Raw genomic sequence first — 52596 nt, forward strand, 5'->3', positions numbered from 1 at the left:
GGTGATGTGTCTTGTGTGTTAGTGTAGTGTGACATGAGAGTGACTGTTTAACTAACTAGTGTCTTTTCTCTTTTATCACAGCTCGAGGTGAGTGTGTGACAGTTGAGTGTTGGTGTTGTGTTGTCTCACACTGTTTCTCATGTTTCTCTTGCTCTCATTTATTCCATCATTGACTGGATGAACATCATTAGGTGAGTACATGACTGTATGTGTTTGTAATAGTGAGCAATGCATCTATTATTTTTTGTTATGTACTCGTATAGTATCAGTTTGCTGTTATAATGGTTTAGTTTGTATCACAATATAGAGTAAGACTGAGTTGATTGTCTTGTGTGGTTATTTCAGAGCTACGAGCACATTTTGTGTAGTTGTGTGTGTGTGTGTGTGTGTGTGTGTGTGTGTGTGTGTGTGTGTGTGTGTGTGTGTGTGTGTGTACGTGTGTATGTGTGTGTGTGTGTGTGTGTGTGTGTGTGTGTGTGTGTGTGTGTGTGTGTGTGTACGTGTGTATGTGTGTGTGTGTGTGTGTGTGTGTGTGTGTGTGTGTGTGTGTACGTGTGTGTGTGTGTGTGTGTGTGTGTGTGTGTGTGTGTGTGTGTGCATGAGCATGCCTGTAAATGTGTTTGCATACCTTTTTGCTCTTTTGTTGTTTTGAATTTCAGTGTTTCAAAACAGCTATTGATGGGATGACTAATTAAGGTTTTGGTGGTTACTGCATTACAAATGTGGTTTGTAAGAAATGAGATTGTTAATTAAGGGTGGAGAAGTTGGTATTTTTAACTAATAGATATCAATGTGTTTTGTTTATCTTAATACAATTTATTACAACAAGTAATTATTGTGCAATGTGATGAATTGGTAAGTGCATGAGGATAGTAGAGGAATTGGTGATGTGTCTTGTGTTTTAGTGTAGTGTGACATGAGAGTGACTGTTTAACTAACTAGTGTCTTTTCTCTTATATCACAGAAATGGGTTAGTGTGTGACAGTTGAGTGTTGATGTTGTGTTGTCTCACACTGTTTCTCATGTTTCTTTTGCTCTCATTTATTCCATCATTCACTGGATGAACAGCAGCCGGTGAGTACATGACTGTATGTGTGTGTAATAGTAAACAATGCATCTATTGAATGAATTATTAGAAGGGGGCGAGTTGGCCTGCCTACGCATGTCCGACCTCACCTTACCGCAATGATGTTTTTGAACTGCGCGCTCTTTTCGAGCTGAAACCCCAGTTGCATACATGTCTAGTTAGCCCCTTTCTACTCGTGGGTTCGTTGTTTGCCAAACTACGCGTTTCTATGCTTTCTAGGTAGCCCTAGTTCTATCGTAGGTCGATCGCGAACTTCGCTCAAACCGGTTGTAACTCGGCAGAATGGTAGAACGTTGTATTCGAAGACTCAGTGGGAGGCGGATTGCCAAACAGACGCAAAATGAATTTTCTAGACAAATCTAAGTGACTCTGACGACACTTACGGGTGATTGTTCGAAGGTGTGAGGTGTGAAAATGGCTGCATAACTTTGTTGCTTTTATGGAGAGTTTCGTGGCTGTTTGCGAGCGCGTTGTTGAAAAATCTGCAAGAACACGTCGCTACAGAGGACGTTTCAGGTCAACCATATGACACGTGACTCTAATTACCAACATCTTGCTGCTCTAATTGCTCTAAACTGCACTCTAGCTGGTCAGCCAACAGCCTCAACACACTGCACATGTTTCTACATCTTTCTTACTTTATTAGAAGTACCAAGAACAACCTCAAATGCAACAATTTAGCAATCTAGTCCAATGTCACGCCGCGAGACGAACCAGACCTCTTCGTGTCGCTCATTATCAGTCGTAGACGTAGCCAACATTCGTCTATCCTCTCAATAACATTTCAATCAACCTATAGGCAAAGCCAAACCCATAAACGAACGGATGACGAGCGGGGAAACGTGAATTACGGTGGGCGAGTCTGCTCGGTTCGAGTTGTTCACGCCGACGCGTCTCCCAAAACGGTCGCTTGGCCAAAAATCGTTCGCAGAAGGAAGAAACAGGTCGCCGAACGATTTTCGAAAGAAATAACGGTAGGATTGAAGCTCTTTCGATGTCGAACGTCGGAACCAATCATGGAGACTAATTAATTATATCGCAACTGATGATTGGTCGCCAAACAAATATCCAGGCGGATCTACTGAAACACACGTGCAACAAATTATATGCTAAATGCTCATTGAATGTCGCTAGGAACAAAGGCGGGCGGAGTTAGCACCACACCCATATTATGCGCTCGGCGCTATTGCGCAATTATTTAAATAAATAATATCAAATATATCCGGTCACAACGAAGGCTAGCCTCGAATTTCCAGACCAGAGAGCGCGCGAAGCGCGCGAACTCTAGTCTGGACCAAGTCGATACTTTTAAAATGATTTCGGAAATAGCCCTTCTAATCTAATCAGCTCCTACAACCCAAATCTCAGTTGTAAATTCTGATTGGCTTTGCTAGGTGTAAGCTTACCCTAGCACTGACTGCGCGCGTGTGAAATCCTCGTGGGCGGCTAAGTGCACGCGAAGAGAATGACTGCACGCACACATCTTAGTCTTAGTTTCAGCTTCAGTTCTTCGATATTTTCAAGCTTGCGGTGACAGGACATGCACAGCAGCGTCGCCAGACCATCACCTTTGACAACTGGTCGAGCGGTAGTCTCGCTAGTCGAGCGGTTAGACTAGCTAGCGGTCTGCCGAAGAATCAGAGTCGTCGTTTCATGCCGTCCACCAAGATATCGCCGCAAACACGGCAGACGTCTCATGGCATTTACAAATGATATGTTGATCTAGGTAAAACGATCCTACGCTCTTAGACACCATTTAGCATCGCTATTGATAAATACTTCCGAAATCATTTTTTAGTGTCGACTTGGTCCAGACTACTGTCGATTCCCCGTAGGTGTGAACTCGGAAGTGAGTAATGAAGTAGATGTCACACCAGGTGCGCTCATTAGAACACTATAGGAACTGCTCCAGTTGGACCATGTTACACCAATTATCTTAAATGGTTCCAGCTGCTGATCCGTTGGTCTTACAAGATAATTGGATAATAACCATTGCTCCACCCGTTTGTCTTTGATATGCACAAGTATTATCCTTTCGTTTCGTTTGTAGGAAGGACTTAGATAATTTGATAAACAGAAATGCCAGACCTAGCGGTTTCTAACCATACCGAGATCATCGCGGAAGTCCTAAAAACAGCGGAGATATTGATGATTTTCAAAGTTCACACTTATGGGGAACAGACAGTAGAGTTCGCGCGCTTCGCGCGCTGTCTGGTCTGGAAATTCGAGGCTTAACGAATTCATGTTCAACGTCAGAGATGATAGCCGGGACTTCGTTATATCCACGTGATGCTTCAAAACTCCCGTACGTTTCAGAATGGCGGCTCAATTTGACGAAGAAAACCACTGCTTGGAGCCGCACCGGCTGTCCAGACGACTTTTTTTTGATTTTCTAGAGCTTCGTCCGAATTAGAAGGACTTCTTTCGGGGTGTTGTTGCTGAATGGTATGGCTGTTTTGAGTTCGTTAGTTGTTTTTTTGTAACAAGTGAAATTCGGCGTTGTTTTGCGTGGGTGGACTTAATCGCCACCTAATTAAAGTAATTTGTATAGCGTAGTGTTTGTCTGCTGTTTGCAGCATGTGTGTTATGTAAACTGTAATAATTATGTGATATTTTGTGCAAATGAACATTTGATGATGATTTTGCTTGAGACATTAGTGCTATGGATGGTGTCAGTTTGCAGTCATAATGAGTCTAATCTTGTTATCCATCTATGCAATGGCTGTGCCACAGCACTAGAAAGGATTCAAACAAATACTGTATTTTACTGTACAATAAGATGTTACTTATCTGAATGCTTTGGGACCCTGAACTGTTGAATATTCCTGATACCTAATTACCTAATTGACATCAATTACCAGACATGCTATTCCATCTTTGTCAAGTGATACCTCACTCGTCAGACATGGTATACATGTGACCATTACTCTACTCTATAGTAGTAGGCAACTATACCTCATTAAGGTATCAAAGACTGAACACTGATTGCATGAATTCCCACTTCATTCTCTGTTGCACATTTAAGAGATTCAAAGTTATAGACAGAAAAGTGAATGAGAACACTCTGTAGACTGTTACTGCTCATAGGCATATAAACTAATTTTGCACACAAAGTGGGTTTGTAGCACCTCCCATTCAATTGACTGAAGCGTTTGTATATACTGTGACATCCTACTGTAGTGAATAATTACTATGAGTCCTATACATTCTTGTTGCTGCTAATTGCTTTCTTTTCACAGCGGTCGTCAGTACCTGTTCAACGACAAGATGATAAACGACAGTCGTCAGTTTCACGTCAGGATGGAAAAGAAGCAAGTCAGCAATTACAGCAAAGAGAGACAAAGGCAAGACTAGACCAAAAAATTGCTGAGAATGAACAGTTAGTAGCTGACAAGGAACAGCTAGCAGCTGAGAATGAACAGTTAGCAGCTGACAAGGAACAGCTAGCAGCTGACAAGGAACAACTAGCAGCTGAGAATGAACAGTTAGCAGCTGACAAGGAACAGCTAGCAGCTGACAAGGAACAGCTAGGAGCTGAGAAAAGGCAGCTGAGTCAGGAGGTACGTCGTGTTCAAGCACAACATGAGTGTGCTGAAGAGGCTTTCCAAGAGAAGGAGAAACAGCTCAATCAATATTGGAATGCCCTGGAAATTCAGGCAAATAAATTGCAACTTGATGGCAAGAAATTGGGAGAAGGATCATATGGAGGTGAGATAGTCAGTTAGATCATACATCTAAGGTGTCATTGGATTTAAATAAAGTTGTATGAGTATGCTACTATGTACATTGTTTGCGTAGTTGTTCAAGTGGGTCACTGGTGTGATGTCCCTGTTGCTGTCAAAACGTTCCATGAGATTCTGAGGCTTCCTCAACTGGCACCAGTTTTCAAGAGAGAACTGACCGTCTGCAGTCAGTTGCATCATCCCAACCTCGTCCCTATCTATGGTGGTGTGATGAAGAATGAAATTCCCATCCAAATTGTGATGGAGCTTCTTCAAGGCTCACTTAGTGATCTAATGAAGGCAGCATGTGCTTCAAAGAGCTACCATTGCTATCTGTCGTTCCGAGAGCAGATCGACATAGCTACAGATACTACTGCGGCCATTACGTATATGCATTGCCTGCGTCCTCAGCCTTATGTTCATTGTGATATCCGTACTACCAACGTGATGATCACTCGTGATATGGTAGCTAAAGTGGGTGATCTTGGTGCAAGTCACATGATCAACAGCAGCACCTCTCTAGGTGCTCTGAGTCTTGAATATTGTGCACCTGAGAAATTTCCTCGCAGTGATGGTAGCTCAGCTCGCAGCACACGAGAGTCTGATGTTTACAGTCTGGGTGTGACCCTGACTGAGTTGTTTACGGGTCTGTCACCAATTCCTACAGAAAGGCGAAGTCAAATACGAAAGATTAAAGACCCTGATCTGTTGGATATGTGCTTGCAAATGACACGTGATAGACGTGCTGACCGACCAACTGCCGAGATGGCTTTCACCATTTTGATCACACAAAAGTCAACAGATTCATACAAATCAACTGCAGGAAGGAGGACAGTTAGAGGAAACTTGGAAGGCAGGAGCATGGATGTTGTTGAGGTCATTTACATCTAACTTGAAAAAAGGGAGGCAACTTCACAATTGGACTGCTAGCTGCTCTCACAAGCATTACCAGCTATAGGGAGCATTACTAGGGAGCTTTAGTAGGGCAAAGGAGGGAAGGAATGACATATGTGGGTTATTGTTGTTATCTCTACATAACTGTCTGCTTTTAGTCGTTGCTTTTTATGTGTAGTTGTTGTAAGCAGGAATTGCTATTTTAGCTCAGTATAGGATGGAAAGCAAATGTCACAATTGATTGCAATTTTTACAGCCACTAATGACTGCTTAGTAAAACAAACTTTGAACTTGTTTAAGTCAATCACACAAATCTGTAAGATATCAACACTTCACTGCACGTTCCCAACCACTATTATCACTGTTTAGTTTTAGTAAACCAGTCTGACAATACCCACAGCCCCAATGCGTGTTTGTAACCAAAAACTGTTCAACAGCTTTTGCTTCCTCACGTAGACATATGTACTTGTAATAAGCCTTCCTTAATTAATTAACTAGTAATTGAAGCTGTGTTTAAACCGTCGCTTCTACAGCTATGAGCCTTCAAAGTCCTCCTGAACACCACGTACGTCCACGTGCACGCTAGGAGGAGTATTTTGATTGTCGCGAAGAAATACGAATATACACGCTATTTTCTGTCTAGACGTGCTACCTGTAAAATGTATTTAAAATCCTACATAGCGACTGTCGTTTCGCGTAACCGCAAAGTCCGTAAATAGTCTGTTAGTCGTAAGTAGAGTCATTGTATACGGGATATAGAATCTCTTCTTGTTACGTAATGTTATATTCCCGTATAAATATCGTAAAACCAAGAAAGCGATCGATTTCGGGTCAGCAGTTGTAGACAGGTGAGTTCTGCTGTTTATTTCCGACAGGTCCTAGCAATCGCAAACATGAATTACACTGTTCTGGTGAGAAAACTCTCAAGGAAGTTTCGCGCCTGCAGTTGGTTGTTCGTCCATTGTCTTTGGTTGCCGCGTACTACATAAAGGAATTAATGCTTCGTGATTGGGCCACACTAAGGAGGCGTGGCACATTCCTGTAGCGTGACAGACATAGCCAGCCAGCCAGCCAGCAAGCCTGCCAGACACATAGTTCCCAGACCGGAAGTCGGGTTATCCCTTTGCGTTTAGAGTACGCTACTTGCCAAGTCTTGTGACTTTTACAAAGTCCCTTTTCGTAGAGGCTCATAGCCGAATGAGCTGTGAGAGCGGCAGCAGCGCGGATATCACTCTAGAGAGGAGACCAATGTCGTTGTGTTGTTTGGCACCCGGTCCGGAATGTCTTCCCGTTGTAGTGAACTGTACAGGTTCTACATACTGTACGCATGTTGCATGTTAGCTGCATGATTGTTAACAATTGGGGAACGCGAGATTCCTTTAGGAGTAACACGTTGAGTTCTGGACCTCACGTTGTCTTCACGACGTCGCGTCTCTCTCGGCCGCTTGTTCGTCGTCCTCGCTTCTGCTAACGATATAGGCACACGACATTTGGTGAGCCTGACGTGATACATGGCCGACGCAGACGCAAACGCAGCTGCAACTGCTCTCACCACTACTACTACAACTCTTGCCGCTGTGAGCGTGCAACTTCTTCCTTTTTGGCCTACCGACCCAGAAGTATGGTTTGCACAGGTGGAAGCACAATTTACCACCCGGAACATTACAGCTCAACGGACTAAATTCGACTATGTCATCACGTCTTTGAGCCCGGAGTTCGCAATGGAGGTGAGAGACCTTCTCCTGAAGCCGCCTACTGAGAATCCTTATTCTCAAGGCCGAACTCATCAAACGTACTACTGCGTCAGAGCAACGGAAACTCCAGCAGCTAATCAGCGGGGAAGAACTCGGCGATCGGAAACCTACGCAGCTACTCCGCCGCATGCAACAGCTGCTAGGTGACAAGCTCGGATCGTCGGCTGACACTGCCGGCTCCTTCCTTCGCGAGCTCTTTCTCCAACGGCTCCCCGCCAACGTCAGAGTTGTTCTTGCATCTGCAGACACTACCATGGACGTCAACAAACTCGTAGACATGGCAGACAAAATTATGGAGGTAGCCCCGCCCACTGTCTCAGCCCTGTCTAGCACCTGTTCTGATCATGATTCGGCGTCTGAAGTCAAACAACTCCGCGAGGAGGTAACGCGTCTAGCTGACCTGGTCGCCTCTCTCACTGCACGATCCCGTCAACGGAGTCCTTCTAGAGGCGGCCGTTCTCGCAGTCCAGCTCTCACACACTCTCGTACTTGTGACGCGCTCTGTTGGTATCATGCCAAATTTGGTGAAGCTGCCAAGAAGTGTAAGGATCCTTGCAGTTGGGGAAACTCCACAGCCAGCCGCTAATGGCGACGGGCGTTGCTGGCTCACCTCATAGTCGCCTCTTAAACGTCAGTGACAGTAACTCACACACACCTTTTCTTGTGGATACAGGGTCCGAAGCTAGCGTCATACCTCCCTCTACTGCTGAACGCAGGAGCACAACAGACAAACTCACACTCATGGCAGTGAACAACACTCCCATTCGCACATACGCAAACGCTCCCTCACTCTTAATCTTGGCCTCAGACGATCTCTACCTTGGATTTTCATCATCGCTGATGTACAGAAGCCAATCATCGGTGCTGACTTTCTTCGACACTTTGCATTGCTGGTCGGCATAAAGCAACAGCAGCTGACTGATTCAACAACCCACTTACATGTGCAAGGCATCAGCTGTTCCGACACCTCTCCCAGCACTTCGGTCTATCAAAAGGTCATCAACACTCCCTATCTTGCTCTGCTACGCGAGTTCTCAGTTCTCACAGAGATCAGTTCTCCAACCGGTCCTGCTGTCCATGATGTCACCCACCACATCGAAACCACAGGACCTTCCGTCTCTGCTCGCCCTCGACGGTTGGCACAGGAGCGTCTTCGAGCAGCCAAGCACGAATTCGAGCACATGTTACAACTCGGGATCATACGCTTTTCGTCCAGTGCATGGTCATCTCCCGTACACATGGTACCCAAGAAGACCGCCGGCGACTGGCGACCTTGTAGCAACTACCGGGCCCTGAATCGGATCACCGTTCCCGACCGTTATCCGGTCCCGCACATCCACGATTTTTCCTCTACACTGCAGGGCGCCACAACATTCTCCAAATTGGATCTTGTCAGGGCATACCATCAGATTCCCGTCGCCCACGGCGATGTGCACAAAACTGCGGTCACCACTCCGTTCGGGTTATTCGAGTTTGTGCGAATGCACTTCGACCTACGGAATGCAGCACAGACTTTTCAACGCTTTATGGATCAAGTTCTTAGCGGTCTGTCATTTGCGTATGCGTACATCGATGATGTCCTCGTCGTAAGTACCACCACTGATGAACACCTCCACCACTTACGGGTCGTTTTCGAGCGACTCGCCACTCATGGGATCGTCATCAACCCCAACAAGTGCCTCTTTGGTGTCAGCGAGCTCACTTTTCTCGGCCACCACATCGATCGACACGGTATCCGTCCTTTGCCCGACAAAGTTGAGACTGTTCGTAACTTCCCTCGACCACAAATACGAGGATTCACGTATCTTCTCACTTGTGTTGATTGCTTCACCCGATGGCCAGAAGTTATTCCCCTTACCACCTCGACGACCGACGTCGTTGCTCGCGCTTTCCTCAGTGGATGGATATCTCGCTTTGGTGTCCCGTCCACTATTGTTACAGACCGTGGTCGGCAATTTGAATCACACTTGTGGAGCAACTTGATGACTCTACTCGGCTCTAAACGAGCTCGCACCACTGCTTACCACTCCCAAGCCAACGGTCTTGTTGAACGATTCCACCGCCAGCTGAAAGACTCCTTGAAGGCTTACCATAACCCTACTGCCTGGATGGATGTTCTCCCACTGGTCCTCCTCGGTGTCCGCACCGCACTGAAAGCAGACATCTCGTCTACGGCAGCTGAGATGGTGTACGGCACAACTCTTCGACTAACTGGAGAATTCTTTACTACCGCGCGCCCAACTCCTGTTGCTGACCCCACTGACTATATATCTCAACTCAAAGCCCACATGCAGATCATCCGTCCCACCCTACCTCGTCCTACGTCCGCTCTACCACATAGTCCACTGAGTGATGACTTTGCGACTACCACTCACGTCTTCATCCGCCACGATGCTGTACGCAAACCCCTCCAAGCTCCGTATGATGAACCTTACCCTATCGTCGACCGCACTGACAAACATTTCACCGTGGGTAGGAACGGTCGCAAAGACACTGTGTCCATTGATCGCTTGAAGCCTGCTCATCTAGATTGTGACACCGTGACCTCCCCCAGCGAGTCTCCTGACCCACCTTCTACATCAGAATGCCGGCATACTCGCTCGGGACGACGAGTTCACTTTCCACGACGTCTTTCTTCATACGTGTCGTCGAACACTGGCGGGGGAGTAGTGTAGTGAACTGTACAGGTTCTACATACTGTACGCATGTTGCATGTTAGCTGCATGATTGTTAACCATCTGTGCAGTTACACACACACACACACACACACACACACACACACACACACACACACACACACACACACACACACACCACCCACCCACCACCCACCCATCTCACCAAGCAGGGCTCATCACTGAGGATTGCCTGCATGCCATTCCACCTGCATCAATTACCTGCGTTTAAGAGCGTTTCCATGCAATTGCAATACTTATAACGCTTTGATTAGGAAAGACCCTCTTGGCCATCATACTTCAGTCGGGAGACCCTATCCGCCATCATACTTCCGGTACCTATCCAGCCAGAAGTATATATATATATATATATATATATATATATATATATATATATATATATATATATATATATATCTACTATATGAAGCTCAAACTGTCTGTCTGTGTGTGTGTGTGTGTGTGTGTGTGTGTGTGTGTGTGTGTGTGTGTGTGTGTCTGTGTGTGTCTGTGTGTGTGTGTGTCTGTGTGTGTTCGCTTTTGGGGGCCACGTCTTTTATCCCTTCTCAACCGAAATCGGTACTGTACGCACACTCGGCACGCACAGGGAAAGGTTTGCGTAAAAAATTAAAATATTATGCACCGGGTCCCGTCTCGAGGGGTCGACCCCCGCGTAAAATTTCGTGATACGCAAACGCTACACATTCCGGTTCATTTGAACACACGCCCACGCCAGTCCTGTGTAGACCGTATGCATCGTCGTCCTTCGCAAAGCTTCGAGCGATCGAATATCTCTTGCCGACGAAACTTACTCTTCTATCGCTTTCGTTTTTCTCCAAATTCTGATTGCATTTGCACCGAATCCAATCTACACGTTTTCTGCAGCAAGCGCTACACGGGGAGTGTGTCTATTTCTATCAAAACAAGCGCGAAGAGCAAGATTCGAATTCATTCAGCACATCCGGGACCTCGCAACAAAGATTCACGTGACGTGTTCACAGACCTATCTTTAGACTACAGTATCTTGCCCGTACGAAGGACGGGCCATGTATATTAGTATATATATATATATATATATATATATATATATATATATATATATATATATATATATGATGGCGAGAGGGTCTGGCTACCCGCCAGAAGTATGATGGTGGAGAGGGTCCAGCAACTCCAGACCTGGTATATAAATAATTGACTGGTTCCCTTCGGTGTGAGGAGTGGATTTTCTGGTACACTCATCAATTGTCTGTCCACCACCACAGCACGCGGCTGAATAAACTCTTCAACCGGTAGAGCACCACGAAATGCGGGAATGACGTGGCTGTTTCCGTCATAGTTGACGCTGTATGCTAGAATAAAAAAAGAAACGTCAAGGATGAGCAGATCCTAAGAGAGGCAAATCTACGAGGTTGGGGGCCAAACAGTACAGTCTCGTGCTATAGCACAATACGGTCAATGGTACAATACGCACCCCGGCTAAATGGGGTGCGTATTCTTCTAGCCTCTATGGTACAATACGTACCCTAGGCTATTTACATACCAGCAAAAACAAAAGTGACATACAATATATCCTGTACACGCCTACTTTATGAAACATTACACCCTTATCCGGGATAATAATGCAGATTGTCGCGCGGAGTCTAGAGTACGAGACTATTTCTTGTTGTGTAATGTTTACAGAATTACAAAGTAGCTAGGCTATGCTGGAACGGTTCAACTAAACTACAAACTCTATGTAATTCCACTGAGTCAAGAAGTGAGACAATGCTAGAATGTCAGTGAGGTACAGGGTATCGCGCTGCTATGTCAGCAACAAGGTCTTGTAAACCTTCCTGCCTGGGTTTGCCATACCTCTCCCTCCACATAATCTCGTCAAGGTACGATGGTAGCATGTGTCTGTGGCATCCTTTCATTCGTTTGAGTCGTAGTTTTACACGATTCCAATAGGATTCGATATGGTTCGTATGAACGCCGGTTGCTGGGTCTCGAAAATGGTACGAATGATTGACTGTCTGGTGAATGGCAATGTTTGGAAGCTGGATAGCGCGATGATACGCTCTCCATTCATCGCTGTGAATTGTTGTATTTGGCAGCACGTGAGCCTGTATTATCGGCAGAAGGGTTGCCGCATCCCTACGTTGTACCACTTCCATGTATCCAGTGGCAGGGGTCGTTGAGGTATCAACAATACCGAACACCCAAACTGGATGCCGTGCCGGATGTCCGCGGTGATGCTATAGCGACAACAAAGGCAACGTAATCAATGAAAAATTGTGTGGTGTGATCAACACAATGAACTACCTTGGGCTTGTGCGAGAAGCAGAATTCATCTATCTGACACACGTTGGGGTGCAGCCCCACTCTGCCCCTAAGTCGAATTGGCATCTGAAGTAACTTCCAGGAGCAGATGTCCCGCACGTACTCTTTGGCAAACATCTAAAACCTGGTCATCGTACGCCCAGTGGAGAACCATCAGCAAGTACTTTGTCAATGTAATGTTACTGTTAGAGAAAAATGATCCAGTTCTCACTGATCTGTACCATACAGGAATAGCATTGGTAAATTGTTACTAGGCTTTTTGATTAGGAAATTTATAACCTTGTTGCTTTGCAGTTGTGGCTTGGACATCTCCAGATGTAACAATCGGTTGCTCTTGAATATTTTTGGATGTTCATAGCAGATCCACAGTAACAGTATTCGCTGTTTGATAGAAGATGGTGACGTTGCAGAAATCGAAGTACTTGTTCTGCTGAATTGTCACCATGTACGACTTCTTGAATAGTGTGGAAGTCCATACTACAATAGCTGTATACCGTCGATAATAGAAATAGTAGAGCACAAAGACAGCTGATCGAGTCTGACTCTATGCCTTGACTGTACCTCTTAAATAGGTTTTGTGTGAGCCTGAACGGAATATGTAAAGACAGACCTGATTGGCCGAACTTTTGGATCCGTTCTCACGTTTATAGATGCTGGCCTGAACGGAATACTATGCAATCTAAGATTTTGGATCATTTCTCACGTTAACACATGCGAACCTAAACGGACTACTGATCAACATGCAATTTGGCGCGAGATTTGCTTATTATCCCGGATAACGGTGTAATGTTTCATAAAGTAGGCGTGTACAGGATATATTGTATGTCACTTTTGTTTTTGCTGGTATGTAAATAGCCTAGGGTGCGTATTGTACCATAGAGGCTAGAAGAATACGCACCCATTTAGCCGGGGGTGCATACTGTACCATTGATCCGAACAATACATATTGCATTTGCGAGTGTATATACGCAGTGATTGATCATGAGGCACTGTGGCCATGGCCTCTTGGCCCCCACGGTTCCTACGCCTAGACATGAATACAACCATGCGTGCATGCCTCTAGCTTTAGAGTGCTGTTTTACGATTTTGTTTACCTTTGTGAGAAGAGTAATCTGAGCTGTCTGACTCGGGCGTTGCCTTGCTTTCCCCAAGAAGTATCCTCCAACAAACGCCGCAGCAAAAAACCGTCAAGAAAATAGCGAGCAAAACGCAGAGTACGATCCAAGGACTAAAGAAGACGAAGGAAGACGCGTATGATCGAATTAGTGGCGATTTATCCATATAGCTACGTCACTTGAATGCCAGTACTATTACGGAACTAAATATCTAACTTGTGAGTTTGTCGAGGTCAACAAATCTTGCTAGTGTCGCGCTCGTCCAGAAGAGAGGTCTTCTTATCTGTAGCAGAATCCATTGTTCAACGCGTCTGCAAATATCTGGTTGGAACATAGAGAACCAGGAAGTAAGTTTTATGTGCTGACACTTGTCTGCTTACACTAAGTACTAGTGTACTATACCTGCAGACGTCTTCACGACGACAAACTGAAAGTATCTGAATACGAGTTGTAGTTCCGCCTGACATCCGTAGTATTGCGCAAGCTCAAAGTTGACCCTCAGAAAGTTACACGAGCCTCTGATCGTGAAGAAGACTTCGCAAAATGACTCCAGTTGAGTAAATGTACAAAATTTGCGAGTATCAGCAATTCCATAAGACTTCGTGACCGTAGAGGATATCTAGACTAGCAGCTGGTGTCCAAACAGTCTGCTACAACAACAATAATTCTTGTGGTTTCGTATCGTCACGGAGTCAGTAGAGCCTCACGAGTTTAGAACGAGCTATAGGAAGCTGTCTGTCAGACTGTGAAGTGATCAATAGCTTCCTAAAGCGCCACTGTAGCATTAAGTTGGACAACCTACGCTTTTCGTTTGATTCCTTGATGTTGCATGTACCAAAGAGAAGTCGTATTAGCTGCCTAGAACCTAATTATTTAATTAATTAATCTCTTTGTAACATAGTGTTTACAAATTTCTGCAGAAGACAACAAATAGCCTTCCAAATCTCCAAATAATTTTTTCTATATTTGTGTCACTCTTGCTCTAAAGTGTCCCTGCACCATTACCCATATAGCTGCAGAAATTGTATCACTATATACAATTCGTACTAAATTATAGAATGAGACAAACCACAAAATACGATACTGTATTGCAAATACAATATTCAAGTTAATGACACTGGCAACAATTGAAAACTAGCAAGGATGTTGTGATGTACACATGTTTCAATCATCACTATGAATGACGAGGTAATGTCCCCATCCACTTGCATATAATCGATAGCATCACCTCATCGGCACCTGCTCCAATAGACAAAAGTCTTGAATCACGATACTGACGACTCACTTCGACTTCGGATGTGTAGCCCATTCCTCCCCAATACTGCAGCAGCGAATCGGTCACCTCTCGGACTAATCGTCCAGCTTTCAGCTTTGCCATTGATGCCAGCGGTGTGACATCTTTGCCAGCTACATACATTCCAATGCATCTGTAGTGAAGGCTACGGAGGGCTTCTAATTCTGACTGTAACTCAGCTATTCGAAAATGAACAACTTGATTGTCCAGGATTGACCGTCCGAATGCCTTCCGATTACGAGTGTAATCCACTGTTTGCTCAATCAGTCTCTGCATGGGTTCAAGCATAAGAGCAGTAGCACACATTCTCTCCTCCTGAAACTGCATCATTTGGTATTGAAATCCTTTGCCTTCTTCACCAATAATGTGGGACTTTGGCACTCGCACATCCTCGAATGCGACCTCAACCGTATCAGAAGCCCAGTTCCCAAGTTTGTCAATTTTTCTACTGATTGTGACTCCTTTTGTATTCATCGGTAGACAGATTAGTGACTTATTTCGATGTGGATCACCGTCTCTCGTTGAGGCAAGCAAACACATCCAATCAGCTTGAGCTCCACTAGTCGTCCACATTTTCCCTCCATTAATAACAAGATCATCGCTCGTCGTCGACGGTCGAGCTGTAGTCTTGATGCTGGCCACGTCCGATCCAGCTCCAGCTTCGGACACGCCCAAACAAGCTACCAAATCCCCGGATATGGAAGGTGCCAAAAATTGCCTCTTCATCTCATCACTTCCAAAACGAGCGAGAGCGGGAGTAGCCATGTCAGCCTGAACACCGATTGCCATAGGTATGGCTCCACACGTGATGTGACCGAACTCTTCCGCCACTGCTGCACTGAACGAGAAGTCAAGCCCCAGCCCCCCGTACTCAGTAGGCTTACTCACTCCCAGGAAGCCAGCATCTCCTAGTTTCTTGAATACCTGGTGAGCTGGAAAGGCTTTGGCCTCTTCCCACTCATCTACGTATGGGTTGATGTGCTGGTCGATCAGTTTGCGGAGAGACGATCGCATTGACTCGTGCTCATCGCTAAAGATGGCCTCGTCTGTGAGCTGAAACGATGCAGAAAGTGATCCAATAGTTCTGAGACTAAAGCTGGATCTCAAAGCAAACGACAGTGGACGAACAGTTTGCACAATAGAACGTAGCATGACTGGACAGCTAACCAGTTAGCGCGCGTTAGTTGCAGACTATGGGAGTGTTTTCCTTGCAGATTTTCAGTATTGTATTTCTTTTCGTAAAAATATAATTTATCATTTTGCTTTACGACGTCGTTCTTAATACGGCAACCCAGCTTCTAATTCGCTCTGATATCAAAAATGGCTTAATTAATTAATTAAATAATTAATTAATTAACTGTCTAATTAGTTTGTGTGTGAGAGAGCAAGTGGTACAATGCATAGCGTTTTAAACTAAATTTTTGTAGCATGTGCATGTGTGTTTGGGTGGGTGGTAGATGGGTGGGTGGTAACCATTAGATCTAAACTTTTGCCCGACTCTTCATATATCCAGGTTCCACTTGCCTATGCATCTACTTAGTATTTCAGTCACCTGAACATGTACAGCTGTAGTAAACAGCAAACAGTTTTTACTGTACCGATCCATCTAGTGGCTAAATCTGTTAGCAGCAGATGTATTAGAATTCTTAACGTTGTCAATTGATATCATTGGTGTACCATGTAATTGCAGGAAACAAAGTTATGAATCTATATCGTTTTCGTTATTTAATTAATTTCAAAATGCATTAGGCAATTAGTAAATGAAATCCTAAAATACCCGTATTAGTACATCAGTTCGACGTCAGAGCATACTATCAATTCATGCATGACACTTTGCAACTAGAGCAAGCAGCGGTACTGTCTAACAGTTCAGACGTACGAATATAAACGGTATTTTTGTCTCGTTTCTGCTGCGGTTCTGGAGTTGTCTGCATGAAGTTTTCACACTAGCCCTCGGAAAAGACATCGCTTTACATTGAACACTATATTCGTATGGTATCAGTATGTTATCTAGAGTTAGACAATATTGTCTATTTTAATATATTCTTGCTAGCTATGCGACTGTTAATTAAATACCGTACTACCTCTATTTTGTATCAAGTAATATTTTGACATTATGTTTTCAAATCTTTAGAGTTCAACGAGAAAGTACTTTATAACTAATCTCAGAGCCTTTTATCCGGGTACTCTTGTATGGCCGGCGGTCAACCTAACGACTAATTAACGGAAGAGAGATATTATCAAACATTGCTCGTAAAATAGAAACTAATTCGAAATAGTTAGTGTTTGGAAAGAATTAGTGGCAGTACGGAGGTAGACTCCGTAGAGGCTTGAAACGCACTTACCTGTCACGAGTCAGCCCCGTACAGGCTGGAGGGGTGACAAGAGTGAGAACGCATGCACCACCCCCTCTGGCCGTGGCAAGGCCCACTTGTATAAGAGCGTTTCTTTCACAGTGTCACAGTTATTCGCTTTGGTTGACAAATATGGGCACCTCCACTCCGATTGGGACACAAGGAGCCTCGTGCATGTGGCTTAGCAGCTTCTTGCCAGTATCACTATAGAGTAAGTTAAATTTCATTGTAGTCTATGACTCTTAGTTCTTGATAGTAGACCATTATCTTTCACACCTGTCCGATTTGACTATAAAATTGTGAAGTATGGCGTTGGAATATCATTGAAGCTCATGCATGGAATGGTCAAAAGGACTAATGGCTATGTATGTGAAAGTTTTCTGGCAGTTTACCGCCAGGTTTGTCACACTAGCAGAAAGAGTGGAAAGTATGTACCATATTCCAAGTATATGCCAAGAATAGCTAGTATACGACATAGACACCGCAGACACTCCGCTGCAGAGTCCGTTTTTGACTACTTCAAACACATTGTTGTCTTAGCCTGTTGTTGTAAGTACATCGGCGTTTTGAAATTTAAAAACCGAAATGTCTGTGACGTCATTTCAATGGCACGTGATGTCAATTGATATTAAAAATAGACAAACTTCGAACCCCCACGGGGAAGCAGTCTACAGGCTTGGAAGTAATGGTCCTAGAAATTACTGGTCCGGGGTTAGGGTGGTAGGATAGGGTTAGATTTAGGGTCCGGGACCACTTGCTGCAATACCGGACCAACTATGGCAACAACAGCTGTTCCGGAGGATCAGTTAGGTCAGTGACTAGTTAATTAAGGTGGGGGACCAACTACAGCGTGACCAACTACAGCGTGACATACCACATATTCTTATTGCAGAAAGCGTGCGTTACATTGTACAAACTACGACATGAAACAGACAATTGCAGACAACGTGTAAGACAGTGTCACGACCTTGTGGTGTGACGTCAAGTACGCAGTGACGAGCACTCAGACTAAAAGCATTCGTCACACTTAGAGACAGCTCGTGTAAAGTCTGAAGTCTATCGGAATGCGGTTTGATCAAATGCAACGGCCTAAAAAGCCTCCGCATTGGTAAGCGAATTTCCCACACTTGTAGGCAGTGAAAACTGTGTCTAGGCCAAGAGACGGTCCTTCAGCGGCAATGCCTTCAACGCAACCTACTCCGCCAGATATACATTCGCCTCCGCCTATTATAGAGTCTTCATGCCCACAATTCCACAGTAGCTTCCTCCTAGAATGCAAGCAAAGTGAGTGAACAGGCGCGAACAATATTTCCAGCTTGTAGACTGAACGTTAGCGTATAAATGTATACCTAGATCCGCCATTGAAATCGTTGATTACACCGTGGACAGTATTTATTGAATCGACGACGCCATCTCTGACTTGTTTATAGTCGCCATAAAGTCGTTTTCCAGCACTGATTAGTTGACTTCCGTGGCGCGCAGCGTTTGATAGAGTGCCCCAAAAGCTTCGCTTGCTTCTGGGTTGCATGCTTTGTAAGACAGACTCAGGATCAAAGTCATGAAGCTATATAGACCAATGCACAGTAGTCAGTATACGCGGAACGGTAATGATAAGAGAAATGCATGATACCAGAAAAGTAGCTTGTTTCCATGTATTTGATAAGTCTGAGTCGTCATTAGTGCTGCGGAAGTGACTGTTTACTATCACGCTGTTGCGACTGTCGTCGCTTGGTTTGTCACTCATGCCGTTATAGAGTGCTCGATGAAATAGAGGACAAAACGAACCCTCTACGCCTTTCACGATGTTTAGGACATGCCAGCAAACGCTGCCCGTATCTCCACCGTGGCGAGTCTCGTGAGTAATTTCGATCTTGTGGAGAAGTTGATTCGTTTTGGGGTCCGACAGAACAAACGACATACCACGTGACAAACGAGTACTCATCGATCGGCGACGGCGGCTGTTTGAATTTAATTGAACCAATTTCAAGTTGGAAAAGTCAGAAGAACCAGGGATGGAAGTCTCTGACCAAGAATCCGGTTTGTTGTGAAGAGAAAACTGACAGAAAAATATGACAGGAGATCAAAAATTATATATATATATATATATATACATATATATGTACCCAATTAGTATATATATATATATATATTGAAGTCCCTAACAGTTACGTCACCAAACCCACCTTTCCAGTGTAAGGAGTTACTCGCAATGGAGAATTTGGAGTGGGAAGGACGGCAATCTCTGTATCATACATGTGACCACCACGAATGTTCAGAGGTTGCTGTGAGCCAATCAGACTGGTGAAGTCTAGTGTGGCATCCAAAGAGCTCGGATCGGTGAGAACAAAGATAAAGCCGTGGCTGCCCACATTGCCCCACTGCAGTTTGATTGCCAGACTGTTTGGAACGGCAACTCGGTCATAGAGCTGATGATAACCGTCGGTCAGTTGAACTAAGTCTCCTTGCAAGCCTGACGTTCTCAATGTGTACTGCCCATCTCCTGACATGGACGCGTTGGATACTTCCTCTCCATACTTTGGACCAGTAGCAGTTACAATCAAGCTTACTTCGTCGAGGTACTAAAATATTGAGAAAATGAGACAAGAAAAAAGATACTTTACAACTAAATACATGAGACTTGCAAGCATCATAGCTGTTCTTGTCAAGGATTTCTAAAGTATACTAACCATTCTTAAAAGCACTCTCACCTGGTAGACAAAAATTTGGCTTGTTCCTTTTGGTGTGAGCATTGGATTGCCCGGCATGCTCACAAGCTGTCCGTTCACCACAGCAGCACGTGGTTGAATAAAGTCTTCAACGGGTAGAGAGCCACGGAATGCTGGAATGACGTGGCTGTTTCCGTCATAATGCATGTTGTATGCTAAACAAGTGAGGAATAATACGATCAGGACAAAGGATATAAGTAAAATCCGTCAAATCAATTATATTTGATGCGTACTTGTACACTCTTCGCAGTTGTCATCATTTAGGCTTTATTGAACTATGAATGGCTAGCGTATACTGTACCTCGTACGTTTTTCTCACATTTTCCAATTTAATTGACATTATAACTATTTTAGGCCAGCGGCTGATCCAGGCATGGGTATGCACGCTAGGCACATACCACCCCCTTGAGAGCAATCTTACTGTCAAAAACAGTGTGTAAACATATTTCCTCGAAAACATCCTAGAAGAAATGATGCTAGTTGATCTTGTCCATGACGTTTGAGATAATAGCTGGTACTAGTGACAATTTGTGGAAGCTAGCTCTTGTTTATGTAACATGTTTGTAGTACTACGTCATTTGGGAATGACGTCATATTACTTATGAGTGGCTTGGTACTATCCTTTAGTCACCACTGTAGATGTCGACAGTCTATTTGTGTTAACTAGGAATGTCATAATTGCAGCACAATGATGTTTTCCAACGGCAGAATAGAAGCAGAGCTAACAACTACTGACATGGGCATAATTAGGAAGTCCCCCATATCAGCTAAGGCATGGAAATCTACAATTGCAGATTTACGAATATACCTGCTGACCAGCTGATTCTACATCAAGTCATGCTATTTGGGTATTTATATTGTCCTGATTGGACGCTTTGACAACCTAGCAACAAATGACTAGAGAATGACCAGACTAACCACCAACACCATACATTACCATGTCCAAACCGTTCATGTTGTGACAACACAAGAGCAAACTCACAATATGCAAGTACAATAAAGCATATAGTTTCCTCTGACATAAAAAAGTCATTTTATTGTTTAGAAGCATTTTGAAAAACAATTTTCATTATTAACTTTTGAATTGATTAAACTGACAGCAAGAAGCAGTCGTGTAGGTCGCACATGATCACCTCCAATCTCAGACATGTGGATGACACAATCCGAGCCATTACCTTACCATTATGACTTGTTTTAATTTAGCAAAAAGTGCAGCTGTTGCTGTGCATGCATGAGATGTCTCATGTTGTTGCAGCTGTGCTGTGCATGACATGCTGTGCATCATGCATGCACTGTCCGAGAAAGTCCAATAATTCTCAATCTAAGTCACATGCTCTGGGTGAATCCATAATTATGCCTATGTCTGTAGCAAGAATTGTTTCTGGTGTTTTAGGCATCACCGAGCCTTGACTTAAAGTAACCAACCCGACTCTAAAGTCAGTCACACTATTTGATCAACTTATTATTCATTGTTGCTAAATATCAAGGTAAGAAATCCAAGGTCCCAAGATTCCTTTTTTTTCTATTTATGCCGCAGTTAATTGGTGTCTACGCCACTGCATACTACACATGCGTCATGCGCCGTCTTGTGAGATCTCTTACCTCTGTGAGGATAAGTATCATACGGATCGGACGATTCGAGAGCCTCTGATGTTGCCTTGTCTTTTCCAAGAAAGTAGCCTCCGACAAACGCTGCAGCAAAGACTGCCGAAAAGATGACCAACAAAATGCAGAGGACAACCCACGGGCTAACACATCAGTTAGATAATTTAATTAATTAATCAGAGGGCATGTTTGTCCATGCAAATTGACTTGTAAACTTGTCGAGATCGACAACCCTGGTTTTTCAAGGCAGGTTCCTCTAGAAGAAACGTCTTTTTGTCTGTAGCAGAATCCATCTTGCAGGCGATCGCTAGTGATCTGGCTAAAAAAAGAAACAGGAAGTAAGTCTTTACGTATATAGCTAGACCTCACAGTTACTCGGCACGTAAATTACTAAATGAATTGCTAACTAACACACTCCTACAGTACTAACTTGTAAAGACTCTTCTTTTAGTAACCGGAACGAGCCGAGTAAGTGACGCACCTAGACAATAGCACACCTACGATGTCTATTGCGCAGGCGTAAGATCAGTTGTGATGGGCTGTACTCTAGCACTGATAATACGCTAATTACAAACCAAAATAATACTTCAATAATGGTCTTTCTGCTCCAACTAGCTCTTGCAGGTTCTCAATTGTTAGTAATTTGTGCGAGCATGTAGACAAACGCGTGGACGCCATTTTCCTAGCTAAATTCTAATGTGCACGTGATGCAAACACTCATTGCCTAGGTGCAATGCTGACACTATCTACGCACGCATCAGCACGGGTCACCGCCAGCCCACTGCAGTTGGCTCACGGCCACGATCTCTTTCCAACTTCTAGACAGAGACTAGAACGGCAGGTCTGTCGTTAGTGACAGTATCCGTGTCTGTTAGCTCTGTTAATTATCCGGGCATCCAAAAACAATGGCAATCTGTCACTTATTCGCATTCCCTGCTAACTTAAACTTTGATATTTTACGTTCACAATTCTATTTTTAAGTTGCTCATACAGAATGGACGATGGCAAAAAATGTAATGAACGTATAGCTACGAAAGCAACGTGACTCTTGGTAATAGAAGCTAAGAAGTAGGCCTTGCACGGCTCTCTTATTTTCTCCTGTATCAACTTAAAACGAACGAGTCTGTATTAATTAATAGTTTGATGCGAGAATTTTGTCTGCTGACTTGTTCAAAACAGCGATGCGGTTGTGATTGTCGTTCTAGGGCAGCTTAAACCTGTTTCACCCATCTTGGTCGGTCTTGCAACGCATTACTGTCTTCTAGTTGATCGGAGCTTCCTTTCTTGTGCATGCAGTCGTGTGATGTGACGATGCAATCGCTCAGTGTACTTGCATCAGTGAAACGGCTTTTAGTTGGCTCCTTACGTAACTTCAATTCCAGGCCAGACACACATCAAGTAGGCGTGGCTAGCAATTGTCGAAACTTATGTTAATCTATATAGGAACGGACTGATGTACTCTCTGTTCGCGTTCACTGTGAATCTGGAACTACGTAATGAAGCACCTGTGTTTGCTTAGAAACATTGAACTAATTGCCTGTGACTTACTAATTGACTAGAGGACATCAATAAGTAGTTTTGTGCATTGTTTGAGGGTATCAACAACAACCACACACACACACACACACACACACACACACACACACACACACACACACACACACACACACACACACACACACACACACACCAGAGGCGTCGCTGGACGTCCAAAATTGGGGGGCCAGCGCTAGGATTATTGTCTATTGTCAATTGTCTAGACGGCCACGCCTACTAATATTGGGGGGCCATGGCCCACCCAGGCCCCTATTGAGCGACGCCTCTGCACACACACACACACACACACACACACACACACACACACACACACACACACACACACCTCGACCTTGATTCCATCATACCCACTATGGGTTTTGGCAAACGAAGCGTACTAAAACAGCACGATCATCAGCATCACGAAGACTGATAAGTAACGACCTGAGGTATCATGTGACAACATCTACATCTCTGTTTAGGCACATGTGTTGGTCTTGTTGCATTATTAAGTCTGCTGCGAAGTAGTTGTTTTTGGGGACGCTTGTCACTCATGCGCAGTAGATGGCCTAACCATTTGCAATCGTTGTCTCTCAGTCTGCATTGTCATAGCAATAGGGTCTTTACACGCTCGTTCTAAATTGTTTGAATTATTGATTTTATTCCATCTTGAGACATCAAGAATCGATCGAAAGCACGGAATGTATCTAAGCGTTGCAAATTTGATTGTGTAACGGACAGAGTCTCACATCCATATATATCTATAGAGCAAATCTGGTCTCACCAAAGCACGGAAAATTTTCTTTCTTGTGGAGATTGAAAACTGTCTGTTGGTAAATACATTTTTCTTCCAGAAACCAAAAACTTTACTTGTGTTTCATATGGCTCATGATACTCACCAAGTAAGTAAACTCTGTAACGTTTTCAAGAATAGAACCGTCAAGAAGAAAACGTGCCTGCTCGCAACCAATGCTCAAAAACTTTTGCTTTCTTGATTTTCTGATTTTTATTAGCCATTTACAGCAGGACTCATGTAGACGTCTACTAACTTTTGCAGTTCACCTGAGGTCTTCTCAATTAACTAGCCTAGAGCTAAATCATCATCATACAAACAGGCGCTGATCCAGGATTTTTGTAAAGAGGGTGGCTAGCTAGTGGTCGTAAGTGAGACATATCGGAGTGTGACAAAATTGTACTAGATAGTTACAAGCGAATTGAGTGACGACGGTCTAATTCAAGTCCACAAGCGACTGTAGGCTATATCCGGGATATTGCTAATGGCGGCTAACGGTGACGTTAGCATCTGATCATGACGTCTGACTCAAAGAAATTCAAGCAGCCGGCACTGTTTAACTTTGACTTAGCGTTCTATGGAGGCTACGGCGCACAAAAATCAAGGATGCGGAATGAACAAAGGCAACTGTCGCAAGAACATGTACAACATGCCACGGCGACCCTCAGCGAAAGTCAACTGCAGGAGCCGGAGGGTTTGCAAAGCAGTCTCCTTCAGATTGCAATTAGACATACAAGAGAGCTAACTGCAGATGACAAGTACCATTTGCTAGCTAATTAACTACCGTGCAAGACGACATCCGCGATGATGAGTTGGACACAAGGTCATTTCCTCCTGGAGATCCTGAGGGCAAAAAATTGAAAGTCAAGCAGATTAGATTTCAAAGAAGGTGGCTTCGAGAGGATCAATGGCTTTGCTAGGTAAATCAAGGGATGACAAGGGAGGTTGGTGTCTACCGTGCAATTTATTTCTGACTCCTGATGAGATGAGATCTCTTTACCTTGGCGTATTCGTTAGAACTCCGTTTGTTAATTAAAACAAATTTAACAGATTCCTGGTAGACACGAGACAAAAAGATATCATTCACAAACTGTTGATCGGGTTTACCACTTTAGGATGCATTATTCCAATCCTAAAGCAAGAATTGACAACAGAATGACAGATATTAACGCCACAAACTAAAATTCAACTCAGAAGTTCTGCCTACCATCGTTGAAGCTGTCATTATGTGTAGAAAGCAGATGATCGCCTTGCAAGGTCATAAGCAAGATAAATTAACTTCGACAGTCCTGCAACACGAAACGAGGATAATTTTTGTTGCATTGGTAAGGCTGCTTGCTGGCACCAATTCTTGCTTGAATCAGCATCCCAGGACTGCAAATGCAAAGTACATCAGTAAAAACATTTAAAACGAAATATTAGAGATTGCTGCTGACCAAATTCGAGATTTCTACAGAGAATGAATGGTTGAAGGAATGCGCACATTTCAGTTGTAGCAGACGAGGTTATATCTTATTGGCAAGAGGTATTGTCAGTTTGTTTACGGTTCTTAGAAGTTTACAAATGTAACTTTGAGCTGAAGCCAAAGGAACATGAAGTCCAGCTGGATTTCACCATTCTTCAAAGAATAACTGGGGAATGGCCCAAATCTATTGCACAGGGTATCCTATGTGTTCTTGAAAAGAATAAGATTGACATCAGGAATTGTCGAGGACAAGCGTATGATATAACTAGTTCAATGAGCTCATCCAGTGTTGATGTCCAAGCGCATATATCAAACGTATGGCGTCTGATGCAGATTATCAAGGCTGCTGCTTGCACAGTCTGAATCTAGTAATATGCAAGTCGTCACAAATAACAACAATTAGGAACATGTTGGAAATTTGCCAGCAAGCATACCTATTTTTCTTAAATCTCCCAAACGACAGAGATTTCTGGAACACGTTATTAGCTGTCAGTGACCAAGAAGACAAAAATCAATTGCTTGTGCAAGACGAGATGGGTTGAGAGGCATACAACTTTTGACACAATTCTGGAACTTTACACCTATCTTATTGAAACTTGGGATAAGATAAAAATTTTACTCAGGCAATTATGAAAAACTTTATTTTGATGGAAGCAACTGGAAATGGGGTCCAGAAACACGAACTGCTGCTAATGGCTTGAGGCAAACATTTGTTGGATTTGAGAACATTGTAATTTTCATGTTTGTGAAGCAGCTGCTTGAACTCATACGCCTAATTGCAGAGTGTCTGCAAACAAGGTTGCATGAGTTGTAACTTTGGCTTCAAAAAGGTTGACGAATTTGTCCAATTTTACAAAAGGATTCTAAGCGATGTGGATGTAGAGCATATCCAAATATACGCTAAAGCCAAGAAGCTAGCCGCTAATATTGGAAGTGATGAAGCAGCGCCACCCATCATAAATCAATCAAATCTATCCAGCTTTAATCAGACAGTTGGCATAAGTGCCACCAATTGAGTCTCTCCGCAAGTTCTACGTCAAATCTGTACCCCCTCCCCATCAACGTCAGAATGATAGCTGCAATCATACCATTTTGTATCCGTCAAGTTTCCTCAGTTAGCTAGCGCATGCAAACACAGTGACTAGCTTGGCATCCTGAATGCATGGTCGAGAATTTGCGCGATGGCATGACAATTAGTTAACAAAAAGGAGACCGAGTAGCATATTTATACGATATCTATACTTAGTAAACAACGACAGCTGACTTAGTACTAGAGAATTAGTGACTACTCTACCTGTATTCTAGCGCAGTTACCAGCTTAACTAAATGAGTACCTCAAACCCTCACTGGGAAGCAGTCTACAGGCCTGAGAGTACTAGTCCTAGCAATGACTGGTCCGTGGCTATAGCGTTAGGGTTGTAAGGTTAGGGTTGTAAGGTTAGGGTTGTAAGGTCAGGGTTAAGGTTAGGGTCCGGGATCACTTACTGCAATACCGGACCAATTATGGCAACCACAACTGGTCCGAAGAATTAGTTAGGGCAGTGACTAGGTAAGATGGGGACCAACTATAGCGTGACATATCACATGTTAACATTGCAGAAACCGTGCACTACATTGTACAAACTACGACATGAAACAGACAATTGCAGACAACGTGTAAAACAGCGTCACGACCTTGTGGTGTGACGTCAAGTACTCAGCAGCGAGCACTCAAGACTAAAAGCATTCGTCACACCTAGAGACAGCTCATGTAAAGTTTGTTGATCAAAAGCAACGGCTTGCAAAGCTTCCGCAGTCGTAAGCGGCTGATCCACAGCCGTAGGCAGTGAGAGCCGTGTCTAGGCCACCGGAGGGTCCTTCACCGGCAAGGCCTGCAGCGCAACCTACTCCACCAATTGCACATTTGCCTCCGTCTAGCAAAGAGTCTCCAAACCCACAATTCCACAGTAGCTTCCTCCTAGAACGCAAGCAAAGTGAGTGAACAGGCTCGAACAATGTTTCCAGCTTGTAGACTGAACATTAGTGTACATATGTATACCTAGATCCGCCATTGAAATCGTTGATTACACCGTGCACAGTATGTATTGAATCGACGACGCCATCTCTGACTTGTTTATAGTCGCCATAAAGTCGTCGTCCAGCACTGATTAGTTGACTTCCGTGGTGTACAACGTTTGATAGAGTGCCCCAAAAGCCTCGCTTGCTTCGGGGTTGCATGCTTTGTAAGACAGAATCAGGATCAAAATCATGAAGCTATATAGACCAATGCACAGTAGTCAGTATACGCGGAACGGTAATGATAAGAGAAATGCATGATACCAGAAAAGTAGCTTGTTTCCATGTATTTGATAAGTCTGAGTCGTCATTGATGCTGCGGAAGTGACTGTTTACTATCACGCTGTTGCGACTGTCGTCGCTTGGTTTGTCACTCATGCCGTTATAGAGTGCTTGATGAAATAGAGGACAAAACGAACCTTCTACGCCTTTCACGTTGTTCAGAACATGCCAGCAAACGCTGCCCGTATCTCCACCGTGGCGAGTCTCGTGAGTAATTTCGATCTTGTGGAGAAGTTGATTCGTTTTGGGGTCCGACAGAACAAACGACATACCACGTGACAAACGAGTACTCATGGATCGGCGACGGCGGCTGTTTGAATTTAACTGAACCAATTTCAAGTTGGAAGAGTCAGAAGAACCAGGGATGGAAGTCTCTGACCAAGAATCCGGTTTGTTGTTAAGAGAAAACTGATAGAAAAATGAAACAGGAGATCATATATTGATACTAATTGAGTATATATATATATATATATATATATATATATATATATATGTATACTGAAGTCGTACACAGTTACGTCACCAAACCCACCTTTCCAGTGTAAGGAGTCATTCGCAATGGAGAATTTGGAGTGGGAAGGACGGCAATCTCTGTATCATACATGTGACCACCACGAATGTTCAGAGGTTGCTGTGCGCCAATCAGACTGGTGAAGTCTAGGGTGGCATCTAAAGAGCTCGGATCGTTGAGAACAAAGATGAAGCCGTGGCTGCCCACATTGCCCCACTGCAGTTTGATTGCCAGACTGTTTGGGACGGGAACTCGGTCGTAGAGCTGATGATAACCGTCGGTCAGTTGGACTAAGTCTCCTTGCAAGCCTGACGTTCTCAATGTGTACTGACCATCTCCTGACATGGACGCGTTGGATACTTCTTCTCCATACTTTGGACCAGTAGCAGTTACAATCAAGCTCACTTCGTCGAGGTACTAAAATATTGAGAAAATAAGAGAAGACAAATGATACTTTACAGCTAAATAAATGAGAATTGCAAGCATCATAGCTGTTCTTTTCGAGGGTTTCTAAAGTATACTAACCATTCTTAAAAGCACTCTCACCTGATAGACAAAAATTTGGCTTGTTCCTTTTGGCGTGAGCAATGGATTGCCCGGCATGCTCACCAGCTGTCCGTTCACCACAGCAGCACGTGGTTGAATAAAGTCTTCAACGGGTAGAGAGCCACGGAATGCTGGAATGACGTGGCTGTTTCCGTCATAGTGCATGTTGTATGCTAAAACAAGAGAGAAATAATACGATCAGGACAAATGGATATAAGTAAAATCCCTTGAATCGGTTATATTTGATGCATGCTTGTACACTCTTCGCAGTTGTCATCATTTAGGCTTTTTTGAACTTTCGTTAATATGGCTAGTGTATACGCTACCTGTACGTTTTCCTCACATTTTCCAATTTAATTGGCATTATAACTATTTTAGGCCAGCGGCTGATCCAGGCATGGGTATGCACACTAGGCGTATGCCACCCTTGAGAGCAATCTTACTGTCAAAATCAGTGTTAAAACATGTTTCCTCGAAAACATCCTAGAAGAAATGATGCGAGTTGATTTTGTCCATGACGTTCGAGATAACAGATGGTATTAGTGACAATTTGTGGAAGCTACTAATGTAACATGTTTGTAGTACTACGTCGTTAGGGGATGACATCATATTACTTATGAGTAGCTTTGTGCCATCCCTTTAGTCGCCACTGTAGATGTCGACAGTCTTTGTGGTAACAAGGACTGTTCTAGTTGCAGCACAATGATGTTGTCCAACATGTAGTTATTTTCCTGATCGGCAGAATAGAAGCAAAGCTAAGTACTAGCAAGAATTGTTTCTGGTGGTCTAGGCATCACCGAGCCTTGACATGAAGTAACCAACCCGACTCTAGAGTCAGTCACACAATTTGATCAATTTATTATTCATTGTTGCTAAATATCAAGGTAAGAAATCCAAGTTCCCAAGTTTCCTTTTGTTTCTATTTATACCGCAGTTAACTGGTGTCTACGCCACTGCATACTAGGCATGCGTCACGCGCCGTCTTGTGAGATCTCTTACCTCTGTGAGGATAAGTATCGTACGGATCGGACGAATCGAGAGCCTTTGATGTTGCCTTGTCTTTTCCAAGAAAGTAGCCTCCAACAAACGCTGCAGCAAAGACTGCCGACAAGATGACCAACAAAATGCAGAGGACGGCCCACGGGCTAATCAATCAGTTAGATAATTTAATTAGTTAATTAATGAGAGGGCATGTTTGTCCATGCAAATACTGACTTGTGAACTTGTCGAGATCGACAACTCTGGGTTTTCACGGCGGGTTCCTCCAAAAGAAACGTCTTTTTGTCTGTAGCAGAATCCATCTTGCAGGCGATCGCTAGTGATCTGGCTAAAAAAGAAACAGGAAGTAAGTCTTTGCATGGATATAGCTAGACATCACAGTTGCTCGGCACCTAAATTACTAAATGTTAACTAGCACACATGTCTACTAACTTGTAAAGACTCTCCTTGTATCGTAACGGGAACGAGCTGAGTAAGTGACACCTAGACAGTAGCTGAGCACGCCTAAGAAGTCTATTGCGCAGGCGTAAGATCAGTTGTGATAGGCTGTACTAGAATACGCTAATTACAAACAAAACTAATAATTGAATAGTAATTTTTCTACTTCAACTAGCTCTTTGCAGGTTCATGATTTGTAGTAATCGGGGCGAGCGTGTAGACAAACGCGTGGTCGCCAATTTTTTAGCTAAATAGCTAAATGCTAATGTGATGCAAACACTCATTGCATATGCGCAATGCTGACACTATCTACGCACGCATCAGCACCAGTCCCCGCCAACCCACTGCAGTTGGCTCACGGCCACGGTCTCTTTCCAACGTCTAGACAGAACAAGAAAGGCGGGTCTGTCGTAGGAAAAGCAATAAATAATGGCAATCCTTACAGCTGTCACTTATTCGTATTCCCTGTTAATTAAACATTATTATTTAACGTACAATTGTATTTCAAGCTGTCCATTTACAATGGACGATGGCAAAGGAAAGGGCAATGAACGTCTAGGAAAGTAATGTGACTCTTGGTAATAGAAGTTACGAAGTAGGCCTTTCATCGCTCTCTTATTTTCTTCTGTATTCAAACGAACGAGTCTGTATTAATTAATAGTTTGACGCAAGATTTTTGTCCCTGACTCGTTTAGAACTGCGAAACGGTTGTGATTGTCGTTCTAGGGCAGCTTGTACCCTGTTTCTCCCATCTTGATCGGTCTTGCAACGCATTACTGCCTTCTAGTTGATCAGAGCTTCCTTTCTTTGCGTAGGGAATGCATACAGTCGCGTGATGTGACGATGCAATCGCCCAGTGTAGTTGCATCAGTAAACGGCTTCTATGTGGCTCCTTACGTAACTTAAATCTAAAAGTCTAGCTCGTACACGTATCCATGCAGAAACAGGCAGCGAAAGGAAATCTGCAACTAACCAGGCCAGACACAAATCAAGCAGGCGTGGCTAGCAATTGTCGGAACTTACGTTAATTTATTATAATTTTACAGCCTGTGTGGTAGTCAAGAACCACAACTGTGCAATGTGTGTTTTTGTTGTTTGGCCGCGGTTTAGGTAGTAAATGTAGAAGGCTGCGGCGCAGCTGTCCACTTTTTCGTCATGGTTTGACAGGAACGGACTGATGTACTCTCTGTTCGCGTTCACTGTGAATTTGGAACTACGTAATAAAACATCTGTGTTTGTTTAGAAACATATAGCTAATTGATGTGACCTACTAAGTGATCAATAAGTAGTTTTGTGCATTGTGTGAGGGGTATTTACGAGACACACACACACACACACACACACACACACACACACACACACACACACACACACACACACACACACACACACACACACACACACACACACACACACACACACACACACACACGCACGCATACACATATTGTTCTTACATTTGTCAATGCTGACACTATGGGTACAGAAGTCCCAAGATCAATGGCAATGTGGAGAAGAGAGTTTCGAAAACCAGAACATGACAAAAGGGGGACCCTGTGCCTTCCTGCTTGGTACAGTTAAGTGGAGTTAAACTGACGATGATGCAAGTTTATCTGTACATATTGTGAAACGGCCAATGTTCTTACCGGATGGGCACAGCAAAGGACTGTCTACAATTGGTTAATTGACTTAAAAATGACGAATAAAGGTGCCCATCGCTCTAACTTTAGGCTAGTGCCCTGATCTCATTTTGCAGTTGCTAGGGGAATTCCTGTATGTAAAACAATCCATTCCACCCGCTAAATATTTTGGAAAGCTGTTTTTAGTTGTAGTTCATGATGTAGGCTTGTGTGAGTGGCAAAGCCTTTGACCCTCTTGCCTATATCGTTATGTCCACTGGGTTGGAAAGACTAGATGATGTCACCACTACTATGTAAAACTTGTTTTATTGTTTTTATGCAATCTCTACATCTCTCCTCATTTTAATAGATACTGTTTATAATTGTAGTATCTATTAGAAGTGCGGCAAATTTAGCCATTCGATCAGTTGCCGACAAAACTTGACTATGATGACACAATGCCCAAATTGTGATTTATCCTATCACTTTTAACACTATCTTTGCTTTGCTATTAATTTCTATTATTGTCGTCATAATACTGCAGCAGATAGAAACAAGACAAACTGTGTAACAAAATTTCAGACACACCTACAGACAGACAGACAGACAAACAGACGGACAGGCAGACAGACAAACAGACAGACAGATAGACATACAGACATACAGGCATACAGACAGACATACAGACAGACAGAAAAACAGACAGACAGGCATACAGACAGACAGACAGACAGACAGATTATTTTATTGATGTCAACTTTACAAGATACAACAAGCAAATCTTCAAAGGAAAAATCCACATCAGTCCATTACTCTGTTCATCAATTCAGACCAAAGAGGCTGAAAACTGACTGACTGATTGACTGACAGACAGACAGACAGACAGACAGATAATTTATTCTCATACAGATTCTACTTGTACATATGCTAGGATTTCTAAAATACAAATCAGCCCTTGCAAACAAAAAAGTCATTAACTAAAGGACTTGACCTTGAATGTCAAAATCAAATAATCTATCTAAATCACCATGATTAGATGACAGTTTGAAGTTTTCAGACAGACAGACAGACAGACAGACAGACAGACAAAAAGACAGATGGACACAGACTCACTGACTGACAGACAAACAGGGGCATGCAGATGCATGCATACAGTATATATCAGGCATACTGGAGGCCTCTATTCTTTAGAACATGTAAAACCATTCTGCCAAGGTTTCTAAGTGCAAAAGATGTAGTATCAACAATTGAGCTTAAAGAGCTTATAGACAGATATAATCGAGTCTAGTTTAGAGTGAAACGGCACATATAGCACAGACTGAACAGAATTGATTGTGACTTTTATTTGCATTTATTAGTGCTAAACAAACAAATAGTCTACTATATTAGCCATCACTTGTCCTACTTATGAACGTTGTGGTAATGTCCTCATCGACTTGCAAATGATAGATAGCATTACTTCATCGGCACCTCCAGCAATCGATAAAACTCTTGCATCACGATACTGGCGACTCACTTCAACTTCTGATGTGTAGCCCATTCCTCCCCAATACTGCAGAAGCGAATCGGTCACCTCTCGAACCAATCGTCCAGCTTTCAGCTTTGCCATCGATGCCAGTGGTGTGACATCCCTGCCCTTTATATACAGTCCAATGCATCTGTAGTGAAGGCTACGAAGGGCTTCTAATTCTGACTGTAACTCGGCTATTCGAAAATGAACAACTTGATTGTCAAGAATAGCCCGTCCAAATGCCTTACGATTTCGAGTGTAATCCACAGTTTGCTCAATCAGTCTCTGCATAGGTTTCACGATAAGAGCAGTAGCACACATTCTCTCCTCCTGAAACTGCATCATTTGGTATTGAAATCCTTTGCCTTCTTCACCAATGATGTGAGACTTTGGCACTCGCACATCCTCCAAAGCGACCTCGACCGTATCAGAAGCCCAGTTTCCAAGCTTGTCAATATTTCTACTGATTGTAACTCCTTTTGTATTCATTGGTACACAAATTAGTGACTTATTTCGATGAGGATCACCAGCTCTTGTATTTGCAAGCAAACACATCCAATCAGCTTGACCTCCATTAGTTGTCCACAGCTTCCCTCCATTAATAATAAGGTCATCACCTGTAGCTGCTGGTCGAGCTGTCGTTTTTATGCTTGCCACGTCTGAACCAGCTCCAGCCTCAGACACGCCCACACACGCCACATATTCCCCGGATATGGACGGTGCCAAAAATTTTCTTTTCATCTCATCACTTCCAAAACGAGCGAGAGCGGGGGTAGCCATATCAGCTTGAACCCCGATTGCCATAGGTATGGCTCCACACGTGATGTGACCGAGCTCTTCAGCCACTGCTGCACTGAACGAGAAGTCCAGCCCCAGCCCCCCGTACTCCGTAGGTTTACTCACACCTAGGAAGCCAGCTTCCCCTAGTTTCTTAAAAACCTGGTGAGCTGGAAAAGATTTGGCCTCTTCCCAATCATCTACGTATGGGTTGATGTGCTGGTCGATCAGTTTTCGAAGAGAACGTCGCATTGACTCGTGCTCATCGCTGAAGATGGCCTCGTCTGTTAGCTGAAACGATGCAGAAAGTGATCCTATCGCTCTGACATTGAAGGTAGCTCTCAAACAGGACGTGAACGTACGAAGAACAGGCCAAACCATGACCTTTGTAACGCGCGTTAGACTCAGAACGTGTTTGTTTACATTATTGAATTTTAGATGTAAAATTAGCTAACGCACGCTACAAGCGTACTGTTTCGTACTCACGGTTGATCATGTCAATGGTGAGAAACGTAAGTCGAGCATGGTCAGTACGTCCGATAAGATTCAGACGGATTGGCGCTCTTTTGTCGACATTTGAGCTGTCGGATGAGGCAATATTCACTAGCGAGCACGAAGCGATGCGTTCTTCTTTACGAAAACTAATTGATGAGCACATCAATCCTTATGTAGACGAGTGGGAATATGTCAAGTCTTTTCCAGCACATGAAGTTCTCAAGAAATTAGGAAAGGCCGGTTTCTTGGGTGTGACCAAGCCGCCCGAGTGCGGGGGCCTGGGGTTGGACTTCTCATATAGTGCAGCTGTCACTGAAGAGCTTGGGCACATCACATGTGGTGGCATATCAGGAGCAATTGCAATGCAGGCAGACATGGCAACACCTGCTTTGGCTCGTTTTGGGAGTGACGAGCTCAAGAAACAATTTCTTGTCCCTTCTATAGCAGGAGACTATGTGGCATGTTTGGGCGTGTCTGAAGCTGGTGCTGGATCAGATGTAGCCAGTAGAAAGACAACAGCTAGACCTACAATGACTAGTGAGGATCTTGTGATCAACGGAGGAAAGATGTGGATAACGAATGGAGCTCAAGCTGATTGGATGTGTCTACTGGCCAACACCAGAGAAGGACGTCCTCATCAAAATAAGTCGCTCATCTGTGTACCCATGGATGCTAAAGGAATCACAATTAGTAGGAAAATTGAAAAACTTGGACATTGGTCAGCAGATTCGGTTGAAATAGCATTCCAAGATGTACGAGTGCCTAAGACAAATATTATTGGAGAGGAAGGCAAAGGATTTCAGTATCAAATGATGCAATTTCAGGAGGAACGGATGGGTGCAACTGCTTTGGTACTCGAACCAATGCAACGACTCATTGAACAAACTGTAGAGTACACTCAAAATCGCAGAGCATTTGGGCAATCCATATTAGACAATCAAGTTGTTCACTACAGAATAGCCGAGCTGCAGACTGAACTGGAAGCATTGCGAAGTATGCACTATCGATGTATTGGTATGTATGTGAAAGGGAAGGATATTACACCGTTGGCATCAATGGCAAAGCTGAAAGCTGGACGGTTGGTCAGACAGCTGACTGATTCATTACTGCAGTACTGGGGAGGAATGGGATACACATCTGAAGTCGAGGTGAGTCGTCAGTATCGTGACATGAGACTTTTGTCTATTGGTGCTGGTGCTGATGAGGTGATGCTCTATATTATTTGTAAGTGGATGGGAACATTGCCTCGTCACATGTAGTTGGGTACATTAGTTTGTATGTTTTATCTAGTAAACAGTAATTTTCTAGATGGATTACTGATTTCCATAACTGGCTTAGTTTCTATTTTTTACCTTACTGTTCTTGTTGGATGGTGTCATTAATATTCACCTGTTAACTGGCATGGCATATTTCTGCTGCTCTTTCCTACACCCAATCGGGTATAGCAAGTCAAACCAAATTGGGTTTGTTTAGTAGCACACCTCACATGAGACCAGTTACAAATCAAAATACATAAACTACAATTCAGTATTTTCTTCTAAAAGCTTGTCTTCCTCATCTGTCAAATTAGTACTTTCTAATGCAAGTTCAGTTTCAGTATTTGCTTCAGGTTCCTCAATACTAACTATTAATTGATGATTCGAATTTTTCCGAGCATCGTAGCGCAGAGCACATGGCAAGAACGACATCACTATGACTGCTAATATAATGGAAATTCCACCAAAGTAGAAACCCCACATGTAGCTTCCAGTTGAGTCATGAAGGAAACCTGACCAACACGAACAACTGTCACAATAAGAACAACTCACAACAACAAAAACGTATTGGTGACCTGCTATTGGTCCACCAATCACAACAACTGGTGCCATGAGACCCATGTTCCAACCAAGGGCTTGAGCCAATTTGTCGTTTCCTACCAGTTGGCGTAAGACAACAGCTTGGAGTGTCACCTGGGCGCCAAAGAAATATCCATACAGTACAATGTACACAGAAAGTTCTGCATAAGTTCTGATTTGGGCAGCAATGAGCATTGGTACTCCAGTCATGATGATGCCTATGTAGTACAATATAGTTGGCTTCAAGCATTTGATTGTTGCAAAGAGACCAAATGATAGTCGACCGAGAACAGCTCCTATTCCTTGGTAGGTCACCAATAAAGAAGCATCTGAACTAGAAATGTTGAGGTCTCTGGCAAATCGTACCTGCACAAAGCACAAGAAAACTGCATGACAACAATTGTATTTCTAAATAAATCAATATTTCTGACCAAGTGTATCATGGGAACAGAAAATCCTAATGCCACAAGATTGGTCGATCCGACAAACACTATAAAAGGGACATTTTTCCAAATTGTCCAATCCACTAGCTTTTTCTTTGTTTTCTTCTTAGTGTGTAAATCATCAGCCTCTCTACTTCCATTATCGAAATCTTCATTTCTTGTTCTTTCATTAGCAAGTAACATTTTAATTGACTTGACATTAGAATTGATATCATTTTGAGATTTACTCTTTTGAAAATCACTATATGGTTTATATAGGAGTGTTAGTAGAGTCAAGCATACGACCATGGCTCCATAAATTCGTAAGTATCCTCTCCAGCCAAATAAATTAATGATTGTATGAGATAATGGCCCTAAGGATAAGATCCCAACCCCAGCTCCTGACATGACAATACCATTAGCGACAGAATGCCTTTTCTCGAAATATTTTGCAATGATGATGATTGCAGGCGAGTACATCAACCCCACTCCACAACCTGTACCCACTCCATATAAGAAGATAAAGACCGGTAGAGATTGTGCCAACGAAGCCGATAAGACCGAAGCAATGATCGTAAGTCCTCCCAAGAAAGCCACTACTCGAGAGCCGAAACGATCAACGACAACACCAGTAAATGGAGAAATGAGATTCACAGAAGCCAATTGTACGGAATTGACCCACGCTACAAAAAACAATAATCAATAGAAACGTTGGCAAACAATCGATGTCACGTGACCAATGAGCTAATTATGAATTGCATGAATAGGTCATCAATACTACTCGGGAATAGGTCATAGGTCAGACTTCCTCACTCTTACCTGTAACTCCACGACTTTGACCAAAACCACCGCATTCACTTGACCCACTGATGTTCTCGCGTTGACAATCTCCCTTCCACTGCGTTCCCACGCCAACATGATGAGAACAATTTGCGAATTCTGTAGAATTCCGCACGTCTGCAGTTGTCGCGTTGGGATGGCAAGGCGGTTTTACCAGTTCGTTGTAGAGAACGCTGCCTGCATAGAAGTTGCCTACTCCGAGGAAAAATGTTAGAAACCCAACGAAACAGATTGCAGCGCCCCACAAGGTTTCACTCCTTTGTGCGAGATGTGATGCAAGCCTAGAGTTCTTATACCAACGGGCGAGACTGAGATCTGGTCGAAGCATCGTCTCTCTCGGGATTTCATAAATCTAGGTATCAGCTAGGTTTAGAAGCCCGATGTCTGCTGGTTGTACGGGACATTATAACTAATTGCATCACTATCAACCAGCGCCTCAAAACTGCACCCGACTTTAGGAACAGTTCAACTAAACCGTTATGGACAGATGCATGTGCTTGCATCTGAATGTAGGCTGATTGTCAGAATTTGCTGTCGTCTGGTCACTCTAGTGAGCATCTGTTTCAAATTGGTCCAGTCTAGGCGTGGTCATGGATGCTAATTTAGCTAGGAGCTAGTCACCGCTAGGACAAAGCGACCGCATAGACTGTATGCACATAAATAGCACCGACTGCTGTACGTGTTGCTAGTAGTCTATTTCTATGATTCTAGAGTGTCTATACCTCTGGGACTGTAGTTCATGCAATTGGTCTTGCAGTGGCAGATCTAGAGGATGCATGGTACAACAGGCGCGCATGTACAACCCCTTGAGCGGAAGCTTAGTACGCGGAAAAGGCTTCAGATGTATTTGAACATGCGCATGCAGTGTGAACGCTGTTATGTTTCTGAATGAGTAGGCGACCAAAGGTCAGAAGAAACCAGTACTGCCATAAAAGTTAGTTGTCACGCTAGAGTTGGTGTCACGCTCTATAGTTGGTCTCCCACCCTAACCGTGGTCCGGGCGAACGGTTGTGGCTGCCATATAACTATTCCCCGGACCAGTTGTGGTTGGTCTGGTATTGCCACAAGTGGTCGCGTATCCTAATCCTAGCCCCTAGACTGGAACAGTTGTCGCGTGGTGACAATTTACATTTAGCGTCTCTTGGTAATGTGATCTTGTTTCAAAGTTTTGTTAGATTAATAATGTTATCAAGAATTAGTAATTTAGTTGCTAGATTTTTCTAATTTTTGTTTCTTGACGTCACATAGACGGTACCCTAAAGTGCGGCTACCCCTTTCAGAAACTCTGGATCCGCCACTGCCCTTGTCATATTCTAGCTAGTGCTCTGAAAGAAGTGTTTAGCGTGCAGCAAGGAATCTATGAGATTTTATCGCACGCAGTTGCAATTTTTTTCAGAACAAACTAGACTTAGCCTACAGACAGGTTTCTGTTATTTGTGTACGTTACTAAGCAGACTTCAGACGAGAAGCAAATGAATTGAACAGGAGGCGCGTATTTACCTCAAAGGGTAACCAGCTATAGGGTGCCCCCCTTTTGGCTGTATGTTACTTTAGCAACTGCAGCACTGGCGTATAGGAACCTTGTTTTGGTGGAGGGGCACAAAATTGCGTAGGAGGGCGTGCATGGCAAAAAATTAGACTGAATATAATATTTATATATACATATATATGTAGGCAAGTAACACAGCAAAGAATACAGTAAACTAACAACGCTATGTCACATTAGTCAAAGTCTTACGTATGTCTCTACGTCTGTCCTAATTATTGTAGTTTATATCTGCAGGTCAGTTAGAAGCTAGAATTTCCATTCCTGTTATCTAGTAAATTAATCATAGCTCAAAAAGGTGAGGGTCACGTGCTGCCGCCAGTGCGTAGGCAACAATCATGGCAGACGTAAACTACGTGATGACTACATCTGGCACTATAGTTACGACATGTATAATCCGCATATCTACACATTCAGATTCTGTATAGTGAACGGCCTAGCAGAATACACGACACTCTATTTTTTTGACTTACCGCCTCCCGTTCCCATCTATTTCGCGCACTAGAAGGGCGTGTCTTCGAGCTTGCGCGTAATCTGGACAATGCTGCTTTAAAGTCTGTGACAGAAGTAGCCATGCAGAGCAGCACAAATGATCGCGACAATGTGTATCAAGCGAGTCAACTGCAACCATCAATGATACTGGCAAGCAACAAAACTTCTAAAATATTTTCTTCGATCATCGATCGCTGAAACGAAGTCCTATTTGTAGTAGAGTACCGCGAGTTATGTTAATCCGGGACTTTGATATCCAGAGTGAGAGCGCGAAAGCAGACTACGCGGCTAGAAGTGTACGTAGCTCTGAGTAATATTATCGTTGCGTTGGATATCTAACAATTGACGACGAGGCGGGATCGATATCACGATGACGACTTTGCTTGGTCAGGTGGACCCCTTTGACCCAACCGAAGGAGTAGAGTCATTACTGTGGAAGGCTAGGCTACAGTTTTCTTTGCAGCGAATAGTGTGGCGGACGAAGACAAGAAGAGAGGGATACTGCTCAGTGTTTGTGGCCTACAAACATACCGTATAGCTCGGAATCTGTCAGCCCCAACACCACTAGAAGAGCAACCGTATGATGAATTGGTGAAGTTGGTGGGTGCATACCATAACCCAAAGCCGTCAGCCATATTTCAGAGGTATAAATTTAACACTCGTTGCCGAGAGGCAGGTGAGTCAGTTGCGACATTTGTGGCAAACATAAGCAAATTGGTTGAACACTGTGAATTTGGTGAGTCGATGATTGACATGTTGAGAGATCGTCTGGTTTGTGGAATTAACAACGACAGAAGCAGAGAGGTTTGTTGGCTCAAACAACGTTATTATTCGATACTGCATTCCAGAAAGCACGGGCTACGGAGGCAGCTGCCAAGAATGCCCAGGAAATCAAGATGCCCGTAGAAAGCACCAACAGTCCTGTTTTGAAAGTGCAACAGGTACCTTGGAAGGAGACGGCACCTATAGTTCTTGTTCTAAGGCAGATGGGTTCGTACGCATTTGAAGGGACTACCGGATCACGGTCAATCAAGCGCTGATCAGAGACAAATACTCCTTACCACGAATTGAGGATTTGTTTAGTATACTAACAAGGGCAAAACCTTTACCAAACTTAAGTCAAGTTTATCATCAGGTTTGTTAGAGGAAGAAGGTAACTCAATATCTCACAATAAATACCCACAGGGGATTGTTTCAATATATTCGGATGCCGTTTGGAGTGGCATCAGCACCGTCAATATTCCAACGAGTCATGGACAGCTTGCTACAAAACATACCCAAGGGGTCATCGTGTACCTGGACGACATTCTGATAACCGGAAGGACGCATCAAGAACACCTCCAAAATCTAAACGAAGTCCTCAAATGCTTGCAACAAGCTGAAGTTGGCCAAATGCCAGTTTGTGCAATCTCCACTGCAGTACTTAGGTTACAAGATTGACCATGAAGGTTTACATCCAACTGACGAAAAAACAAAACCAATTAATGATGCCGCAAGACCCTGGAATGTGAGCCGAGATCCTATCTCGGGTTACTGAATTACTACGAAAATTTAAAAAAAAATTATCAACAACGCTAGCTCCTTAATTTACACAAGTTACGCAGAAAAGAATCACCCTGGCATTGGAATAGTCTACAGGAGAAAGTGTTGTCAGCCTCAAAGAAACTCTTACATTCAAAGCGTTTACTGGTCCATTCTGACACCAAGAAAGACGTTATCATCCTGTTTAGTGATGCTTCACCGAATGGTCTGGGAGCAGTGTTGTGCCATGCTACCCGATAGTAGGGACCAGCGGACTAGTTTTGCATCCCGCACACTCACCAGGGCAGAGAAAAATTATTTCCATTTAGAAAAAGAAGTCTGGCGGTGGTGTTTGGTGTAAAAAATTCCATCAATATCTATTTGAGCGATCATTCATAATCTTTTATTAATAAACATTTATTAATAAAAATAATAAACATTTTCGGAGTGCATCCGGTGGACATGGCGGTCAAGTCCTTTTTAGCTGCTACATGTCAGGTGTTTAGGGCGGAGACTAGACAGGGTGCGGTCATTCTTTGTTAGGTAGCGCTGATGTCTGCACGCGAACTGCGCAGGTAAGATCTCAAGTATCAACCATATATTTAGTATTTTGTGCGACCACCTCCGTTTCTAATGCACTCATCTAATCGATTAGGATAGTGAGTAAAATAATTTTTTATTTCAATAGTGGTGAGTGATTCCCAGACTTTTGATATTGCTTCTTCCAATTCGTTTTGCGTTGGCGGACGTATTTTCTCAATTTGCCGTTTCATCCAGGTCCACAAATTTTCTATCGGGTTTAGGTCGGGAGAATTGGCGGGCCAGTCAAGTACGTCGATTTGCTGATTTGCAAGGATAGCTCGAGCGTGTCTAGAAGAATGAATTGGTGCGTTGTCATGTTGTAAACGCCACCCATCTGGGTAGAGTTCATCTGCATCAGCGATAAGGCACTCTTCCAAGATCGACGTGTAAAGGTGGGAGTCCATGTTGGTTGTGAAGAGCTTGAGTGGTGTAAGTCCACGTTCACTGATGCCTCCCCAAACATGGACTTTAGGACCATGCCTAGGAGCTGCAAATACAGCATTTCTGTCTACAGGGACCCAAACGCGAATTGTGTTGCGGTAGAGTTGGAAAGTCGACTCGTCGCAAAAAAAGGTGTTTGACCATGCATGGAGCTGTCATTGCGCCGCCTTCGGCACCACTCCAATCTTCGTGCGATATGTCCCTCCGATAAGTGAGGAACTCTCTGAGGCAGCAAACAGCAAAACCCCAGTCTGTTCAGGTAACGTCTGGTTGTTCTGTCGCCGATTTCTACGCCTTTCGTTCTCATTTTCTCTGTGATTTGTGATGCGGTAGTGTAGGGGCGGTCCGATGAAGCGATTGCACACAATCGATGTCTAGCTAGCGGCTTCATCAACTTTGAACGGACGACCTGCTTCAGGGCGATGATTGAGTGTTTGCTCGTCTTCCAGTTTCTTGATGGTTCGCCAGATTGTTGTTCGTGAAGTGCCTGGAAGGAGCTTTGTTACTTCAGATGGTGTGAAGCCAGCGTTGTGAAGCACAGCGATCTCTACGTTTTTCCAGGTGATACATGACTGATGAAAAATTATTATTTCAGCTGCACACAACATTAAATTATATATTAGCTTGACGTTTGCGCTGCTGGTTTTAATTGGCTTTTATATTTCTACTTTGTGTACAAACGTAAATTGCGAGAGTTTTTCCTACCAGGTGTGCAAACCGGAAATGTTTCAATAATTATGTTCGCAACTGTACTTTATAAATTGCAACAGAAAAGTAATATTAGTTTTGTACCTTTCGCAGTTATGAGTTGAATTTGTAGTGTGTTTGTCTAAAAATTAGAATAACTAATTTATTTTATTTATTAAGTTAGTATATGTTTGTAATACTCAATACTTTATCCATTAAGTTAGGGTATGTTTGTAATACTCAATACGTGCCACAACTTTATTCAATAGGGATCGCTGCATTAGATGGGGCATTCCTTCAATTTAATTGTGCACTCTGAAACAATATCTAACTAGATGTCGTTTTCTCTTCTCTCTCGATTCGATTCATAACGACTCTCGTATATAACACAAAACATTAATTTGGTGTTACTGTAACTTGTTTCTCTAATAATGGTTACATATTCCCACAGAAAAGCACTAGCTACGACGATTACTATGTCCAAGAGACAAACTCGGGCGAGAAGCTACACTCCCACTCTGAGTCCGATGACATACTATAGACATGCTCTTAATGCGATGGGCCAAAGGATGGACAGAAAGCACAACGGAGCAAGCGACTTGTTAAGACTCGGGCAGCGTCACGTCAGACCAGCTCAAAACGCCCATCCAAGGAGCCTGTGAATGTTACGGATATTACGAGTCCAAGCAGCGCAACCGATACCTACTAGACGAAAACTCCATTTCCCGAGGATGACGCATTATTAGACAATGACTCCCTCGATGAAAAAATGGCAAAGCTAGTGCCAGAGACAACAACAAAAACAACAACAACAGCAACAACATACTCGCGCTGCTCTCCTTAAATTCACCAATGGCACCGGACGAGGAGATGCTACCGCAGCAGGAGACGCCCCGTCTGCCTCCTCCTTCGTCCTCTAGACAGATAAACAAGAGATCCTACCACAAGACGCGTTCCTCGAGGAAGAAAACGGGTTCAGCAACAACCAATCTCACAACAGGACCAGCAGCGACCTCCAAGCGCAGCGACAATAATTGAAACACTCCTATCCAACAGACGACAGGCTCTCTTCAAGTTCGAAAAGGTTTGGAACATCACCACTCATACCTCACCCAATCTCTGAACGCCAAGGTATTACCGACTTGGTTGCAAACTTCACGAACTCACGAAATTCGACCCATTTGGCACACCAAACCAACATTGCGAAACAAATCGACACGCTGACCGATTACCACACATAACTATCAACTGCGGTCAAAGACCATTACCAGACTACCATGACACGTACATCTAAAGGACGAGCTAAGACAGATATTTGAAGACATGACAGTGGCTATGGAGCACATAGCTCCAAACGAGAGTACTACCATGCTCAAAAGAGGGACTGACTCCGTGGTCGAAACGCGGGATGAGCTCAAAGCCAGAAAAATGCTTCTCACCAACGGAGATCGGCGTCCATCAGGAATCTGAAACGACGAAGACAGGACGGGGACTGTGGCAGGCGCGGCGGTGGTACCGTTGGCCAAGCCAGGCGACAAATTAACACCACGCAGTTACTCCCAAATGCCAAAACACCATAGAGATACAGATTGGGGCGAGACCCGGCGACACTTGGAAGATCACGGGGACGGGGACGGAAGATATGCTAGAAGACATTGTTCCTCTTCACGTAAGAGGGAGAGCTACGCTCGCAGCCGACAGGACGACAACGACCGAGTACAAGGCCATACGGCACAAGATGATAGAAGACTTTACAAATTATCTAGATTCGTTAAAGAAATTTTATAGAGATAAACAAAAATACGGAAGTTCAGACAATCAAAGATACTGAGTCAATTGTCGATCACCAAAGCTCCGCACTCATGATCACAAACAACACTATGCAAACACCTCCAGCCGCCACTATAGCGATGACAAAAACGACGAAAGCAGACAAATACATTCTCAACAGAAGCACTCAAGATTTGTCATTTAGTGAAGTCTTGCTTAGCCAACCCCTCCCCGTTTGATCCTATAGGACGTTCCAGAATTCTAAAGGCAGCTATAATAATAATGATGGGTGTGTCATAGGCGTCTTTTTGACAAAAGGGCGTATCAACTGCTAGTATCTCCATTTTTCTATATTCTGTTTTCACTGAGGTCATTCGTACTTCATTAGAAGGTTTATCTTGTTTAAACCCAAAATACCCAAAGAAAACTCCACCAATGTTTTCTGTCGGATTCGATCCCTGTGGAGCTGCAGACTTAATTAACTGGAATTACATGGAAGCGCGTTGTGAAGTTTACACAGTATTTGTGTATTGGTATGTATGTGAAAGGGAAGGATGTTTGACCGTTGGCATGGATGGCAAAGCTGAAAGCTGGACGGTTGGTGAGACAGCTGTACTTACTTGTTGCTGCAGTCGAGGTGAGTCGTCAGTACCGTGACATGAGACTCGTATACAATTAGTGCGGTTGCTGATGCTATTACTGTATTTGTAAGTGGATGGAAACACTGCCTCGCCATACTGTTGGGTAGACATTGATTTGTATGCTTATCCATTAAGCTGTAATTTTCTAGATGGGACATCCATAACTGACTGATATTTTGCTGTTGCTACATTGTACATAGTTGCAGTATCTACGTATTGCAGCATAGCTGCTCTTTCCCATACCCAATCGGTTATAGGAAATCAAACCAAATTGTGTTGATGTTTGTATAGTAGCACACCTTACACGTAACCAGTTACAAATCAAATACGTAAATTACAATTCAGTATTTTCTTCGTTAAGCTTGTCTTCCTCATTGGTCAAATTAGTACTTTTTAATGCAAGTCCACTTTCATTATTTGCTGCAGGTTCCTCAATTCTAACTATCACTTGATGATTTGAATTTTTCTGAGCATCGTAGCGCAGAGCGCATGGCAAGAATGACATCACTATGGCTGCAAATATTATGGAAATTCCACCAAAGTAGAAACCCCACTTATAGCTTCCAGTTGAGTCATGAAGGAAACCTGACAAACACGAACAACTGTCACAATACGAACAAATCACAACAACAACAAAAACGTGTTGGTGACCTGCTATTGGTCCACCAATCACAACAACTGGTGCCATGAGACCCATGCTCCAACCAAGGGCTTGAGCCAATTTGTCGTTTCCTACCAGTTGGCGTAAGACAACAGCTTGGAGAGACACTATGGCTCCTAAGAAGTATCCATACGATACAATGTACACAGAAAGTTCTGCATAAGTTGTGATTTGGGCAGCAATAAACATTGGTACTCCAGTCATGATGACACCTACATAGTACAATATTGTTGGCTTCAAGCTTTTGATTGTTGCAAAGAGACCAAACGATAGACGACCGAGAACAGCTCCTATTCCTTCGTAGGTCACCAATAAAGAGGCATCTGAACTAGAAATGTTGAGGTCTCTGGCAAATCGTACCTGCACAATTGAAGCACAAGAAAACTGCATGACAACAATTGTATTTCTAAATCAATATTTCTGACCAAATGTATCATGGGAACAGAAAATCCTAATGCAACAAGAATGATCGATCCAACATACACTATAAAAGGGGCACTTTTCCAAATTGTCCAATCCACTAGCTTTTTCTTTGTTTTCTTCTCCGAGTGTAACTCATCACTCTCTTTACTGCTATTGTTGAAGTCTTCATTTGTCGTTCTTTCATTATCAAGTAACATTTCAATCGACTTGACATTAGAATTGATGTCATTTTGAGAGTTATATTTATGAAAATCATCATATGGTCTATATAGGAGTGTTAGTAGAGTCAAGCATACGACCATGGCTCCATATATTCGTAAGTATCCTCTCCAGCCAAATAAATTAATGATAGTATGAGATATTGGCCCTAAGGATAAGATCCCAAACCCAGCTCCTGACACCACAATACCATTAGCGACAGAATGCCTCCTCTTGAAATATTTTGCAATGATGATGACTGCAGGAGAGTACATCAACCCCACTCCACAACCTGTACCCACTCCATATAAGAAGATAAAGACCGGTAAAGACTGTGCCAACGAAGCTGAGAAAACTGAAGCAATGATTGTAAGTCCTCCCGAGAAAGCCACTATTCTACAGCCGAACCGATCAACTGCAACACCAGTAAATGGAGAAATGAGATCCATAGAACCCAATTGTACGGAATTGACCCACGCTATTTAGACATACAATAATCAAAACGAACGTAAATTGGCAAACAATTGGTATCGCGTGACTAATGAGCTAATAGGTCGTAGGTCAGACTAAATTAATTGCTTATTCTTACCTGTAATTCCACGACTTTGACCGAAACCACCACATGCTATTGACCCACTGATGTTCTTGCGTTGACAGTCTCCCTTCCTTGGCGCTCCCTCGTGATCACGGAGCTGATGAGAACAATTTGCGAATTCCGTAATATTGCGCACGTCTGCAGTTGTCGCGTTGGAATGGCAAGGAGGTTTTACCAGTTCGTTGTAGAGAACACTGCCTGCGTAAAAGTTGCCTGCTCCTAGGAAAAATGTTAAAAACCCAACGAAACAGACTGCAGCGCCCCACAAGGTTTCACTCCTTTCTGCGAGAAGCGACTCAAGCCAAGAGTTCTTATAGCAACAGACCAGACTGAGATCTGGTCGAAACATCGCGAGGTTTCGAAATCTAAGTATCCGCTACACGTAGAAGCCTGTGTCTGCTAGTTGTACGGGACATGAGAATTGCATCATGACTGCAGTTGTAGGGACTTGTTGGTTCTGCAGCGGTTTCGGGCGAGAGTCCCATTGCCTGATTGGTTCTAAAACCGTTTACCTGATGATTATTTGGTTTCTGTTGCCTACGGGGACTTTTTGTGGGGTAGGGACTGTTTGGTTTCGCTTGTTTAGGCCAAAAATACTCGCGTCGCGTCGCGTCCGGTCAAAGGAGGCCGTTTCCGTAGCGGTGCGATGTGACGTGTTGGCTAGGTTTTTCCTATTCCAGCTCGTCACGTCGCGTCGCGTCGCGTTGGAAACGGCCTCCTTTGACGCGACACGACACGAGGTGTATTGTGAACCAGGCTTTACAGTCCGTCAGCTACCGTTCCCTTGGGCCTCGCTTTTATTCTAGCGAGCCGGTCCGCACCCCCGCATATACCTCCACGTGCTCCTCCACGGCAAAATAGGCATTCTATTGCAATACGTAAAATAAAGACTCTTCGGGGTTCCCGGAAGACATGTGTTACATAGTATGACATACAGGCTCGTTGTTCGAACACCTGCCAAGTCAACAGCGCGATTGAGACCTTGTTTGGGGAAAGTTGCATGGTGAACGCCATGCTAAGCCAGAAATGACAACTCAACTACGCACTGCAACACCGTTGAGTCGACACACCACTAGACGACTTTCTCACTAGCAGCTTGTCTACCGTGTCATACGGTGTATTCAGAAAACTAGATTCTTTGAGACGGACGTGTGCTTCTAACTACGAATGCCACTTGTTGTAATCACCTGCATTACCGCTGATGCTAACGTCAAAGCCACGCCAATATATATATATATATATATATATATATATATATATATATATATATATATATATATATATATATATGTATACTGTACACTGTACAACTTGTCAAACTACTTGGCTAGCTAGCGTATTCTACTGTTTAGCTTCTGGCTAATTAAATGTTGATCTGTCTTGATCTGATGTACTACACAACGCATGTCTATATCACAGCAACAAATTAGACTACTGAACGTGTCTAGTACAGTATATTCAGGTAATAACCGTACAACAATTAGTCAATTAATCAGTTAATTAAATAAATATCTTAACAATAAACTGCAGTTACATGCCTTTATAATTATTAGAAAATTGATCTCATTTGCATATACTTGTAGTATTACTCACTATTCGTCTAGTAAGAGACTCTCTCTAATGAATTTATGCTTGTGTGATATATTTTGATAATAATTAAAACTATGACTGATTATTGTTCACATTTGTGACACAAGTAAAACTTTGGGTTAATTTGATTACAATAGCAAACACTACCCACTGTTTCAACTCTTATTTGTATTTTCTGGATCTCTGCAGTGGTGCCACATCTAACACAAGACTGGCAATCTCTTCCAGGATGAACAGTTTCTCCACGTTTTCTCTTCTCCATATTAGATGGATATGTAGAGTAGGTATTTAAAATGCATGAACAAACAGTTCAGTCTCTACATCTCATCAACATCGACCCCATTTGCTAGTTATGACTCCTTATATTATCGAAACACTTACAACTATCAGCAAACTCGAAAATCAATTTGATGGAGTTACAGAAGAACAGAACAAGCGAACATTATAAACTCGTATTACAATGAAGTAAAGGAATATCGTAACTCGTTGAAAACAGCACTCAGCGCAAAGAAATCTCAACAGAGTAGCGATATCCCACCATAAAAGACTGCTGGGCGCAGAACCGCGGTTTCTACGTGACGATTTATCTTACTCCCATTACTGCACAGTGCGTCAAGTTTGTGCCCTCCTTACAATTTACTAAGTTGTTGGTGAAAAACGCCAAGAGACGGCAGTATGCTCAAAAACTAGCGAGACGCTAGTCTACCACGTGATTAGTCGCAAATACGCCAGTATCGTCAGTTTTATTGGATAAGAATTAGCCAATATGTTGTCCTTTACGTGTACATCTTCTACAGACAGTGATCTTCGTCCTAGTGTCCTTCTTTCAGGTAGATTTCGAAACGCAACTACGCCTAGAAAGGCGTAAAGCTCCGGATATAATTCTAGCCTCGCCCCACATACCAAGCCTTGGCTGACGGACTGTTAATTAAATCGGCTCTCTCTAGCTGATATAGTTGTACGAGACGTATGAGACGAGTTAACAATGCTCACGATAATTTTCATTCTTCTCTTAGACGTCTTGATGAGCGGAAATCGAGTGTGGCGTACTCCTTCTTGTTTGTATTATATTTGGCGCTTCATACCGACGCCGCAGTCACGGCATTGTCGAATTTCATGTGTTTAGTTTCCCACATTAATCGCATTTCTTGCTCCAGGCTGGACAGCTAGGATCTAGGTTTGTGCTGTCGACCACAGTATTGACAGACCGATTGTTTTGTATTTTCGTACCATGTGTACTGTTACAAATTCCGAACTTTCCTTTGTCGCTTTCGCGGATTCGCCTAGGCAAAGACGCACAATCTGTGATTCAACCTACTCGTGGGGACTCTATCAAATACCGAGAACTGTCGAAAAAGCAAATACAGGAATTGGAATGCAATGCCATAATCACACCAGTACACGAAGCCACTGCTTCGATGAGCCCTATCGTCTTACTCAACAAGCCTGAAATCAACAAGATGCGAATGTGTATATATTAATCCAAGCGTACTAACTAAACAAAGCTCTATACAACGCGTGAACATGCACTGTCAAATCAAAATTCCAGAAAAGATCTTAACTTACTAAAAATTAGCAATCTTGCAGACTCAAAATACTTTAGCACTCTAGATGCTACATCAGGATTTCTGCAGCTTGCACTACTCGAGGACAGCAGAAAACTAACCACCATTGCCACCCCTTTAGCAGGTACCTACGGTTCTATTTGGAATCTCTTTGGCCTAAAATTTTTGCCATTGTGCAATCAAGGAAGCATTCAGTGATATACTTGGGGTCTATGTCTATCTAGACGATAATCTGATTTCGAGGTGCACGAAGGAGAAACACGATGAACGGTTACAACAGGTACTTTATGAAGTGTTGGTACATCATTTACGACTCAATCTTGCCAAATGCCAGTTTTAGCAACAGGAACTCAAATATTTGGGTCATATTCTTGCGCAGAACCAGATCTAGCCAAAGTTCAGAGCATTCAAAAGTATCCAACACCACTGAGCAAACGGACGCGTCAAGACTACTTGACCTGATTACTTATCTTGCTAAGTTTTGCCTTGACTTGGCAGAAAACGATCAGCCGATTGGACAGAGCTTAAGAGAAAGGACGTCAAGTGACTGGAGTGAAAGGACACACCTGCGAACGTCGAATCTATTGCTCAAACGCTCTGTGAAGCTGTAAATGCCTGAGACCTCAAGGCGTCAAATTTAATCTATATAGACTAAATTTGACGCCTTGAAATCTTAGACACTGACAGGTTCACTCTTCTCCCCTCTCTTGCAGCTCAGGCACTTCCCAAAGCTGACAGCTTTCAGTACTTTGGCAGTGTTTCCTACAATATATTTTATGCGTCCTTGTACGCAAGCCAGTTGTCTGAACCAGGTGTGGTTGTGTCACAGGTACTAAACAGATAGATGACTGATTCAAACTGATTCTATTTTACTTCTAGTGTGCCATTCTATTTGATACCGCATTTATTAGACATAAAACCGTTTCATTTCATTCAACGATTGCTTTGGATAAATGAGATAATTACTAATTAAGTCTTAGTAATTATACTGCATTTCATCCTACGATTCAGTTCAGAAAGGCCCTGTTGCAATCACAGCTCAAAATTTCATGTTTCTTAAAGATCATTGATATATCCTGGCTAGTACACAGCAGTTTCGGTGCTCTCAATACTTTTCACAATGCCTCCATGACATTCGTGTATGCTGGCCATAACTTTGCTTCTGAGGGTTACTGTGACTACTACAGCTTGGCTCCTCTTTACAATGATTCCATCTTCTCTGTAAGATCTAGCGAATATTCCAGTACGGTTTGAGTGGTCCTGGTAGAGCCTTCTTTGACGTGGACAATCCTTTTAGAAGATATGACCATATGTCTTGCAGTGTTGGATAACGTTCAGCTGCTTTCTTGTAATTCTGTTGACCCACTGGAGGGGACAGTCTGGTGAACGAAGCGGACGCTATTTTCTCGGCCATAAGCTGGTCATACTCCGCGTAGAGATTCTGGATCGGTAGTCTGCTCGGCGAGTCTGACATGATCATATCTTTTCCTGGTTTGCATTCCAGGGTGTTACCTGTTACCTGAGCACAGTCTCATTCTCTGTAGATTAGGGGAGACTTCCGCCAATGTCCAGAAGTGGTTTGTGGTCATTTTCAACAGTTACTAGCTTGTTGCCTTTAATATACAAACTAGTGGAACTTGTCCAAACTAAATTGTACGGCTAACACTTCATTTTTCATTTTCATATGTGCGTATACCTGATTTGTGTCGTAGTGAGCGTAGTCGAAGCGTATTCGACCCGGTGGCCTACCTGTAGTAGTGCTGCACCAAGGCCGTAATAATCTGAGGCATCTACGGTAAGTGTGACTGGTAATGTAGAGTCCAATAGTTTGAGGAATGGAGTGGCTTAACTCTGGCAATTTAATAGCCAAATGGCAATGGGGGAGGGGGCTGAGCCCGTTGGCTCCTCTCCCTGGATCCGCCACTGAGTTACGATCATCCTCCAGCCTTCTTCCAGTGACACCACCAACCTACACCATGCATGCAGATCAAGACGACTGTCTATAGCTCCTAGCCATTTAACCGACGAACAAATATTGTAAACGAGAGGGGACTTGGTGCAGTTTTGAGTTCTGGTCTTAACTAGAAATATTTTTTTGGGGATTCAAGCCTGATCAATGAGCTAGTGTGTGAACCCTATATAGAGAGATATAGATATAACGGTAATGTATGGTTTTAGTGTAACATACGGGTACGAGCATAGGAAAAGCAGAC

General features: G+C 43.4%; 9 protein-coding genes, 1 long non-coding RNA gene and 1 pseudogene across 10 annotated transcripts; 3 read left to right on the forward strand and 8 right to left on the reverse strand.

The window, feature by feature from the left end:
- The first annotated feature begins 3455 nt into the window (after positions 1-3455).
- On the forward strand, positions 3456-5962 carry LOC134184926 (probable serine/threonine-protein kinase DDB_G0271682). Its single transcript, XM_062652697.1, has 3 exons — positions 3456-3532; positions 4327-4795; positions 4886-5962. Exons 1-3 carry the CDS (start codon positions 3530-3532, stop codon positions 5698-5700), a joined length of 1287 nt encoding a protein of 428 aa, XP_062508681.1. The 5' UTR covers positions 3456-3529; the 3' UTR covers positions 5701-5962.
- Positions 5963-7214: 1252 nt separating this feature from the next.
- Positions 7215-8043, forward strand: LOC134184684 (uncharacterized; annotated as a pseudogene).
- A 3262-nt stretch (positions 8044-11305) lies between these two features.
- On the reverse strand, positions 11306-14177 carry LOC134185077 (uncharacterized). Its single transcript, XR_009970742.1, has 3 exons — positions 13972-14177; positions 13549-13890; positions 11306-11484 (listed from the first exon to the last, which is right to left on the reverse strand). It is a non-coding gene; the product is annotated as an uncharacterized LOC134185077 (long non-coding RNA).
- LOC134185043 (uncharacterized) lies at positions 11803-12571 on the reverse strand. The gene is made up of 2 exons (XM_062652824.1): positions 12437-12571; positions 11803-12369 (listed from the first exon to the last, which is right to left on the reverse strand). Exons 1-2 carry the CDS (start codon positions 12569-12571, stop codon positions 11911-11913), a joined length of 594 nt encoding a protein of 197 aa, XP_062508808.1. The 3' UTR covers positions 11803-11910.
- A 331-nt stretch (positions 14178-14508) lies between the features above and the next one.
- LOC134184271 (probable acyl-CoA dehydrogenase 6) lies at positions 14509-16028 on the reverse strand. The gene has a single exon (XM_062651917.1). It carries the CDS (start codon positions 16013-16015, stop codon positions 14744-14746), a length of 1272 nt encoding a protein of 423 aa, XP_062507901.1. The 5' UTR covers positions 16016-16028; the 3' UTR covers positions 14509-14743.
- A 2055-nt stretch (positions 16029-18083) lies between these two features.
- On the reverse strand, positions 18084-22057 carry LOC134184066 (uncharacterized). Its single transcript, XM_062651669.1, has 8 exons — positions 21979-22057; positions 21756-21867; positions 21546-21691; positions 19926-20098; positions 19401-19796; positions 18848-19273; positions 18567-18781; positions 18084-18485 (listed from the first exon to the last, which is right to left on the reverse strand). Exons 2-8 carry the CDS (start codon positions 21839-21841, stop codon positions 18293-18295), a joined length of 1635 nt encoding a protein of 544 aa, XP_062507653.1. The 5' UTR covers positions 21842-21867; positions 21979-22057; the 3' UTR covers positions 18084-18292.
- Positions 22058-26910: 4853 nt separating this feature from the next.
- Positions 26911-30189, reverse strand: LOC134184065 (uncharacterized). Its single transcript, XM_062651668.1, has 8 exons — positions 30168-30189; positions 29952-30059; positions 29736-29881; positions 28737-28909; positions 28212-28607; positions 27662-28087; positions 27381-27595; positions 26911-27299 (listed from the first exon to the last, which is right to left on the reverse strand). The coding sequence occupies exons 2-8, from the start codon at positions 30035-30037 to the stop codon at positions 27107-27109; spliced, it is 1635 nt and encodes a 544-aa protein (XP_062507652.1). The 5' UTR covers positions 30038-30059; positions 30168-30189; the 3' UTR covers positions 26911-27106.
- A 2930-nt stretch (positions 30190-33119) lies between these two features.
- On the reverse strand, positions 33120-34462 carry LOC134184442 (probable acyl-CoA dehydrogenase 6). The gene has a single exon (XM_062652132.1). It carries the CDS (start codon positions 34458-34460, stop codon positions 33198-33200), a length of 1263 nt encoding a protein of 420 aa, XP_062508116.1. The 5' UTR covers positions 34461-34462; the 3' UTR covers positions 33120-33197.
- A 94-nt stretch (positions 34463-34556) lies between these two features.
- Positions 34557-35833, forward strand: LOC134184928 (probable acyl-CoA dehydrogenase 6). The gene has a single exon (XM_062652699.1). The coding sequence runs from the start codon at positions 34574-34576 to the stop codon at positions 35831-35833; it is 1260 nt and encodes a 419-aa protein (XP_062508683.1). The 5' UTR covers positions 34557-34573.
- Positions 35834-36065: 232 nt separating this feature from the next.
- On the reverse strand, positions 36066-38059 carry LOC134184927 (monocarboxylate transporter 4-like). The gene is made up of 4 exons (XM_062652698.1): positions 37651-38059; positions 36841-37514; positions 36406-36775; positions 36066-36342 (listed from the first exon to the last, which is right to left on the reverse strand). Exons 1-4 carry the CDS (start codon positions 37997-37999, stop codon positions 36092-36094), a joined length of 1644 nt encoding a protein of 547 aa, XP_062508682.1. The 5' UTR covers positions 38000-38059; the 3' UTR covers positions 36066-36091.
- Positions 38060-45496: 7437 nt separating this feature from the next.
- On the reverse strand, positions 45497-47547 carry LOC134184806 (monocarboxylate transporter 3-like). The gene is made up of 4 exons (XM_062652553.1): positions 47223-47547; positions 46438-47111; positions 46003-46372; positions 45497-45936 (listed from the first exon to the last, which is right to left on the reverse strand). The coding sequence occupies exons 2-4, from the start codon at positions 47080-47082 to the stop codon at positions 45686-45688; spliced, it is 1266 nt and encodes a 421-aa protein (XP_062508537.1). The 5' UTR covers positions 47083-47111; positions 47223-47547; the 3' UTR covers positions 45497-45685.
- Between the last annotated feature and the right edge of the window lie 5049 nt (positions 47548-52596).

The sequence above is a fragment of the Corticium candelabrum genome, chromosome 9 (assembly GCF_963422355.1).
Source record: "Corticium candelabrum chromosome 9, ooCorCand1.1, whole genome shotgun sequence".
NCBI classification, from domain to species: Eukaryota; Metazoa; Porifera; class Homoscleromorpha; order Homosclerophorida; family Plakinidae; genus Corticium; species Corticium candelabrum.

What these genes read in the sequence shown, in the direction of transcription:
- LOC134184926 (XM_062652697.1), top strand. An exon ending in GGGAGAAGGATCATATGGAG is followed by an intron (nt 4,796 to 4,885) that starts GTGAGATAGTCA and finishes TTGTTTGCGTAG; the next exon opens with TTGTTCAAGTGGGTCACTGG.
- LOC134185043 (XM_062652824.1), bottom strand. Translation starts at nt 12,571, where the DNA reads ATGTTTGCCAAAGAGTACGTGCGGGACATCTGCTCCTGGAAGTTACTT. An exon ending in GCTTCTCGCACAAGCCCAAG is followed by an intron (nt 12,370 to 12,436) that starts GTAGTTCATTGT and finishes TTGTCGCTATAG; the next exon opens with CATCACCGCGGACATCCGGC.
- LOC134184271 (XM_062651917.1), bottom strand. Translation starts at nt 16,015, where the DNA reads ATGCTACGTTCTATTGTGCAAACTGTTCGTCCACTGTCGTTTGCTTTG.
- LOC134184066 (XM_062651669.1), bottom strand. Translation starts at nt 21,841, where the DNA reads ATGGATTCTGCTACAGACAAAAAGACGTTTCTTCTAGAGGAACCTGCC. An exon ending in TGATACTTATCCTCACAGAG is followed by an intron (nt 20,099 to 21,545) that starts GTAAGAGATCTC and finishes TCACTTGTTTAG; the next exon opens with CATACAACATGCATTATGAC. An exon ending in GATTTCAATGGCGGATCTAG is followed by an intron (nt 18,486 to 18,566) that starts GTATACATTTAT and finishes CTTGCATTCTAG; the next exon opens with GAGGAAGCTACTGTGGAATT.
- LOC134184065 (XM_062651668.1), bottom strand. Translation starts at nt 30,037, where the DNA reads ATGGATTCTGCTACAGACAAAAAGACGTTTCTTTTGGAGGAACCCGCC. An exon ending in CGATCTCGACAAGTTCACAA is followed by an intron (nt 29,882 to 29,951) that starts GTCAGTATTTGC and finishes CTGATTGATTAG; the next exon opens with CCCGTGGGCCGTCCTCTGCA. An exon ending in GATTTCAATGGCGGATCTAG is followed by an intron (nt 27,300 to 27,380) that starts GTATACATATGT and finishes CTTGCGTTCTAG; the next exon opens with GAGGAAGCTACTGTGGAATT.
- LOC134184442 (XM_062652132.1), bottom strand. Translation starts at nt 34,460, where the DNA reads ATGGTTTGGCCTGTTCTTCGTACGTTCACGTCCTGTTTGAGAGCTACC.
- LOC134184928 (XM_062652699.1), top strand. Translation starts at nt 34,574, where the DNA reads ATGTCAATGGTGAGAAACGTAAGTCGAGCATGGTCAGTACGTCCGATA.
- LOC134184927 (XM_062652698.1), bottom strand. Translation starts at nt 37,999, where the DNA reads ATGCTTCGACCAGATCTCAGTCTCGCCCGTTGGTATAAGAACTCTAGG. An exon ending in CTGTTCCCATGATACACTTG is followed by an intron (nt 36,776 to 36,840) that starts GTCAGAAATATT and finishes TGCTTTGTGCAG; the next exon opens with GTACGATTTGCCAGAGACCT. An exon ending in GATTGGTGGACCAATAGCAG is followed by an intron (nt 36,343 to 36,405) that starts GTCACCAATACG and finishes CGTGTTGGTCAG; the next exon opens with GTTTCCTTCATGACTCAACT.
- LOC134184806 (XM_062652553.1), bottom strand. Translation starts at nt 47,082, where the DNA reads ATGGATCTCATTTCTCCATTTACTGGTGTTGCAGTTGATCGGTTCGGC. An exon ending in CTGTTCCCATGATACATTTG is followed by an intron (nt 46,373 to 46,437) that starts GTCAGAAATATT and finishes TCAATTGTGCAG; the next exon opens with GTACGATTTGCCAGAGACCT. An exon ending in GATTGGTGGACCAATAGCAG is followed by an intron (nt 45,937 to 46,002) that starts GTCACCAACACG and finishes CGTGTTTGTCAG; the next exon opens with GTTTCCTTCATGACTCAACT.